At 41.8% G+C, this 72,089-nt stretch overlaps 3 protein-coding genes across 6 annotated transcripts; 1 reads left to right on the forward strand and 2 right to left on the reverse strand.

The window, feature by feature from the left end:
• Positions 1-4,780: 4,780 nt before the first annotated feature.
• On the reverse strand, positions 4,781-7,746 carry LOC133712165 (small ribosomal subunit protein eS8). The gene is made up of 5 exons (XM_062138249.1): positions 7,590-7,746; positions 7,443-7,515; positions 6,316-6,649; positions 5,205-5,377; positions 4,781-5,119 (listed from the first exon to the last, which is right to left on the reverse strand). Exons 1-5 carry the CDS (start codon positions 7,591-7,593, stop codon positions 5,035-5,037), a joined length of 669 nt encoding a protein of 222 aa, XP_061994233.1. The 5' UTR covers positions 7,594-7,746; the 3' UTR covers positions 4,781-5,034.
• Positions 7,747-20,537: 12,791 nt separating this feature from the next.
• LOC133707981 (uncharacterized) lies at positions 20,538-27,616 on the forward strand. Its single transcript, XM_062133437.1, has 4 exons — positions 20,538-20,626; positions 20,720-20,919; positions 21,017-21,227; positions 22,385-27,616. The coding sequence occupies exon 4, from the start codon at positions 23,091-23,093 to the stop codon at positions 27,255-27,257; it is 4,167 nt and encodes a 1,388-aa protein (XP_061989421.1). The 5' UTR covers positions 20,538-20,626; positions 20,720-20,919; positions 21,017-21,227; positions 22,385-23,090; the 3' UTR covers positions 27,258-27,616.
• Positions 27,617-29,322: 1,706 nt separating this feature from the next.
• Positions 29,323-38,126, reverse strand: LOC133712762 (RNA-dependent RNA polymerase 6). 4 transcript variants are annotated; one of them, XM_062138877.1, is made up of 8 exons: positions 37,974-38,126; positions 34,504-37,227; positions 32,351-33,679; positions 30,644-32,237; positions 30,482-30,583; positions 30,057-30,407; positions 29,860-29,951; positions 29,323-29,759 (listed from the first exon to the last, which is right to left on the reverse strand). In XM_062138877.1, the coding sequence occupies exons 2-3, from the start codon at positions 37,219-37,221 to the stop codon at positions 32,804-32,806; spliced, it is 3,594 nt and encodes a 1,197-aa protein (XP_061994861.1). In that variant the 5' UTR covers positions 37,222-37,227; positions 37,974-38,126; the 3' UTR covers positions 29,323-29,759; positions 29,860-29,951; positions 30,057-30,407; positions 30,482-30,583; positions 30,644-32,237; positions 32,351-32,803. The 4 variants fall into 4 exon arrangements, with proteins under 4 accessions (XP_061994861.1, XP_061994860.1, XP_061994862.1 ...); XM_062138876.1 differs by having other exon boundaries at positions 30,487-30,583; positions 30,644-33,679; XM_062138878.1 differs by having other exon boundaries at positions 29,323-29,702; positions 30,644-33,679.
• Positions 38,127-72,089: the final 33,963 nt, after the last annotated feature.

Raw genomic sequence — 72,089 nt, forward strand, 5'->3', positions numbered from 1 at the left:
AACACCACGTTAGTACACACGAATAGTGCTGACAGTGGGCAAGTAATTTAAAAACATAGAAAGTCCAGTACCCGCATCATTGATTCCCGGGCCACGCGACGATTCTCTTGGGGAGTGTTGTCCTTCGCCCGTACTCGGTCCAAGTCTATGTCCTTCAGGTCGGCCAGCATAGGCCGCACGAACTTCTCATCAGCAACCCCGTACTCGCTCAGCAGTTGTTTTATGGGCTTCTTGGGGACTAGCGGGATGGCCGGAGATAGCATCCCAAGTTAGGGGGACAGCTCTGGTCCCGTATGACTTTTCTTCTGCCTCTTGGGTACCGTCCCTGTCACATCCCGACCGGTGTAGGTGACCTCGTTCTTATCCCCACTCCGATGGCGATGCCTATGGGACCTCTTCGTCTCGCCTGGAAGCAGGACCTCCTCGCTTCCACCTGACCCAGCAGAGCGGGAAGAGACAGAGCCGGATACCGGCGCCTTTTCTCTCCCAGGATTAGCAATCGTAACCACGTCCCCAGCAGTAGGCTTCTCGCTTAGGGTGATGGGGGCGTCAGGGTCAGGGTTACCGTACCCTTCATCAGGCATCTCAAGAAGAAATTCTTCAATCGAGCGACCCATAGCCTTCTACCCCAGGTCAACGTCAATATGAAGCGCATCCTCTCCTTGGCTCATGAGCATGTCCATCAACTTGTGGTCGTTCATCCTGTCTTCTTCCTTACCTTTCCGGGGTTTCCTCTTCGGCACTTTCGCTGCAAACAATGCGGAAAGTCAATATTCAGCTACAAAAAAAATAATAATAATATATATATATGTTTCACAGAAAACCAGCCTCACCGGGGAGTCTCCCTAGGCCTAGCCTATCTAGTATGGAGTACCGAATGAACCTATAGGAGCTTCTTTCCTCTTCGCTCCATACAGCGTATACCCGGGCTATCCGTTTTCTTTCCACCTCGGACAACGAGTAAGACTGGTCCCCGATGGCCTGAAACGTTCCCGTTAAGTGCCATTTCTTATTCCTAATCTGCCAATGTCCTCCAGCAAGAAACACTTTATTTCTCCACCTCTTGCTTTGAGAGGTGGGCATATCGGTAACTAGGGGCTCGTAGTCCCTAGCAGCGAACGTCACGGTACCTTGACAAGATTGTTTCCTCGAATATAAGACCCGGTACACGGCTCGGAACTCGTTAACGGTGGGCCACCCATGCTGGCACAAGTCCCACATGGCCATCATACTCAAAATTTGCCGCCAGGCATTCGGAGTCAACTGCCCCGGTGACAGGTTCAACATCCGCAGGAGATACTGTAGGCACCGGGGCAGCGGTAATGATAGCCCTTGGTGGAACTGGTTCTCGTGCAGCGCCATCCATCCCGGAGGTGGGTTCGCAGCCATCTCCCCAGCCTTCAGAGGCCTAAGTGCTACCTCGATCGGTATCCCCCACTTCGACCTCATCGTATTGATCTCCTTCATGGTCATACTTCTTCCGGGCTCGTCGCACACAGTCCCGTCCACCAGCGTATACCTAGGTTTAGGTATGCCCTCGGGAATAGCCACCGTGACTACTTGTGCCTCCGCATAGTCATCCTCGCTCTCACCTCCGTCGGTACCCTCGCTACTCTCCGAGAACACCCCAGTCGAGGATCCTGTATTCTCCGCTAATTCCACACGGGTACTACTTCGAGCCAGGTACCGGTCAATATCTGCTTCCGCTTGTCTCGCAGAAGACTGATACGACGATCCCGCATCCCCAGCCTTGGTTTCTGATTCCATCCTAGAACTATGTCAACCGGTACCTCAAATTCGCTATCTGGAATCAAAAACACAAGGGTTAGCCTGAGTCTAGATCTATGACTTAGTTGAAGTGCGGATCACTCCCCACTTCCAAAACCCAGAAACACTAACCAAACCCAAAAAGCTATAGAAAAGTAAAATCCTAGAAAAACCCAGTGTTTCCCTCAGGCACTGCCTACAAAAACCCACACTAGCATTATTCCTATTCCTATCCTTTTCATTACACAAACCCAGCTAGAGGTAAACTGAAAACCAGAAAACATCCATACCAGAAAAAAAAAAAGCGAGGAAACAAGCAACCAAATCCCACAAACAAAGGCGACGAGGATTCTTACCTTTCTTTCAACAGTCGATCGATCGCCCACTCCAGAAATACCAGCACTCCTCCCCTTGATTTTTCGCCTCCTCGCTGCAAATCGACAGAGTTTTCTGAGGGTTTGCGAAAAGTGAAGGGAAACAGTCTGTTTCCCTCTTAAATTCAATCTCCAAGAAATCACAGCCGTTGAAGACGAAGGGCCTCCAACCATAGGATCACTACACGTGTCCCACGCATCTCTCCATGCCTCGAAACCGTCAGTCGATGGGACGGGCATTTATTGCACCACCACTCTTTAAGCCCCACGTGGCTGACATGCACGACCAATCCCACCGGTACCAGAGGCCCACTAGCCCCATTGGGTACACGGGCCCCTGGAGCCTATCTACTCCGCTAGGCATATGAGTTTGAGTTCAACCCCATCGGGTACCAGAGGCTCAATCCCTCTTTCAACCCCATCGGGTACCAGAGGCTCAAGGCTCCAACGGTACCGGAGGTTATCTCCAACCCTACAGGGTTAAATTGGGAGCATTGTAGATTAGCTACCTGCAGTGTAACCCGCTCAAGACATCCCTTGCATGTGCACTTAGGGGACTCCCTACAGGCACATCTGTGCCAAACCTTGTGACCAAAAATATCAAGTCCCCACCCAAGAAACATCTTGAACGGGAACTTGGGGGACTTGTACATACTAGAGGAATCTTCACTAGGTTTGGCACTATCGGCTGGGGCCTCTAGGGATACCCAGGTACCATGCCATGGGCCGGGTTCACAACCCACCATGACGGGGCCCATGGGGGATGTCACCCCGGGCACCCAGGGCCCGGGGCATGGCCAGCACAGCCCATCCAGTTACACAACAGAGGGTTGATAGGGCATCAGAAGAACAACCTACGTCCCACATCGAAGGTAGGGGAAACTCCTTTCCCATGCTCGAGTATAAAAGCATCAGCACAACTACCTTTTACGGGTAATAACTTCTTTATCCACTATTTCTATAGTTCACTTATATATTAGTATCTTACCCAGGCATCGGAGAGGCATAAACCGTCCGGTACGGTTTATCCCTCTAACGCTGTGTTCTTGGTACAGGATCGAGGAGTTGAATCGGTACCCCGGGCAATATAGCATTCTGAGTGAAGTACCCCAGGAAAGCCACCAGAAACAGTTAGCTATCTCAGAGTTATGCAAGAGGGACTTGACTCAAATCCAAATCCTATTGTTTAAATTATAGTCAAATATGAATATTTGGATCTTTATCCAAACAGTCGTAACACAAAACGAATGAAAAGCGTAGAGGTTGTACACAATTTCATCCAGAGGACCAGAATCGTATCTTTTGGTCAAAACGAAGTTCTTGTTTTTCATATCATGAGTACATTCTAGTGGTCAAGGCAATTTTATCAAGTTCTCCAAGGGAAATTGGAACATCTAATCAGACGAGTCTACCACAATAAACAAAGTGCATTAAAAATAAAAAAACTCTGCAATGAGAAAGGGGAGCATCTAATATGAGTGCCCCTTGATCATATAGAAATTTCGGATATGCAGGAATGAATGACTGATCTTGGATCGAAAGTGACGCACATTTGATTGCTGGTTGATGGTGACTAGCACTTACCCAGCTGCTTATTTTGGTCATCCATTTCGGAATGCTAGTGCAGTACTGCAAATATAAAGAAAATGTGCACATAGATACCATGACAAAAACAAACCAAGCAAGTTCTCTGCAAAGCAAATATCATTGAACAACCACCACATAGATTGATAGATATCCGGCAATGGGAATAGCACAACACACTCGTCATTATTTTAGTTACAGGTTTCCTCCTGACCTATCAATTCTGATGTAATAAAATCAGCTGAAGGCCAAGGTGCACCATGATTCGTGAAGAATAAAATTTGATCAGACTGACTGAAAAATCATCCCAAGTTTCATAGAATAAAATAATTTACATGTCTCTTCAGTATGGTGTGGTCAAGTTTGGAATAAAAATTTTCCCACTTGACTAGCAAGTAAAGTGATGAGTCTAAGAAAATCAAACAATCAGCAACATTATTGCTCATCTTCCGCTCATCACATTGGGATGGACTTCAGTACCTTTCATTTAACAGGATATAAAGTTTCACCAGTTGCATTTCTCCGAAAACATTTTCCTTCGATATGATTAAGCAGGAGGCAAGGTGTCACATCTTCCGACTGCCATTTACTGCAATTTGGCATTCTAATTCTCCAATCATTGCTTCACAAATAAGAGGAGGAACTACCTGGTTGGTAAAGACGATGGACATATACCGCTAGCATAAAACTCCTTGGCTTGTTTCCTCTTTACTGTTAAAGGATTTGAATCGGTTCACCTTGTTTGACTATAAATTGCCGCTTGGTAAGCATTAATTGCAAGCAATTTACAAACTCGATTGTAATTTCAAATCTTGAAGAGTGTGACCAGCATGGCCCTGACAGAAGATTTCTGTTTCAGAGTCCGATATGCATCTATTCCACGACTAATATGCAATTCAATGATCACAAATTGATTAACAAAACATAACTACAGGATTCAAATACAAATCTCGTCTTTCAGATCCCAATTTTTCTTATTGGTATGATTACTGGTGACAGACTGTCTAGGAGTAGGGCAGACAAACCATGAATGTTTGAAACAAACAAGATAACTATTAACTCATAAAAATAGTGAGACTCTGAAAACTCCAATTGAGTTGAGCATAATACTTCTACATTGTTTAAGGAAGTTTGGAGTGACAGGAAGAAGTCCGAACAGACTTCTATTAAAATCCAAACTCTACACTAAATTGAGCAATAAATTACTATGACTAGATGTCTAGCACAATAACATATAAATAACAAAGGACCCAGCTAGCGATAGGTTTCACAAAATAGTCAAAAAGATAAAGCCTGGTGAATGAACTGCTTAGGCAGTGGCGGCAGCACCCTTCCCCTTCTTCCTCTGGAGCTTCTTCATGTAGAACTCAAGCTCCTTACCTTCCAAGATGTACCTGACAAAAATATGCAGGAAAAGAATTAAGATGATGCAAAAACAAATCCATACAGAACATACTAAGCTCATATTATTAGACTCACCCATCAGCTCTTCCACATTGTCCAGGACGGGAAGACATGCAGGCCAACAATCTACCACCCCCAAACTGCTCTTCAATGTGGGAGTCCAGTGTACGAACTTGCACACGCTTCTCAATCTTTCTGGTTAGATGATTACTCTTCTTTGTCTCCTCCACAGGAGCTGCTTCTGCCTCCTGCTTATACAAATGCAATGGATATTGTTAGTTTCATTCCAAATATGCACTAGACAGCATACAAACACACAATCATAACACAAGATCATTTTATCGCAAATTATGGGCATGGAAATGTGGTCCTGTCCATGGATACATGTGTACACTTGAAAGTAAGTTTGGGCTTGCTTTGTTTCTCCTATCAATTTTTTTCTCATAACCACAAAGTTTTAGTCCTTTCTTTTCAAATACAGGATCCGCAACCAACAATAGCATTCAGATTTTCTAAAATAAAACAATCTGAGATATTGCTTAAAATAAAACTACTCTACTAAGCAGGAGAATGTATCGGAAAGACAATGAGTGCAACAAAAGCAAATATAAAAATAGCCTAACCTAATATGTCAGACAAGTAAACGGACAGCAAATCTACTTCCAAAATGACACACGACTCATATACCCATCTACCAGGAAGGGATACGCTAGGGATCATAGTATGAGAACGTCTTGTCCCTGATATACACTAGGTAGGGGGTACCGGTTTGCTGCTTGGATTTTTGGTTCTTGAGCCACTTTTGAAAGTGCATTCATATATGTACACATATAGGCAGAAGGAGGAGCTAACAAAGTTTGCCTATGTCGACAGCTTTTGAAGTTAAAACTTAAAATCCTTTTATCCTTTTTATTCCCAATATATATAATGGTGCATGGAGGCCTATGCATACCCACAAACATTTGAAGTAGAATATAAAGATATATTTTCTGGTAATTTAGATATTTTAATTTCAGTAAGAAAATATTCATATTTCTAAAGCCAGAAACTAAAAAAAAAAAAAAATGTTCTTCTCAAATTATGACAGGTAGGAACTTTGCATCATCAAATTGTTTATCTTCAAATCACCTTAACATTTAACTTATTGCAGATAAAGGTATCTAACTTCAGAAAGATTTTACATTACCTCTGAAGTATCCTTCTTAGCAGCAGCAATCTTTTTCTTTTTCCCAACCTCAACATTGTAGTGCTGAAGGTACCATTGCCTAAAAGGGGCTGCATCAACTTGGACAATTGCACCTTTGACAAGGGTTTGTGTTCTAACAAGTTCATTGTTTGAGGCATTGTAAACCACATCCAGAAGACGTGTTTTACGAGTAACAGCTTCACTACCCCATGAAAAGTTGCCGGTGTCCAACCTGAGAGCCCTCCACTTCACATTACCTCCTCGGACACGGATTCGCCTCACAGTCTTGTTGCTTGAAAGCTTAGTGTTTGCAGGCTGACGACCGAGCTCATACCTTCATATGGCAAACATGTGAAACACATGAGAAATTTGGCTACATATCACTCTGGGATACTCAAAGCAAAAGAAAGAAATGGCATTGACCTCTGAAATTGCAAATGAATTCAAACAACATGTGCACTGGGACAAACTGTTTCAAAATGGATTCACAATCACCAAAACTGATATTTTCTATTACTTTCCTCACTATGCTGCAACCCAAGGACAAGCTTTTAAAAGGGTCTATCGATACTGTGCCATAAGAAATTATCTAAAGCCTACACGCAATTCACATTCCCTTGATTGACATCACCAACTCCCAATTAAAATTTGATTGCTTAAATACCAAAAAAAAAAAAAAATCATCACAAAAAGTAGTTAAAAATATGACAAAATCAATGAAACTAAGCTTATATCAATAGACCGACTCCGATATAAAGCAGAAAAACTGTAAGAAACTGCATCCTAACTACATATTCTATTTAGCTTTATCATACTCATCATGTCAATCACTCCAAGTCCAGCCACAGCATAATCTAGAATTAGTAAAACAAAGTTTATAGGCTAAGCTGAGACCAGAAGAAAGCAACAAAAGCAGAGACCAACACTCATAGCAGCTCTGACCGCGTTATGAACCCACAAAAAACACAAGCTCTGACAGATCTCTAATCCAATCAAATCAAATAAATAAAAAATAGAACCACAAACAAGTTCACCAATCTCAGAAAATAAGGCAAAAGACTAAAACCCAGGCATATGGAAGTATGAGAGAGAGAGAGAAAATGAAAGAGGAAGTAGGAAGGAATTACTTTCTCTTCTTCCTCCAAGCCTTCTTCTTGCCTCCAGTGGCACGCCTCTTGTGCATCGAGTCACGTGAGATACCTGCAAGTCGACGCCACTATTAGCCATAATACTGAGACTGAGACGACCAGAGGGCAAGAGAGAGAGAGAGGTACCCATGGTTGCTGAGCGAGAGAGAGCGACGGCGAGACCAGGAAACGAAAGCTCTCCGCTTCTCTTCGGCTAAAGACTAAACCTTGACGCCCGCCTCTGCTTAAAAGAGGGTGGCTCAGAAACCCTAGACAACTATTATACCAGGATTCAGGACATTTTCGTCATTTCGTAAAATAGGATTTTTTGGTCCAAAGTAAATCGTTAGTCTTTTTATTCTCGGGTGAAACTGAAATATTTCATCAAAGCAACTGACGGAGAGGGAATCAAGGAATCAGTGATTACCATCAATCAACACAATTACGGATCAATCAGCATTTAGTATCATTAATGTAATCGATATTTCCGTTGTAATTCTATCCCTATATAAAGGGACTATGAAATGAAATGAGTAGACCAATTCCAATTGTCATTTCACTTTAACACGTTATCAGCACGAGCAAGAATTTTTTTTTTTTTTGTTTACAGCTGCGGCAGAAAAGAAGAAAATATATTTTTTTCTTCTAGGGTTTTGGTTGTTGTTTTTTTTTCGACGGAAAGAAACTAGAAAATTAGGATTTTTTTCCTTTTGGCTATTTGCTCTGAGCGTGCTGATAACGTGTTAAAATAAAATGACAATTGGAATTGGTCTACTCATTTCATTTCATAGTCCCTTTATATAGGGATAGAATTACAACGGAAATATTGATTACATTAATGATACTAAATGCTGATTGATCCGTAATTGTGCTGATTGATGGTAATCACTGATTCCTTGATTCCCTCTCCGTCAGTTGCTTTGATGAAGGCACACAATATGTTTTTCCTTTAACAAATATGGCATTTTTTTTTTTTTTTGCTTTCTTTATGAAACGCTCGTTTTTCTTTCAGAAATTTTTACTTTTCTCTTTCCAAAACTCTTTTTTTTTTTGTTCATGCTCCGTTCGTAAGTCTACACTGCTATGGTTTCTTTTTACACTAAGTTAAGAATATCACAATTAAGTGCATTGACGAAGGGAGATCTCCTAGAATATCACAATTAAGTGCATTGACGAAGGGAGATTCTATGTAGTTTTCTTAGTGTAAACTGAGATTTGTAGTTGTGTAGGCTCTTAAATATTTGAGCGACAATGTATTAGTGGATGGTACATGTATTCCCTTACCTGCTTGACCATTGAGTTAGGGTACAAGCATATGGGGTTTATTTGTATGTGTTGTTCTAGCTTTGGGATTAAATAAAATCTCTATTACTCTGTCAAAAAAAAAACTGACTAAAAAAAATGATGATCAATCACCCTCACATGTAATGGTAGAAAAATTAACCCAATAGGGTTGGTCTAATGGAAGCATGCTAGGCTACAAGTGGGGCGGACGCTGCATGACTTCTCCTGGTAATAGGAGGTCCCTGGTTCGAACCCCAGGTTGTGAAAAAAATCCCTTGGGAAAGGGTCATACCCAAGTTGCTCCCCATCCCGGAGTGATAACTCACTCAGCCACCATTTTGTTCACCTAAAAAAAAATGATAGAAAAATTATTTTTTAATTTGAGTTATTTTGTTTTTTTATCCTTAGATTGCATTTAAAGATGATTCAATATAGGTTGTGTTTTTTTGATGAGGTAAAAGAGAGGCTTGATAAGGTGACTCAATATATATATATATATATGGTCTTTTTAGTGAGGAATCCTTTTATTTGATCATTTTAAGGGACCGCTTGTAAGATCCACTTTTCGATCTCATATTGCCATCTTGACCTTTGAGTTTTTTAAGTCTCCATTAGTAGATCACTTCTACAAATTTTCAAAACCATTCATGTTCACAATGATAAATCAAGATTATAAATAATTTAACCATTATTAATTTGACTGAAAATTTATATAAGTGATTTGCTCATGGAGACTTAATAATCTAATAGTCAATTTATTAATATGTGATCGAAAAATGGGTCCCACAAGTCACAAGCAATCTCTTAAAATGGCAAAAAAAAAGATACTTTTATGGCACGTTTACTTACTTGGAATGAAAAATAATCATGAATCGGAGACAAGTGGAATGGGAGAAGAAAGGAATCGGTATTGATTCCGGAGGAATGATTCCTAAACCCATCTCCCCCCTTCGTAATCAAATTCTTGAGTATTCAGGAATCGATTCCTGATAAATAGGTGGGACCTACACCAATTCTCATTCCTTCATGTGTTAGTAAACACAGAAATTCTTTTACCTGGAATCATTCTGATTCCTTTATGTGTTAGTAAACACAGGGGTATTTTTACTCCGTAATCATTCCATTCCATTCCAAGTAAGTAAACGTGCCCTTAGCAGAAGGGCCCTATATATATATATATATATATATATATATATATATATATATATATATATATATATATATATATATTTATTCTAGTGAGAGACCCCTGTTTTTGGCCATTTTAAGGAATCGTCCAGTAGACCAACTTTTTTTTATCACATATTGGACTCTTGACTGTTTAGTTTTTACTTCTCAATGAGTAGATCACTTCTGCAAATTTTCAGCCAAATTGACGATCGTTAAGGCATTTATAACTGTGATTTACAATTACAAGCATGAACGGTTCATGTTGGACATGTTTGGTTCGTCCATTGATTTAATCTAGTTCAATACCTTAACGGTTATTAGTTTGGCTGAAAATTTGCAGAAATGATCTACTCATATAAACCGAAGAATTGAACGGTCGAGATCCCAATATGTGATCGAAAAGTTGGTTCAATAAGCGATCCCTTAAAATAACCAAAAAAATCCCTCACTAGAAGACCCTATATATAGTGCCCTTCCACTAAGGGATCCTATTTTTTGGACATTTTAAGGGATACCTTGTGGGACCCACTTTTCTATGCCATTTCAGCATCTCGACAATTCAATTTTTAGGTCCTAGTGTATAAACCCTAGTGTATAAATCATTTCTGCAAATTTTCAGCCAAATTGATGATCGTTAAGGTATCGAACTAGTGGCACGTTTACTTACTTGGAATGGAAAATAATCATGAATCAGAAACAAGTGGAATGGGAGAAGAAATGAATCGGTATTGATTCCGGAGGAATGATTCCTAAACCCATCTCCCCCCTTCGTAATCGAATTCCTGAGTATTCAGGAATCGATTCCTGATAAGGAGGTGGGACCTACATCCATTCCGATTCCTTCATGTGTTAGTAAACGCATGAATTCTTTTACCCGGAATCATTCCGATTCCTTTATGTGTTAGTAAACGCAGGAATGTTTTGCCCCCGTAATCATTCCATTTCCTTCCAAGTAAGTAAACGTGCCCTAGATTAATAAATGGACGAACAGAATTTGTCCAGCCTAAACCGTTCATGTTTATAATTGTAAATCGCAGTTATTAATGCCTTAACGATTATCAACTTGGCTGAAAATTTGCAAAGGTGATATACTTATATAGACCTAAAAAGTGAACTGTTGAGATGTGAAATTGTGATTGAAAAGTAGTCTAATAAGCGATTCCTTAAAATGACAAAAAAAATCCTTCACTAGAAGGGCCCTGTATACACACACACACATTTTAATTTCAAACTTCTTATTGTAAAGTGTAGTTTATTATAAGACAAAAAATTTATATACACCATAATATTGATTAATTTTTAACATTTTTGTTTTGATTTTGCTAATATTAAAAAAGAGCATGTAGCCTAAATCAATGGTCCCGAGAAACTTGTGACACCATAATTCCATTTGTGAATGGGTGGGAAGAGTTTCATCACAGAACAATCAACCACATTGCTTACTCTATGACCACATCAGAGGTAGTGATACATGTGATGTGAAGTTAGAGCCTCAATTAAGCTCAAACAAGCAAACCAATCATAACGATGCTTGATCCGAATTATTTACTTTTCTCGTAGGGCAAAGATTGATGTTAGAATCATCAATTGAGCGACTAGTAAACCAAGTACATTGTACACCAACTACTGCCGGTAAACCCCAAATCTAGGTATTGTACACCAACTACCGTTGGTAAACCCAAATCCAGGTATTTAAGGAGGAAACAGTTCAAGAAACTATTTCAATATGACCATGTTCTACGTGATGCCATAAGAAGAAGAAAAACAAGAGTTATGGATCTTTTGATTCGAGTAAGCCATAGTTATAAGATTTTATTACTAGATGATGTATATGTGCCCCCTGACTGAACACATTTACTACGTAGTATTAGACCATCTCCAACGGATTGGTCAGTTGCCACCTGGAAGCCCAACGATTACTTTTGACTGTCCAAACTATTCTCCAACCGATATGCCTTTTCCACGTGGATTAAACATAAGCCTCTGCTTTGTCAAATTTGACAGCTTCTTCTCTTTCTGTCTTTTATTTTTTTATTGTTTCTCAGTGCATCTCTCTCTTTCCTTCTCGCATCTTAATTTCTTTCTTCATCTCACCCAGAACTTCAAAATTTCAGAGAAGGAAACACTTTTCCTCTCTTTAAATTTCTTCTCTCTTCTTGAATATCAAGAACATGGATCAAAATTTTTCAGATTCATCTTCAGATGCTGCAAATGAGGAATTTTGGAATCTTGCCAATTCATCATTAGACGAAGAATTGATGAATTTGCAGATTATTGCTCTACAAGATAATGGAAGAAGAAGGTGTCGGGGCTCAGTTTCTGGTTGCATATATAAAGATAGACAACGATTACAAGGCCACCAAACACTCTACAACGATTATTTTGCTGAAAATCATGTTCATGAAGAAGTTGTATTTCAGAGGAGGTTTCGGATGCATCGACATCTTTTTCTTCGAATTCTAGCTGCGGTAGAAGCTCATTACTCCTATGTTGTTCAAAAACGAGATTCAGCAGACCGTCTTGGGTTATCGTCTCTACAAAAGGTTACTGCTGCAATGAGGATGCTTGCCTATGAAATTGTGGTAGATGTTGTGGATGACTATCTTAGAATCAGTGAAACCACTGCAATTGAAGCTATGAGAAGGTTTGACCAAGCCGTTATTGATGTATTTAGCACTGAATACTTAAGAATACCAACTTCTGATGATATTTCCAGATTGCTATTGATCGGTGAGAGTCATGGGTTTCCTGGAATGCTTGGTAGTTTGATTGTATGCATTGGAAGTGGAAGAATTGTCCGGTTTCTTGGAAATGTATGTTTTCTCGTGGAGATCATCGTGAACCTTCATTGATTCTTGAAGCTGTTGCTTAAAAGGATATTTGGATATGACATTCTTTTTTTGGATTACCAGGCTCTCACAATGATATTAATGTCTTTGAGCACTCACCTTTATTTGTCGACCTCCGTGAAGGCTGAGCCCCTCCGGTCACTTATAAGATCAATGATCATGAATATACAATGGGATATTATCTAGCCGATGACATATGGAGAAACTGAGTTGCTTTTATTTCCAATAGCTTGTTGTGAGAAATTGAGTTGTTTATAGGGGTCAATTCAATGGAGCATATGTAATCTGATATTTATTTTCATTGGTTTATGAAATGAGTTTTGAAGGGCAGCTTCTCTTCCTAGAGATTACGGCAGGAATTGTGTTGTGCAGACTGTTATAAATGCAGATGAGTTAAATGCCTAGTAGGTATTTGATCAAATGCCTCACTCAACTCTTTTGACAACTCTTTTGATTTTTTAGATTTTGTTTTGTGGTTCTGTTGTGCAGACTGTGATAAATGCAGATGAGTTAAAGCATGTTTCTATTGTTGTCATGTTTCTATTACCTAACATAAAGGAAAAGAAATTGATGAGTTAAAGCATGTTTCTATTGCTGTCATGTTTCATTTAGGGATATATCCCTCTTGCTGTCAATCTCAAAGATAATATTTTCTCTCCTTTTGTTATTGTGATTGAACCATCTATCATAGTGCTTTCTCTGTTAGCAAAACCAAATCTTCTTCATGTATGATGTGCATTCATCTGTAACATTGTTCATCATCAAGTATAAAGCATTATCTGTCATGTGACTAATACTCTGATAGTCCACAGATCTATTTCTTATTACAATAGTAATTGACAATACACAGAGTAGAACTCTGACAACAGTAATTTATGTTCTTATTAGTTACACATGGTTGCCTTTGTCTTCAGAGTGACAACCTGTGCTTGTAGCAAGTATCTTTAATTGTAGAAATGGTAGTCCTTAGCGTGAAGTATTATATGCCTTAGGTGGTTCTGTTGTGCAGGCTATGCAAGTCGAAGGTCAATTGAATTGAGTTTCTAGTAAACATGTAGAATAGACAAACAACTTTATTATCTGCAATGCCTACAAGGTTTGTGCATTATTGATTATATTTGATAACTCTTTCAATAACACATGAGTACCTGCTCATCACCTACCTCTTTCATATCATATATTTCTCTTGATTTGAGTTGGTGTGCATTAAATAGGATTGTTGTGCATTGAATTAGCAGTAGAGTTGGTGTGCTTTAACATTACTGAGAAACCAACACGTTAAGGAATTAGAAATTATATTCCTTAAAACACTCAACTTCCTTAAGATCTGCATACTCCTTAAAACCATCAACTTCATTCACTCCTACAATAACTCATCCCGGTTTCACTCATACAATAACTCTATATATCCAAAATTTTAATTTTTTTTTGCTTGTTCCCCAACTAATCTCAGTACACAAGCACTATATAATTCAGCATTCTTTTCTCAATATGTATTTTCATCTTCTTCTATAGATTCTCAATATTCACAGGTTCCCAGTTTTTTCACACAAGACTCAGACTATGAAAATACTGATGAGGTCTCTCAAATGGCTACCAAAAGGCCTCCAAGAGGTCCTGGCTTTAATGTAGAGGAGGATTGACTTCTTATCAGTGCTTGATTGAATACTAGTATGGATTCAATACAAGGCAATGATCAAAAGCTTCACACTTTTGGGGGGGGGGGGGGAGGAATTACAGAGTACTATCATCGGTACAAGTCCTTTGATAGTGATCGTTCACAATCGATGCTGACACAGTGGTAGGGAAAAATACAAAAGGTGGTGAACAAATTTTCAGAATGTTTTGCAGCTATAAATGAAAGACATGAAAGTGGGAAGACTGAACAGGACAAGGTAAACTCTATTTGATTGGCTACTCAATACAATGTCTTCAAAGTAATGCCTCTAAGCACCATGATATAATTTTTTTTTTACTCTCTTCAAATTGCAGATGCAAAGAAGATGTTTGAAGCACAAGGAAAGTTTCGGTTCAATCTTGATCATGCTTGGATTTTGTTGAGGCACCAACCAAAGTGGATACAATTAATGCAAGAGCTGTACAACAAGAAAAGTAAGACAATGTCTAAATCTTGTATAACTAATATCTCATCATCTTCAACTACAGGCACTAACATAGATATTGAAGAAGACACGAACACTTGCTTTCCAGTGTCTAGACCATCGGGTAAGAAGGCTGAGAAAAGAAAGCTGAAAGAAACCACTAATCAATTGGTGCAAATTCAAAAATTACATCAAGAGAAAAGAGAAAGAGATGAAAAAAACTAGAATTATATATATTAAAATAGAATTATATTAAAAAAAAAAGGAGGAAAACGACATAAATAGAATTATATATATTAAAATAATATTCAAATTTAACATCTCCATTGGAGCTAAAATTAGTCAAAATGTTAACATGTCAATTTTACCATGTCATACGTCAAATTTAAATTTGACCAAAGCTAAAAGACAAAGTCATTGGAGACGCTTTAAGACCATCTCCCATAAGAGGGCTAAATGGAGACCTCTAGCCCTTTTTGCTAAAATATGGGTTCCAACAAGAGAATGTCCAAAGGGCTAAAGGTGAAGAGGGCTAAAATAGCCCTATGGCTGGCCCTTTAGCTCTTGTGGGACTCACTACAAATCAGCCTCAATTAATTGATTCTGATGCAATGCTAGGGATGACAATGGGGAGGGTAGAGTACGGAGATTAAATTACCATCCCCATACTTGACTTTATTCCACATCCCCATACCCGCCTCAATCCCCGTGATAAGATACTGGGGATTAATCCCCGTGATAAGATCCCCGTTCCCATCCCCATTGGGGATTAGGTTCTCGTACCCGCCCCAATCCCCGTTAACAATATTACTAATTTATTATATAAAAATTCATACAAATAATTATGGATTGTAAAGTATGAAGTTAAAATCAAATATTAAAATAAAATAAATTTCTTATTTCAATCCAACAAAAACAAATACAAGTCTAGCTTAAAAATGAATAATAAAAGTCTGCATTCGACAAAAGAAATTCCACAATCAACTGCTTAACCTAACAACTTGCTCATTCACTCCAACAAGGTGATGTTCTCTTGTACATGCAGTATATTTACTTTATATACCAGAATTTAAAAGATGACATGTTGATAAAGATTTTTTTATTAAAAGAATGTTCCTTTTTTGAAAAATATTTATTAACAGAATTTAAATATTGACAAAAAGATGAAGTTTACATAAATATTTATTTATAAATAATATCAAAAATATATATAATAAATAATATATATATATATACATATATATATATATATACATATATATATATATATATATATATATATATATTTCATATAATTCTTATTGGGTGGGTATGAGGATGAGGATCAAAATATCATACCCGCCCCGTACTCAATTTCAGAATTCGAATACTGGGGATCCACATCCCCGTTACCCGAATTTCTCCCCGTTAGGGTTGAATACTCGATGGGTACCCTACCCAATGGGGATTTTTGTCATCCCTATGCAATGCATGGTTTGCATTCATTTCAAAGAAAAATTCAATGGCCCATAATAGAGAACCGTTGTAATCCAACGGTATGTAATTAAAGACTATAATTAGGTGTGAAAGAGGCTAAAACTAGTCGTTGGCTTCATTTTTTTTTTCAAAGAAAAATCCAATGGCCCATAATAGACAGCCGTTGTAATCCAACGGTATGTAAAATATTATTTAAATAAAATAAAATCATAAAAATTGAAAAACATAAGTAAAATCATAAAATACTTGAAATGACTAAAATTTAGCTCTGCCTTACTGGGGATGGTTCACTTGTTCATGAATAAAAAATAATATTTCTGGGGCTAAATTATAGCCCTGACCCCAATATAGCTCCCTCTTACTCAAGGTTTCAAATTTCTTCAAAACTACCGAAATTTCCATTGAAATTTCCGTAATTTGGAAATTTTCGTAATTTGAAAGTAGCGAAACGAAATTCATATGGTATATTATTTTCGTTAGAAGTTTCCCGAAATTTTTTAAAATTTTCTGTACATTTCCGCGAAATTCTTAATTTCTGAAATATCTACACACACAAAATATATTTAAAAATTCACACCGAAATTTTGTTCGAAATTTCTCCAAAATTTCTGTCAATTTGTATGCCACTGACAATGAAGTTTTTTACTCATATTTTCATAGAGAAATATGAATTTTTGATTTTTTTTTTCCAATCAAGTTGAATACAACAAAAAACCTTTTTGTTTTTATTAGTGTTCTAAAATTCGGCCGCCTAGGCGCTGGGCGGTGGCTCTCCGACTCGAGTAATGGAAAATCGGAGCTATTGGGCGGGCTGGAGTTAGGCGGCCGCCTAGGTAGTTTTAGGAGGATCTGGGCGGACTTAAGAGGGCTAGGCGGATCTGGGCGGATTGGGTTTAGAAACTGCAATTTTTTTCCAGAATCACGAATTCGATCTTCTCTATTCTCAATGAGATCAGATTGTACTCAAGTGGATGAGATTCGCTTTCAAATTTCTAACCCAAAGAGTGAAATCGTGAGAGAGAGAGAGAGAGAGAGAGAGAGAGATTTCGATCCAGCTATTGGAGAATGGAGATAGAGAGGGAGAAGCCTTCGAGGTCAACCTGGCAGCTTCTATGAGGAAGGCAGCGCAAAGGAGGCTCGAGGGCTTGTTAAGGAAGGTGGCAAGAGCCGACGAAGGGGGACGTCAAAACTGTGGTCCGGCGGAAAAACGGAGGGGAGGAGAGCAGGAGGAAGAGAGAGAACCTTGTTTCGTTTTTTGGTGTTTCACGTTTTCTCTTTTTGACTTGGTCTTCCACTCTGCCCTAGGTTCCCCTCTTTAATTCATTGATTATGTTTAAATCATCACTGGAAACTTGGAATAAAATATAGTTTTTATAGGATATCTTATTATTCTTTTATTATAACTTATAATAAGTCTTCATGTATTCATTTAAAGTTTATATATACTCTTATATATATTTTTATATGATATAAAAATAAATTAAAAATTAAAAACCGCCTAGGCGCTAGTCCCTTGGCCATCGCCCGACTAGCGCCTAGCGATTTTTAGAACCTTGGTTTTTATCTGCTATCAAAATTATTTTCAAAATTCATGTACTTGGAAGCAGTATTGTATGATACTAAATAGAAGTAGTTCAACCATATGGATCGAACCACATCGTAGTAGCTCTTATTATTAATACTTTATATTGCTTTTGTTGTACTTGTTCATTTTCATTCATGAGATTTCGGTATTACGTCACCTCCCCCCCCCTCGCGGTTGTATATTTCTAATTATTAGTGAAAAATGCGTGATGGCTAAGCCTCCCACTGGGTTCTAGCCATAAAAAAAAAAAAGTAAATCACATTCACATTATCAATATATAGCACAATTATAGTTACATATAGATAAAAACAATAGTTTAGCAACATACTACAATATTGATTAATTACTCATCCATATTAAATATCATAATTCTATTATAAATGTATAATTGTAGAGAGGCTACCTATTATAGGTTAGTTTAGTCTATGTAAAAGTTTCGTTCAAAAATATCATTTTATAGATGCAATTAATGTGATTTCTTTATTTTTAGGGTTCTTGACCCATAACACCAAAATGAGATAAAATTGGTCCACTTACACCACTAAGAGATTTTTATTCTCACTAACCCCATTTAACAGCTAAATGACGATTTTGGTCTTCAAAAGATTAAAAATTACAAACTGCCACTCAGCCTCTCTCATCATCATCTCTCTCTCTCTCTCTCTCTCTCTCTCTCTCTCTCTCTCTCTCTCTCTCTCTCTCTCTCTCTCTCGGAACGACCGGTTCCTCTTCAAGGTCTCCTCTGAATTCTTCAGCCTTTCTCATCATCGATCTCTCCCTGTCTCCTACCTCTCTCTGCCGGCGACTTCTTCTTCTTTCTCTCTCTCTCTTCGCTGGCAGCCGAATTCTTCTCCTCTCTCTTGCAACCACCGGTTCCTCTTCAAGGTCTCCTCCGAATTCCTTGCCAGGGAGACGTCCGGGATCACGATTGAGATCCGCGACCATCTCGTCGGCACCGTTTGATTGATCCTCAGCAACTTTCTTGAACTGAAATCCAAGATCCTATCGGAGCATCCACTCTTGAAGACGACGAAGCAGCTCCGGTCGGAGCTACCTCGCCGGAGCCAACACCTGATAGGTTATCTTGGAGTCGAAGCTCTGAAGCATCGGCGAGAATGGCATCCAACTATTGATGAAGCAGCTCAGAATTTTTTTTTTTAAGTAATGGGACAGAAGGAAAAGGAAAAAAAAAACAGTTTTGAATGTCTATTGGGGCCCAATAGACGTTTTAAAATTGATATAATCTCTTCCGCTTTTTCTTTAAACAAAGTTTTATTGTCTAAGTTTTGGGAGATTAGTTCATATTCTGGCAACCGAAAGTTCTATTGGAGGATAATAGACGTCTATTGAGGGGTAAAATACATGGCTGATAGACGTCTATTGGGGGCAATAGACTATTGGGGTAATAAACGTTTATTGAGGGGTAATAGACGTCTATTAGAGGGCAATAGACCTCTATTGCCCCTCTATTGGGGGGCAATAGATGTCTATTATTGGGGCAGTTAACCTTTCCGGTGAGGTTTTCTGAAAAGTCCGATGGGCGGTGGCCGGTGACCGGAATCTGGAGGCACGTGACCGAAATCCAGTGAAAGTTGGCCGGAATCCGGCGGCCGGTGATCGGGCTCTGGCGAAGCCTCCTATGGTTTTTCTCTCTTCCATTCTCTCTCTCTCTCTCAGTAACAAAGGGGTGAGGGTAAAATTATATTAAAATAAAAAAATAAAAAAAACTTAATGGGGTCCGACCTCCTTAGAGTGTTTTGGGTAAGAGGGAATTAAAAAAACTTAATGGGGTAAGTGGGAAAAGAATATTTAGAAATAGGGTGAATAGACAAAAACCCTTATTTTTAACCGAAAGTGAAACTTTATCCAAAATTTCCTTAAATTTGAAGTACTGAAATCGAAACCAAAACCGAAACTGAAATTGAAATTTGAAACCTTGGTCTTAGAGTAAGTCCACCCGTGGGTCACCTACTATTCACTACTTTTTATGTGTATTTTCATTTTATGAGTCACAGACACAGTGTATTTAATGCCATGGGTTACCCTGGGTCACTTTCTGAGTCACCCTAGTGACCTGCAAGCTAACCTGGTGACGCAGGTCTTATTGAAAAATGTACCCGTGAGTCCGAGAGTGAAAATTAACACTAAAAATCAATGAATAATGACCCATTAACCTAATGACACGTTTACTTACTTGGAATGGAAAATAATCATGAATCGGAGACAAGTGGAATGGGAGAAGAAAGGAATCGGTATTGATTCCGGAGGAATGATTCCTAAACCCATCTCCCCCCTTCGTAATCGAATTCCTGAGTATTCAGGAATCGATTCCTGATAAATAGGTGGGACCTACACCAATTCCCATTCCTTCATGTGTTAGTAAACACATGAATTCTTTTACCTGGAATCATTCCGATTCCTTTATGTGTTAGTAAACACAGGGGTATTTTTACTCCGTAATCATTCCATTACATTCCATTCCATTTCAAGTAAGTAAACGTGCCCTAATAGATAAACTTGCTCTTATTGGGACACGCAACCCAAACGGCGTCTTGTCCAACGTCAGAGTATCTTTCTTCCATAAATACACATTCATCATTACACCTTTCTTCTCTTATTTTCTATTCCATTACTTTCTCCGAGGGCCTCAAAGCTTTCACATATCTCACTGAAGCAGACCTCCAAACTCCAAAAACATTAGAAATTCTTACTAAGCAGGTAATGCATCTTCTCTTTCCTGAAGTCTGAGACTTTATGAGTACCCATTCACACAAGTTTCTAATTTTTCTCATCTGGGTTTGTTAATTTTAGTGTTTCTGCATGTTGACGGAGAAGCCATGGGAAATCCCAGCATTGAAGCTATGCGACACATAGAAGAGATCAGGACAAAGAAGTTCTCAATAGGGAAGAATGTACCAAACCCATTAACTCTTGATCTTCACCATGCTGTGGCCAGCCTATCTGCAGAGCTGTATCAGAAAGACATCCATTTCCTGATGGAGCTCATACAGGTGTTTTGTTTGTACAAAAAAGAGTATCTTTTACTTCCACATCAAAATGGTAGTGACCCTTTTTTTTTATTTGTGAAATTTGTTTTTGGGTTTGTAGAATGCTGAAGACAATGAGTACAAAGAAGGTGTAGAACCGACTCTGGAGTTTGTGCTGACCGAGAAAGACATAACTGGGACTGGAGCACCAGCTACTCTTTTGGTTTTCAATAATGAGGTTGGCTTTTCCAGGGAGAATATAGACTCCATTTGCAGCATTGGCCGTTCTACCAAGAAAGGGAAGAGACGTCAGGGCTTTATTGGAGAGAAAGGTAATTTCTTGACAAAGAATATTTCATTTGGGAACGTTTGTCGAAATTTTTTTGTTAAAGAGTTTGAAACAGAGGACTCTGGAAGTCTTTCCTAATCATCCAATTTTTATTAGGAATTTCATGACCTAATGTCTACTGAGGAATTAATTAGAAGGTTTTCAGCTTTGTAATGTTTTCCTCGATGTGAAACTAGGATATTCGTTTTGATTGATAGTGTTTTCTGCAAAACTTCTATTTTCTTATGCTCTGCATTTCTGATACTTTTTGTGATAAAAGCTCTTTGTTAAAGGTTTAGTCTTTTTCTATAGTTCTAGACTACTTTGATTGAAGTCAAAGTTTTGGTCCATTGTTTGTGCCTTGGTCATTTTCAAACGTGATAGTTGGTTCTTGAAAACATTGTGTTCTAAGTGCTTTTATTTGGGACAGAGGACTAAGTGGAAATCTTTATTTGGGATAGAAAGGCCATTGGGATGTCAAACAAGGAATAAGCTAATTTTTTTTCTTGGTAAAATCGATCAAGGGTTGACGTTTGAGCTTTGTAATTTTTTTAATTGGACATGAAAATATGATCTGTGCTCTTTTTGCTTGACAGTGTTTTCTGCAACACTTACCTATTGTGATTTTATATTTGTTTTCCTTTCTATGATGCAAGCTATTTTATAAATTCTGGTAAAGACTTTTTTTGTATTTCTTAGGCTAATTTGGTCCATGGTTTTGATGCCTTCCTCATTTTCAGACTTTATTGTTGGGTTTCAACTGACTCTTTGGATTTTTTCTGTTAATTTGTACTTTCCTAATTGTTGGATTTAGACTTTCCTGTGTTTCTTAGACTATTTTGGTTCTCGATTTTATGACTTCCTCATTTTTAGACTTGATGGTTTAGCTTCTTTATGAAACTGACTCTTTGATTCTTCTCTTTTCAAGGAATCAATAAATTATTTGGTTTCTAGACTTCACTTTCTTCTATATCGTCTTCAGATGCACTTTTTGTGTTGATTGAACAATAATAGGTCCAGATGTATTCAATATTTCTTTTAGTTGCATGCATTTTATTTGTGAATTTACTTTATGAAATTTCGCCAATGATAAGATTATAAAATGATTTTTATAAATTATTGATTATCATGTTCAACTCATAAGATCAATGGTGCTTGCAGGAATTGGATTCAAAAGTGTGTTTCTTGTGAGTTCACAACCTCACATATTTAGCAGTGGATATCATGTCAAATTCAGGGAAGAACCAAACCAGGTCTGTGGTATTGGTTATATAGTTCCTGAATGGGTTTGGACTGCAGATTTGTCAGTATTAACGATTCAGGCTGTGTATGGGCACGGCAAGGACTTGCCAACAACTACATTCGTACTTCCTCTAAAGCGAGACAAGGTGGAAGCAGTAAGAGCACAACTGTTGGAGCTGCACCCGGAGATTCTCTTGTTCTTATCCAAAATAAAGCGGCTATATGTACGTGGGTGTGATCCTCAAAAAGCTGATGATGTCTCAACATTATCTATATTTAGTGAGACTGAACATACAGAGTTAAGGAGTAAAACAGCCAATTCTCGTGTTGTGCAACTTTCTGTAAAGGAAAAAATGTGTGATACTGAGCAGTTGTGCAAGTATTACTTGTGGAGAGAGGAGTTTCCAGTGAAACCTGGGAATAGAGTTGAAATAAGGATGGATGTGGAGAAATGGGTGATTACTCTTGCTTTCCCATTTGGAAAAAGGCTGAGAAGAGGAACATCTCCTGTTGGTATATTTGCTTTCCTGCCAACAACAATGGTCACAAACTTCCCCTTTGTAGTTCAAGCTGACTTCATCCTTGCTTCTTCGCGCGAATCATAATTTTGGACAATTCATGGAACATGGGAATTCTTCAATGTGTCCCATCAGCCTTTGTGAATGCATTTCAACATTGTGTGGGACAACTGAACCTCTTTTCTTCTTTAAGTCAGCCATTTGAGTTTTTGCCTGCTCAAAACTCGCCAACGCCAGAGTTTAATACAGTACGAGAGTCCATTAGGACTAGGCTGCAAGGTCTAAACATAGTGCCCTGTAAAAGATTTTTTGGTGATAGTCTTTCCTCCAAGCTGCCTCGACGTGTAGTACGGATCAAGCCAAAATTTAGGGACTTGGTTGTTAAAATTAAAGCGGAAGGTGCTGTTTTTGGCAGTTCATCTTCATCTTCATTGAAGAGGGTCTTGGATTCATCTCTGGATGTTGAAAAATACAGGGAAATTATGAACTTTCTAGGTGTGGCATATGCTGATGATGATTGGTACACAGCTTGCATCAACTCTTGTAATCTTTTGTTGTTATCAGATGAAGTCTACATTGAACTGCTTGGTTTTTTGGCTGATAATGATGCAGAGTTTGACTCAGATAGCATTGAGACCATACCTCTTCTTAAGTATACTGATCGGAAAGGGAGTCCAGCCTTGTGTACAATTAAAACTACAGAAGAGGAACTCAAGATTCGATATGCTATGGGCCTGGAGCTTCACACATGGCTCAGCAAGTGCAATATGGAGTTTGGCTGTCCTGATAATGTGTATTTCTTACCAAATAAGACACTGGAAGCTGTTTTGAATCACCAGAAAAGTCATCCCCCAAAGCGACGTTATAGAAAGAAAAATCACGTGGAGAGTTCATCTGTCTGCAATTGGCTGAATAGAAGTGCTGGAGTGAAATCTCTTTCAGCATATGATTATGCTTTCTTACTTTTGAATCATGTATCGAAGAAGGAATCCAATGTTGCAGTCAGATTATCCAATTTCCTTTATCTTGCCCACAAGGAAGGCTTCCTCACTGAATATGAAATATCTGATCTTTGTGGTAGGATTCCAATTGTTGATGGGTCTGATAAAGTAAGAGTGCAAAGAACCATAACTTTGGTCCCTTCATCAGGGAGCAAATGGGCCAAATTGTTTGGACTTCAAAATCCATTTGCTGAACAACATTATGTTGATATAGGGGATGTTTATGCTAAAAGCAGTTTGTTTCTTGGGAAATCTACCCCTGAGAAAGAGCTTCTGCATTTTGTTGGCGAGTATAGCAAAGCTACGGACATACCCGACTTGTGTCCTCCAGATGTGGTGTTACAGATCGCATCTCATGAACTCTCGAGTGAGCAGGCCTTTTTACTCCTTGATTGGATCAGGTTACTGCGCACCAAGAATTCATCCATACCCAAAAACTTCATTGAAAGCATTGAAAATGGAAAGTGGATGAAGACATTCTCAGGTTATAAATCTCCACGAGAGGTCATTTTTCCAGATGAAACAGGAAAAGCTCTTTTTGATTTGATGAAGCATGTTCTGGAGGATGTTGCTATTTTGGACCAAGAATTTTATATGAATAAAATCAAACTTTACCAAGATGAACTGAAATTTCTTGGTGTGCGGCTTGGATCTGAGAATATAGGGAAGCTGGTCACCACTCGCTTTTTGTCTCTCGCATCTTCTGGAATGAGCAAAGAATCCACATATTCTTTGCTAACTTTCATTAGCTTCTCTAGAGGGAGGAGCATGGTTGATAATGGTTGGTTGGCTGTTATGAAGGAGAAGAAGTGGCTGAAGATGCTCCGAGGTTACAATCCTCCCAACGGATCTATTCTTTTGCTGCAATCTGAGATAGAAGTTGAAAACTGTTCAAAGATTACAAATCTTCCGATTGTTGATGAAGCATTCTATGGAAGCAGATTAGGTTCATTCTTATCTGAGTTGAGGCTACTTGGAGTGACATATGATGCGGATGTGGTCCAAAGATTGATTGCAGAGAACGTAAATCTAACTTCAAATCTGTCTTCTATGACTGGTGGTTGTGGTTTGCTGATTCTTAAATGTGTTAGATGGTTGGGATCTGGAGCTGCAGGCTTGATTAACAGGATTAAATGCCATCCTTGGGTAAAGACAACTCTAGGTTTCAAAAGCCCTTTGGAAACTGTTCTTCCTGATCCTAAGTGGTTTTCTTTGCTCAGTACTCTTCAAGTCCCTGCCATAGATGAATTGTATTATGACAATGCAATTAGGCAATTTGTTGATGAATTGAATGCAATGGGAGTGGTAGTTGATAACACTGGAACAACTGTGATGATAGCTGCTCGGTTTAAATCCCTATTGTCTTCCTCTAGCTTAGATCCTGCCACTGTTATGGCGCTGTTACGTTGCATCAGAGAAATGAATCTAACTATGTCTTTACAACACTCTGAACTGCAGTGGCTGCTGTCTGAAAAATGGTTAAAAACTCGGCATGGATTCAAGACTCCTGATGAATCAATTATTTTCAGCTCTAAATGGGGACAATTGATGTTGTTTGTTGATCTTCCTCTAATTGATGACGTGTACTATGGTACTGGCATATATAAGTTTAGGGATGAGCTAGAGAAGTTGGGTGCCATCACCGATTTTGAACGAGGAGCTCCATTAGTAGCTAAAGGTCTACACAGTCCTATTGAAGCTGAGCTACTTGATGCAGATGGTATTAGATCATTGCTAGAGTGCATAAAGTCTCTGATGTCCCGATCGCTTGATGATCCCTTAGTGGGAGATTTTCTGAAGAACATTGCAAACAGCAGGTGTTTGAAGACCACAAACGGTTATAAAGTGCCAGAAGACTGCATTCTATTTGATTCATCCTGGGAATGCATTCTGAACAGGTTGGATGCACCAAGCATTGATGAAGCATTTTACAGAACTGACATTTCTGCTTACAAGAATCAATTGAGAGATGTTGGTGTGAAGGTAGATCCTCAGGATGTTTGTTCTCTTCTTTCTGGGCATCTTTTGTCACTGACAGACACAGCTTCAATAACAAGGATATATAGCTTCCTCAACAAGTTCCAGTGGAGTCCTAAAGTTCTAAATAAGTGCAACTCTCAGGTGTGGATTCCTGAACCAAAGAGTAAGGCAGGGGCATGGGCAAAATCTCAATGTTGTGTACTTCATGATAAGAAAAATCTGTTTGGCTCTTGTTTGTTCAGTCTGGACAAATCTTACAGTAAAGAGCTTCTCCCCATTTTTTCTTCAGCCTTTGGAGTTCCTGAAAATCCATCTATCAAGGATTACTTGCTGCTATGGGACATTTGGGCCTCAATGAACAACTCTAAAGTGACAGTTGAAAAATGCAGCTCGTTTTGGAAATGTATTGTTGACAACTGGAATCCACACATTGAAGAGACCCTAAAACAGAACTTAACAAAAGTACCTGCCACAATGTCCATGTCGGGGCAAATATATCTGATCAGAAAAGAGGAAGCATTCATTGCTGATGATTTGCAACTGAAAACAATTTTTTCGAGCTTTGATAAGGCACCTCTGTTTGTCTGGTTTCCCAATAGCTCGTCTTCTGTTCCTCATAGAAGACTTCTTGAAATTTATGAATCTCTTGGAGTTAGAAAGATCTCTGCATCTGTTAAGTGCACTGTGAAGGGAATGCTATCATCAGAGCATTGGGAAAAGGTTGAACAAAATAATGGATTGATTGGCAGGAGTTTGACCAAAATTGTTCTGGCTTTTCTTGCTGGTCCTGAGCTGAATGTGCCGTTCAAAGAGAGACTTGAGGCTGCAAAATCGATGAGTGTACTGACAGTGTATAAGACTGACAAACCAATTAAAGTCTGTTATCGGCTAATGCCATCCGCAAGTACAACAGTGGATGTGGAAAAACTGAAGCTGGTTCTTTGGGAGAAGGATTCTAAGCGGCTGTTCATTGATAAATCAGGTTATGATGGAGGAAAATGTGATTTAGAATTCGTTACTTCTTTTGCCAATGAACTGGCACAAGGAATACTAGCACAGGCAAGACCCGCAGCTGCACATGCATTAAGCAGAATTATCCAAATGGCATACATATATGGTTTTAATGAGAATGAAGTGGAGTTTTTGCTGATGACTGAAAACTTAGAGTTATTTTTGGAAGATAAGAAGTTTCTTGATGATGCATATCCTGTTAGCCAAAAGCGCACAAGTAAGAAGCTAGAGCAATTAGGTCCCTCAACACCAATGCCTACCTGCAAGAAGCAGCGTAAGTGATAATGTGTTATTGGTGACCATGAAGTTATATTTTGATGTATTTTGGTAATATTTCTTATGTATATGGGTCTGATGTTGATATTCTTCTGCTGACCCTCAGTGGTAACCTCAGTGTTTAACCTATCTATTTGTGCAGTTTGGCACACTATTTTGTATGTCCCTTTTGAAGCGCAATGTTGCGTGAATTTACCGTTTTGAATGTCTACAAGTTAGTGGATGAGCCTCTTAACGGAGTTTTAACTTGTGATTTTTTCATTGTGATCTCATAGTTACTTACGAATTCGTCTCCTCTTGTTAGCAACTTAGCAATCAACAGAGCTTGTGACGACGTTGTTTACTAAATTACTAGACAGCTTTACAGTACGCTTACCTGAATTACTTGTGTCAAGACTTGGACGGAACTGCTGTTGCTTTTTGTTGCTCATGTGAGCAGATTAATTATGTATCGGGATAGAATGTGCTACTGAATGTAGGATCATCCAGTTTTGTTTTTTTTATTCTGTATGTTATACTCATACAAGATAGCTGATTTCTAACTTATGACTTGAGATACTAGTACTCACCGGTGAATTTATTATTTATTTTTAACCTGAGGTACTGATTTTTTTGTTCGAAATGATTCTGAGGTCAAGGAAACTTTAAAATGGACATCCTGAAGGTAGAACCTAATGTGAATACCATCTTTAGTTTGTTGTTACTTTACTAGATTAAAATGAGTTTCAGTTAACTTACTGGATCAAATCCTTTGTTACCCAAAATGCTGGACGGATGTTCTTTCCACACATAGTTGCATTTACTTATCTAACTTATTTTGATATCAAGTTACAGATATAATGCATGCATAGTCTCTAAGTCCTTTTGGATCTTATCTCCATAGTCTCCAGTTGTTATTTACGTACCACTGGATCATGCATGCAGCTTCATATCTGAATGTTTAGTTTAGATTTGATATAAATTCTTCAATCTCTGTGTGTGTATGCGCGCGCGTCATGTTCATTTAATGATGATGGCAATGAATAGAAAAGTTTTCCTTTGTAACCGAAGAAAATATTTGAACATTGCCTTCCATCACTGGAAGAAAATTTAACTGATCTGTATTATGTGACAGCGTGCGTTAAGTAGTATTCAGTTACTCAGGCAGGAGGTACATATAGCTGGTTTTTGTTTCAAACTAGGAAGAGGGGTAAAGTATGTAGCTTTGTCTATTGTTTTCTCTATGAAGATCTGGAAAGTTTTATTATATGATTATACTTTTAATGTCTTAATGACCTCTGGGAGTGTCTCCACCTTGGTTATCTTTGAAGTCTGGGAATATATTACCAATATATACTGATTCAGTCCCATTTAATCTGCTCATTTTACAATTCAGACGTGTTCTTTTATGTTGATTACTTCTTTGACTCTATTGTTGCCATTAGATTTTTTGAAAGTCAAGTAGTGCCGAGTCAATCCATGTTGTCTTGATCAAGATCAATAGAAAAATATCCATGTATGTTGTACGACTGTCTTGGTGAATATTTCTCTTGTTGCCAGAAAATTGATAATTGATGACAGAACTACAGTAGCGCTATCCATTTTTGGAGCATCAGGACAGAGTCTAACCTGATTATAATAAATTACAAGTTGATTTACATGAGTCCACAATGGTGCCCTGCTACCCAAAGGGTCTTACATGTGATACAAGAGAAGTAGTTCTCTACTTCTTCTTTTTGTTGTTGCGAGTGTTTTGTCTTTGAGGTTCCCTTGCTGGGAGCAATTTTGTCAAGCTGAACTGATCTCAGCAAATTGGTGCGAGTCATGTGATTTCATCTTTTTACTCACTAGATCTAACTGGAAAGGTCGTCCCTAACTGGAAAGGTCGTCCGCGCTATGCCGCGGGATTTGTTGCTCGTTAACTACTTTCTATCACATGTTACAGAACATTGTTCGTGGAAAAGGCAGTTTTCCTTACATCTTTGATTACAGTATAATGTTCAAGATGATTGGCTTAACCTAGGGGGAATGATATTTGATCAGGTGAAGTTCATTCAAAAAATGGTTAGCCTAACTAAACTTGTTGCTAGAGTCGGGTCCAAAAATGGTTAACATAAATTATATCCTTTTGGGTTATAGATTTAAGCATTAATATCGTCCCCAGCTATACATTCATCAATTTCAAATTAAGTTGACGAAATAGTATTTAGCCTCTATTCTATCTCGAACAGTTCCAACAGTTTGACTACTTGCACTTCATTCTCTTTCGTTGCTTTCCTGATTTTCGTTTTCCTCTTTTAACGAAAGAGCTTTGTGGGATTCTGTTGTGTCGAAGACTCTCTGACCGCTGATGTTGAATATAAGGATCAGCCCAGCCTTTTCCCCTCTCAAAGTTGAGAATGATTTGGGCATGCTTGCCAAGAGCAGCAAATCCGTTTCAGGGTTAACAAATTTTTTTTTCTCCTTTTCAGACTGCAGAAAGTCCAGGCCGAGTTATGTTAGTAAGGGGAACTTGAATTTAACATTTGTCTGCAGAGAATAATTAAGTATACAGTTCAAGTCAGCGCAGCCAAGGAGTTGAGCAGAAGAATAACACAATCATTTTCCATTGAAGAAAGGAAGTCTATACCTTATCATCTCCCTCCCTGACAGACCATTTGCCTTCCAAAATACGGAGAGGACTTTGCCACAAAGCAGCTTAGTTGCCATAAACTATTGGGACTGCAGAAGTCATGGCAATTAAATGATCACAAAACTATGTTTTAGAATTTCAGTTGCATCTTAAACACCATCTTAAGAATTTCACACACACAAAGTGAGAAGTACCTGCTCTCTTATTTTACTGACGATCATTCTGAGATTGAGTCTCCCCACATAGCTCTCACGTGAGTCACGTCTAATATAACCACTCATGGCATCATCATATGAATCATTCCTGTAATTAATTTGTCTCTGAACATTGTAGGCATTGTCATCCTTCCAACCAAATTTCCCATGTGAAAATGGTGTTCAAGAGAATCATAATGAAACCATTGCATAAAGGTGAATTCCCTTAGCGAGACTTACCTGAATAGGAGGTGACACATCATTTATTTCAAATACGAAACCATCAGGAGGATCATAGTGCCTGGTGACAATGGTGAGACCAGGTTCAGGCTCCTCAAGAGTAAGTCTCACCTGCAAAACCAAACAAATCAAACTCAATCCACAAATCACACCACCAACCAACAACACTTGAAAAACCATACAACCTTACGTTTGACTGAATCCCATCAGGCCAACTCCCAAATCTTCAATTCTCCAATTCAACAGGAACCAATACTTCAAAACTGGAATTCAACTATTTCCCAGATCTGATTCCACAAAACCAAACCCAGATGAGATAACAATATCAAAGGATGTTCAGTATGTACCATATTAGTCCTGGGCATCCTCTTCCTCCTCATCTATCCTCATATTCCTTTTCCAGTTTCTGATTTTGCACTTGAGCACTTTCCAAAGCCGAAACAGGTATTCAAAGATTATGAATTTACAGCAGAAGGATCCAAGTCAGATCGAATTGATGCTTGGTTGGTTTCAAAGAAGATCACATGCATCCACAAAATGCAGAAAAGCAAAGAAAAAACTCAAAACTTGGACCGTGAAACATGCAGATATGGGGACAATCTCTGTTTCGAAAGCGTATACACGGTGCCATAGTTGCAATTCCGTAAAACATAGAAGGGCAAAAATGACTGGCCACTATTCATAAGGAAAACCTTCCATTAGTATAGTTACTAGCAAAGGAAGCCGCGCGTTGCCGCGAGACTTGAAATTTAGCAGAAACAGAGGTGTAATGAGAAATAAGAGGAATCTCAGAAGTATATGAACCTACAAAGTATAGCGACTATAGCCATAGGCAGAGTAATACAAAATAATTTGCACACAAAAGTCTCAAGTTCAAGTCTTCTACTACTCTCAATCTTCATGTGATCAGGACATAAGGTTAAGGAGTTTTGCGATCATGATGATTACAATTGCCTTCACACATATAATCTTAAAACAAAAGAAAATTATTTTAACTTTTTCTTCAATTTGGCTTATGGTACTATCAGAATTGGTCTACAACTCATTTGTAAATATTCTTCTGATATTTGCTGTTCTATGCACTGCTTTGCATAGAACCTACACAACCAAAACAAAATAATTATTTAAAAAAACAAACAAAAACAAAAAACCTTATATTTTTTCAATGTAAAACAACAAAAGATAGTCTTCCAACTGTAATAACATTCTTTTCACCTTCTCATATTCACAATCACACTACATAAATACACTAATAATTAATCAAAAAACAATGGAACTAACTTTTCTAACTGTAACGTCATCTTCTTTTCACATCTCTACTGACCTTCTATTAGCTTTTTACATGATTATACGTCTTTGGTATATCATGAAAAGAGGAGATTTTACATATATTACAATGTTGAAGCACAACCATCAAAAGAAATTATCAGATGAAATCTGATTCGATTATTATCACTGAAACACACATATGCGTAACCCCAGTAGAAAGAAAACTAAGAAAAAAAAGAACATAACATCAACAACACACATTTCGAAACCTCCAATCCTGACTCCCCCAATGAAACCCAGATCTACAACAATCATTTGTTATCTGAATTACTTGCACAGTTAAACTTCCATACTTACACAATACCCACCTATGCACTAATCACCTAAATGCCTAAATCTATGATAGCAAAACTCATAAGACCCATGAACATATGAACATACTCTGTCATCTTCAACTTACTTGAGAAAAAATACAAAAAAATTCCTTCCCCAAACTTCTACTCTTTCTTTGAATTCGACTCTGCTATTTATTTATTTCAGTATTTATTGAAAATAGAAGAAGTAGACAGACAATACTGAATTCAGAATAAAAACTCTTCACAATTTACCAAAAAAAAACAAAAGAGCCTCACCTTCAACCTCCTCCTACAAACTGAAGCACAAACAATACCCCTACAAAAATGAAAACTGAAGTGAATTGAAAACCAACCAGAGCAAAATCGAACAATACCCCTACAAAAACGAAACCCAATTCAATTAAAAACCAAAGACAGGAAAAAACAAACCAATCAAAACCATAAACCAAAACGGCAGATCTTCTTCCTCCTCACAGCAAAACCGAATCACCACTCTCTCTCTCTGTTTCGACTATGTTTTCTCTAGAAACCACGAATGAAATCTACACGCATCTGACCTGACTATATGATGGATGGCACCCCGTAAATCAGAGAAAACGAAGGGCAGAACCGCCACTTCACTTCCAGCCTATGAACAGTATGTTATGAACACCAACCCGTCCTTAGATGTTTGTAAATAAATTAGCTAAAAAGTAAGAAGTAGTTTATTGTCTGGTACATCGACCATAATGTAGCATAAAAGAAAATTAATTGTCCCATTTCAGAAGGAAAATGTACGCAGAAAACTAACACAAAATCAGACCAAATAAAATGGCAGAATGGCCTTGCCACCATGAAGTTTATGAGAACCAGGAAGCAACTCCCAAGGACTTCAGGTGCTGGTCATATCCGATCAGCAAGGTACTTCGTCAAAGCATTGATTGGCTTCTTAGAGTCAATATTACCCACTTCACGGCGCTTGATCTTGATCCGAGCAAGGTAGTCAGCTGCAATCCAGGCAAAGCTTAACATCACCACATCTCCTGGGCCATCTGGCCTTTGCAAATCGAGTGACCTTTTCACCCAATCAGGGTGGTAAGTCACCTGGTACCAAGCTGATGCTTTCTGCTCATACAAGCTATTTTTCTGATCATCAGTCAGTGACTCAAAACCCGTATCCATCTTCTCGAAAAATTGCCTGAACTCTTTCTTCAGAGCACTGTAAGAATGCCTCAACCGCTCCTGCAGCTCCCCTTGCTTCCTGCTGGAATACTTGGGCATTGACCAAACATGTCCTGTGACAATCTCCTCTTCCCTCATAACTTTATACTGTGCCATTAGACCCTGTAGCTGATCATTATAAGAGCACTTTCTCTCCCAAGCATCAGCTATGAAATCTGCAGCTTTTGGAACCTCCAGATCCATATCATATTTGATGTCACTGGGATTATGATTTTGCTCAGAAGAGGTTGCCACATCTTCATCATAAGCATCGCAAATCTTGCGATAGAGTCTCCCTAAAATTTTAGTAGACTTGTACGACTGGTAGTCCTCTTTTCCCATGAAATCTGGGTATAGCTTTGGCTTTAGGGGTGGTGGCATGGTAACAATCTTCCCAGTTTTGGGAAAATCAACTGCTATGGCTGCTAATTCTGCTAGTTTTAGGCAATTCTCATCGAAAGCTCCATATTCACTGCGGTCAGAATGAACCACATGTGCATTGCATATCGCTCCCAGGTTCTCATTCACCATGTTTCTCACAAAAAACTCGATTAAATCCTGTGGAACACAGAGACAGTTAGAATACTTCTGTGGCAAACTTGGGATTTCAAAATGGCGTAAACCCAAGGAAAATGCAACTGCATTAGAATGTAAACTGTACCAAATCAAGAACAAGTCACCAAATCATATTGTTTCTTACTTGAGACAATTGTTAAGAACTTTGTCACATTTTAAGAATAAGATTTTCTTGTGGAAGTTTACTAACTCAATAAACACATCCACGACAATTCATATTTTAGAATATAAATAACTCTGACATCCCTCTTAATAGTCTAAGGTTTTTAGGAACAGCGGTAAATAAACAAATCTAAATGGTATCAGAGTAGAAGATGTTGAGTTTGTGTCCTTGAAAGTTGAAACTGTAGCTTCCAATATAAATTGAATTCTACATGTGAGGAGAAACATTAGCATATAGATAAATGGTATTCTACCTCTAAACAATTTAAACTTTCAGAAATAATGGTAGACCAACAACCGTGTTTAAAGCTACCCTAACAGTATGGTGTCATCAATTGTGTTTCCTGAAATCAGATTCAGAAGTATCTCATATAAAGAATATCTTTAAATGCAAAAGCTAGACATCACTTCTTAATGTTAACAGACGGTTTACTAACATTACCTTATATATTATAGGTTACTCACGACATAGCAGATTAACATGACTAATACAAAATAACAAATATTGCAGTGGTATCTTAGTAATGTTTGTTGTAGTTTTCATGTTGAAGGGAGGGAGATATACTTTAACAAAATGAGATTAATGATGTCTCAAAAATTCACAGAAATTCCAGGGACAACCATAATACGAGGCAAGTAATCACCTGGTTCGTGACAGGACGCCCTGAAACTTTGGCTTCTGCAGCTTCATACTGCATAGGTTCCCAGCTCTTCTTACGTGGGGGAATAAGATTTTCATCCCATGTGACAAAGTAGAGGTCCCCATCTAGGTCACTACCAGAAGCTTCATCTGTGTGAGGCCTATGACCTTTCTGAGGGAAAACAAGGCAATCATGCATGTGGTGTAACCCAGGTGCATCAACTGCTTCAAGAATCCTTATATCTCCTGGATGAAGGCAAGGATTCTTTCCTACCACTACGAACCCTTTTATTACTTGTAGATTTTTATCTATCTGATCAAACCTAGAGCCATGCTTTGCAAAACAGTTTTCCAGCGATGGGGTAGACACTTGGACAAAGCACTGGCCTTGCTCAAGTACCCCTAACTCATCCAGACAGCCCATAAGCCATCTCCCAGAAGGAACAAAAATCCTGGCCTTTTCCCTAAGTCCCCAGAGCTGTGCGGCTTGTATACAGGTCAACATGCCTCTCAGATGTGGTTCTGTCTGGGGCTTGAAACCTGCACTTAACATTATAGCTGCAGCATTTCCTTGCTCAGCACAGGATGCAGTGAGAACATCAAACGCCACATCTGTGTCCACCAGCATCTGCTTTAATTTGGAAACCATTGTCTCCTGCATTGTCCAGAATATTTCATCTGGAACACCAAGTGCTGAAAGCAATGTTATAATCTGCCTGTTTAAGAAACCTGGCTGGAACCTAGTCCATGAACATATTTCCAATATAGTATGGTCCGACTCAAACTTGTTCATACTAGGCCTCAAAGAAAGCCGGAAGCCATCACCTGTCGGTGGCCAACAAGCAATAACCCCTTTACAGCCTCCGTATCTAATTTGATATGCACAAGGTGGATCTCTGTCCAATTTCAGTCTTTCTGCAACTTCCATTGCAAGGTCTGGGGTGATCCTACCAATACCATCAGAAAAGATATAGTCATTTCTCTCAATATCTGGAAGTTTAGGATTAACCTGGGCTGATGGAACTTCTACCGTTGCATATGTAGACGAAAAACACTGACCCATCCTAGCAGCACATTTTGCAACGTTTCTGTTGTGGAACTTCCCCATCCAATTTTTGATTCCTTGTATATTAATCTTCTTGTCTTCAGCGAAAAACCAGGCAGAACGGTCCCTCAGTTGATTGGATGAGAAGGCCAAGAACGAGTACTTACGACCACATAATTGAAATCCCTTCATCAGAATGGCCCGAACCCTTGCATACACTTTTGTTTTCTGAGGGATGGTGTTTTCTGTGATTTCCTTCACAATAGGAGCAACATAAGAATTCATAACATGGGAATTTATTGTCTGCATTCCTTCATCCATAAAGGTAACCCTTAAAAACCTATCAGCAACTTCTTTATATTTTCTAAGAACCCTGTTGGATAGTTCAACCTCTGGTGGAAGACAATAGGCTTTAGTTGGGGTAATCACCAACCTCCTAACTTCAGCAATATCATCCAAATGTTTGGGATTCTTGATAAGCTTGGGGTTTCTCAGCAACCATTCTTGGACAAGTTTCAGCCTTTTAGAGGCATCAAAAACCGGGTGTTTGTATGAACATAAGTGCTTCAATGCAGCCACATTGATCTCCTTTGGTTGGTTTCTCAGTAAATCAAAAAAGCCGTCTGACAACTGGTGCTGATTTAAAATGCCCCTGTGCATTACAGCATTGACCAAGAACAATATCTCAAAGGAAATATTTTCCTTGTAATGAATAGAGAAGAAAGGATCTGACATGGGCATTTCAAAATCAGGTTCATCCTGAATCCTAGGTGGCTTTTTGATCGAAACCTCTTGCACCCTGCGTTTTTTAAGATAACTGATGGCCTTCTTCAGCTTAGCACCATGCCGCGGTGGGATTGAAACTCTGTAAGAATTACAACGCCCAATTGCCCCACTAGGAGTAAAATCTGTGGTTCTAATCCAAGGATCATCGTCATCCAACAAATCAAATGGAACTGATTGATCAATATCATCATCGGCAGTTCGATATGAAACCCAAGGTGATGAAGCCAGCCTCAACAGAATTACAAGATATGAAGGCTCTGTATAGTGTTTAAATTCACTGATTTCTCTTACCTGGAACTCCACCTTAAAATCGCATTTTATCACAGCATACTTATTCATCCCTTTAAATGAAAAGGCAGTATCTCTTCTAAAACAAAATTTGCATGTCCCATCAAAAGGATCCACAACAAAATCAACCCCATAAGATGGCCCCCTCCAAGCAACAAAGAACTCATCTAGGCGAACTAAACTTCCAATCTCAAGACGCACATCAGCTAACTTGAATGGAATTTTAGTCCTCCTCCTCTTGTTCATGTTGTATGAATTCTCAGGGCCCAAACTTACTTTCAATGCTTGGTTCTTGAGAAAGAGTTGACAGCGCCCAACAGCATTCATAGCAGCAGTCACTGACTCGGGCGAAGCAAAATGCACAAATGCATGTGGCTCAACCTTTTTATATTCATCTGTTGTTTCAATATCTGCAGTATCAATGAGCTCAAAACTCGGAAGAGACTCTGGAGGGGTCCAAGAAGTTTTCAACCGACACCTATATACAAGCCCAATTTCATCTTCCAAGTAGTCTACAAGATCTTTTGCTTTAACATGACTTCCAAATCCACCAAAGCTGACTTGAGTTACGACTGTGTCATTTTCCCTTCCTTCTAATTCCATCTTCCCCTGTTAAAGGAAAGAGAAGAAGTTAGCAATACAATTAAGACACACTATTCCACCACAAAACTTATAATTTCCATATCAGCTGAAGGAAAATTTCTTTAATCAATAGGTATCAGTGTGGGAATATCAAAAGCCAGATTGCATAAACCTACAACTTATCACCTAGCAAATTCACTCAATCAATAATGCCAGAAACCAATGCGGGTACTATCAGCCAACCAAAACCACCAAGTTGTCAAATGCAGTAACTGGGTAACATTACATGACAAAGGAAAACCGGGCTCAACTCCAAAGAAAAATTACAGTCAAACATTTATCAAGAAAAAAAAAAAAAAAAGATGCTTGCTTGCACTTGCGGTTCAAATTGAAGAAGCAAACCCATAAAGCAAAAGATGCAAGAAACAGGTATTAATGCATAGCAAGTGGATCCAGAAATCGAAGAACATGAAGAACACTGAATTTTGAGGTCCTCTAAATACTGCAAAATCCAATAAAAACAAACAAGCACCCAGAAAAGCCATCCGATTGAAATTGTAAGATTCAAGTCCATCTACATATAATCATTCTTGATTGCAATTAAGCTCTCTCTCTCTCACTGGTTCTGGTTCTAATAAAACCCAAACAGCCTCAGAAATCAAATAACACTGTTCACGCGCTTTCTCTCTTGATCAGTTCTATCAAAGCAGCCTCAGAAATCAAAAACAGCAAAAGGGTTACAATTTCAGTGACGACCAAGATTAAACCTTTACCTTTTATGGATCGATGGATAGATCCAACAAAGAGAGCTCTGATGATCGAATACTGCAAGTGTCTCCGATGAATGGCAGGGACGTTGTTTTACACACTAGGATTTGTACACTCTAGGAGGTGAATAGCTAACATGCAATAAGCAACAACGGGAAGGGCAAAATTGTCCTTTCAATTAAGCACAAACTCTTCGTGCTCAAGAGAGAAGCCTTGCTCGAGCAGGGTCACAAGTCTTGCTCGAGAAGGGACCGATCAAATCATGTCACAAGTCTTGCTCGAGAAGGGACCGATCAAAGTATGCAATTTTTTTCTTTTGACCTGATGTGGGAGTGGTAAACTACTTTTGGACTCCTCATACAATTAACTCGGTCATTATTTTGGCGGTAAATATCGGTCATGAAGACAGGGATTATTACATTAATAAACATGCAATGATTACGATTATAAGTGCGCAATGAATAACAGTCGTAAATGCGCAATGAATGACCGTCGTAAGTACGCAATGAATGACCGTTATTAGTGCAGCAATAATTATCATCATAAGTGTATAAATAAATGCAACCATAACAAAAATAATGGCGGCTTGTCCTCCCAAGTAAGTCATCGCCTATATAAACCATCTCATTCCAACCTGTTTTACTCCACTCGACTAAGAAACGTACTAACTTAACTTAGGCATCGGAGAGGTTTATGCAGGTTCCCCCCCTCCTCCTCGAGCCGACGGTCAAACTTCGAGTTAACGCTCAAATTAAGGAAGTTTCTCGATCTTTCCTGGTCAGCTCCTGCTCCAGTCCACATTCATTGGTGAGTCAAAATCCTCTACGGAATTTTTCGTCACCAACACCCGATGAGTTAATTAAAATAAAAATAGCACAAATTTAAGAATTTGTGGTTAATCAAGTCAATTAAGCACAAATTTGTTTCTCAATAGTAGTGTTCATATTGGAATAAAATTAAGTCTGGTTTGCAATAAGACTTCCTCTGTTTGTTTGGTTTCCCAAGAGCAATAGCTGACTCATCTTCTGTTCCTCCTGGAAGACTTCATTGATAACTCAGGTCACGCTGGACGAAAAGTTGACATGTAATGTGTTACTTCTTTTGCCCAAGAACTTGAACGAGGACTATCAGCTCAGGCAATTAAGACTACTAGAGCAGATGCACTGATCGACGAGGCTAGGAAATGGGATACACACACACACACACATATATATATATATATATATATGGTTTTAATAAGAATGAAGTGGATTTTTTTGCTGATGACTGAATACTTACAGTTATAACTGGAAGATAATTAAGGAGCTTCTTGATGTTGCATTCAACTCTTCACATAGCAATTAGGCCTTCCACATCAATGCCTTCTTGCAAGAAACACGCCTAACTGATAATCGATCTGTTCTTGATCACCATGAGGTTATATTTTGATATAATCATATATATGTATTGGTAATTAATGTCTATATGGGTATGATGTCTAACATGTAGAATATATAGGGGTCTGATGTCTGTGTTGCTATCAATGTACTTTCTCCGGCCTAGTCTCTAGAGTTTTCTGATTTAGTTCTTATATTAACTGCAAGTCAAGTAGTTGGTTGTTGTAGACTTGTAGCAGCCTAAGAGCAACTCCAACAGCTTTTCTATAATTTTTGTATCATATCATTTTCTTCTCCAACTCCAACAGATTCTCTATTTTACAGCAATCTCTAAAATCTTCATAATCATTCCTTTAAATTTTAGAGATTCCTGTAAATTTAGGAAATTTAGTTTTCTCTTTCCTCACTATCCCTAAAATAGGGATAGTTATAGGGAATCCGTTGGAGCAAAAAAAACTCATTTTTCCCTAGAATAGAGTAAAATCAAAATATAGGGAAACTGTTGGAGTTGCTCTAAGTACTGTTGTATTAGCAAAGTCATCCTAGTAGAGTTCTCTAGGATAGAAATATCTAGTCCTTGCAACTCAAACCAAATTCTGTTGTCTGCAATAACAATTTTGCATTACCAAACCAGTCTTCCTATTCCTACCTTTTATTCCAACAGTCTGAGATGGTAATTGTTAACATATGATATGTTCACACTAGATCTTGTATGTGCTTTTTGAAGAGGCAATGTTTTGGGACTTGATTTTCCTGAATCTCTACAAGTCAGTGGAGTCTCTTGAAGTTTTAACTTATGAATTTTTTCATTTCTTTGTGATCTGAAACTTGTGAATTTATCTCTTCTAATTAGCTACAAGTTGTTTTAATTGACAGCTATTCCTTTACCTTTAAATGTGGGAGAGCATCCCTTTAACTTATCGAGTTAGTACCCGTTGGGTCACTAGGTCAGTTACTATTCACTACTTTTTTATGTTTATTTCCACCATCTAGGTCACGGGCACAGTTTCCAAACTGACCTAGGTCACTTTCTAGGTAAGTTTGTAGGTCACGAAACTGACTCAGATGATGGAAATAAACATAAAAAAGCAATGAATAATATCTGACCCAGTGACTCAATGGGTGAACTTGCTCTAAAAGAGTTAAAATGAACTAATGCACCCAAGGGCGGAGCTACCCATTAGCCCAAAGGATGCCCTGTGGCGCGACCAACCTTCCCTTTACTGAGCTCAGCACGAGGTGTCCCGAATTACATTGATCATCAATGTAGTTCCAATTAAAGGCATAGAGATTCATTTCACAAGTTTAAAAAGATTTTTGTGCATCTCATTTCGAAATTCATGCAAAAAATTTGTTCTATCAATCTTCTACATACCTTGATATTGAGGGAGGTAAAGATTTGAACGCTTAAATATTTTCAGTCGACTAGGATTTTATCTCATTTTTGTATTAATTCTAAAAGAAGAGTAATATCTACAACATTACTGTATTATGTGACTAGTGTTGTTGCTTAATTTGAATCTATTACGTCAAATATTGTACTTTTGATATCATAACTAGCGTGATGATATACTATTTGACCATCGTACCATCCACGTAGCACGATTGACATAATTTAGATTTCTCTCTAAATCTCAAAAAAATAAAAAATAAAAAATAAAGAATTCAAAGTATGCAAGTCTCATGGTCAATCATCTACAGGCATAGAGATCCATTTCACAGGTTGTATTAATTCTAAAATAAGAGAGAAATTCTACAAAATCATTGTATTATGTGACTAGTGCATTTGCTTAATCTGATTCTATCACATCGAATATTGTATTTTTTACATCATAACTAGCGTAATGACCTCCTATTTGACCATCGTACCATCCATGTAGCATGACTCATATAATTTAGAGACCTGTCTTTTGTTTTTGTTTTTTTTTTTTTTTTAAGTTTAAAGATTGCATATGTCTCACGGTCAAAGTATGATTCCAAAACCTTTTCCCCCCTAAATACTAGGACGAGCCGCGAAGAAAACGAGGGTTTCTAAGTGTCAGTGCCGTAGTAGAAGCCAACTGACGCACACGCTGTCGTCAGACAGCGCAAGCTCTCTGACAAAAACCTCGAACTCGGTGCCCTACGTTTCTATCTTATAAAATCACATCTAGCTTCAACTTTTCTCCTGTGCCGAACCAATCTCTCTCTAAAACCCTAGAAATCCAAGAGCCTCCGCCAAAAATGTCAGACTACATTCCCGAAGAAGTTGTGAACAGAATTCTCCTGAAGCTGCAGGTCAAATCGTTAATGAAGTGCATAGCAGTGTGCAAGTCGTGAAGATCTCTCATCAAAAGCTCCGCCTTCGTCGCCGCCCACCTTCACTTCAACACTGAAATTCTGAAAACGAGGACGCTCATCGTCTCCTCTTCATAACCGGGCTCGGCCGATAAAAGTACATGTAAACGGCTGCCCAGAATTTGTTCGTTTCTACTGCTTGTATCGGGACACCCCTCTCATAACTCCTCCTATTGACGGCTAAAGAATCTATTTGTCTCCTATGATGGGAACTTGTAACGGGGTTGTGTGCCTGCCTATTTATTCTGGCTTTCCTTCCCGTCGCATACTACTTTGGAACCCTTCAACCAGAAGGTATGTATGTTCGCCTAGTCCTACTCGACCAAACACTGCAGTGGATGAAGAAAGCTTTGGTTTTGACTGTGATTCGGTTAACAATGACTATAAGGTTTTGAGGCTTGCAATTAAAGGGTTAGTTGGATCAACAGAAAAGGTCTGTACGTGAGGCTGAGGTTTGGTCTTTAGCCAGGCTGGGAGCTTGGAAAAGCCTTATTTATGACTCTTCTGAGAAAGTACTTCAACCACTCTTTAATGGTTTCAAGGAGGGAAATGCTTCTGTCAATAGTGCATTGCATTGGTTTCAGTATGATACAGACTCCGTCTCCATAGCAATAATCAACTTGGTTAATGAATCATTTGGCGCAGTTGACATGCCCGAAAATCTCAGGGCCAGTAGAATCCTACCAAGACTTGATATTGCGAGATATGGGGATTCTCTTGCATTGTTTGAGATTCGGTCATTACAGGACCCTAGAGGAGGAGACTATTTTGACTTGTGGGTGATGAAAGAATATGGTGTGGCAGAATCTTGGACTAAATTATGTACTGTAGACCTCATAACGCTTTGTATTCTCCAGCCATTTGGTTTTATGAGGAATGGTGAACTAGTGCTCCAAGTAGATCACATAGAGGACTGGTATAAGCAGAAAATGCTGAAATTAGTGGACGCGAAGAGCAAACAAGTTAAAGATCTTGAAACTGTTGGATACAAGTACCTCTTCGTGGATTCATTTACTGAGATCGAGTCTTGTCTTACTTGAACAAGCCAATTAATGCTATTTCTTACTAAGGAGCAGTACATGCAGCAGAAAAATCATTTTGAATTGAAACTCTTGAGCACTTAAATTTAATAAATTTTAATTGTATGAAGACTTGAGTAGACATGCTTTTGTCAACTACTCAGCAGAAACAAGTTATGTGTGTGAGGAGACTATTGCTAGTGAAGTTTGTGTTTGAGCCCAAAAGTAATTTTGGCGATATCCTTCAGTGGATCTAGCACAGCGGGCCGATACCTGCGGCCCAAAAATAAACATACTTGGTTTTGGGTTACAACTCCGCCTATTCCGGAATCCATGAGGAGAGCAAAGTCCTATTGGAACCAAGTAATAGAGATTGACTAGGAAACTCCAGTCAATAATCCTTTTACGACAAGGAACGGTCGAAACCCTAGGTATATATACCAGGTTTCAAGGACAGATTAATGACCTCTCTCAAAATCAATCAATCTTAGCGATTACAAAGCCTCCTAGGAGCAAACCTTCAACCTCGTTGAACCCCCGGTGACCGCGATACAGTCCCAGTCTCCCAGCGAGCCGTCTGCTAGCATCACCAGATCAACCCGGCGACCGTACTTCCAGTCCCAGTCTCCCAGCGAGCCGACTGCAAGCGCAACCGCCACTGTTACTTCCAGCGAAGCAAGGGTAACGCCCTCGCACCCAGCGAAGCTAGAGTCACGCTTTAGCGCAACCCCGTGCTTCTCCCAACTTCCCAGTGATTGCTCTGCTTAGTCTACAACACTAAGTATCGATTTGGTGAACGCAAGAGACCACAACCAAAGCCCTTACCCAGTAAGGCAAGAAGTCCTTCTCAGGAAGGCTAGAGAAGAACCCCGTGACGAGGTTGGTGCTCTCCTCGTCCACGGTCGCTTGAAGAAGAAGTCAGGTCAAGGGACTACCCCGACGACTGCACCCCACGGTGCTGGCACGCCTGCGCAATCACACGCTCAAAAGAGACAGTTTGCAAGCCAACTGGTTTTGGAGCCAAACATTTTGGCACGCCCAGTGGGACCAAACTAGTGTCTCTTCGTGAACGGTAGCCATTGGGAAGTCAAGCGAAAACCCTTACCAAAAGGCTTACGCTAACTGCCCAAAGCATAAGACCTCCAGTTACAAACCGCATCCTCGCGCGGATTGTCGTGGTCTGTCAGAAGAACAAGTAATTCAAAGATTCTCTCTTTACCCCCAATCCTCCGATATGTCAACTGAACAAGGAGAGAGTCACTCGACCGCTACTGAGGGTCAAACTGTCACTAATAACCAGGCCAGCGAGCCGGTTGATACCGTCACTAGCTCCAACACAGCGACGAGGGTGCCAAGAGAGGCTTTTGTTCCGAAGCCTATCCCAGAAGGGGCCTCCTCTGAGGTCGCGTTCGCAATTATCCTGGAGAACATCGAAAACCACAGCAAGAAGATAGCTGCTGACCTTGCGAGGGATAATGCGAGAGCCGACCAGGTCATACGCGAGATAAACCAGCGTATTTCCCAACAAGCGAAGGAAACTAAGCAGCAAATCTCACAGACTGAGAATGCTTTGATGGCCCATGCTTCAGGTATCGCAGAAGAGCAGAACCAGCGCCAGAAAGGAATAATAGAGGCCATTGCGAACCATACGAAGCAAACAACGGCTGATATGGCTGGTCTCCGTAAAGATGGAGAGATCCTCGCAACCGAGGTTGCCATGCAGAGGGCCGAGCTGAACCAGGCTAAGGAGGTATTAAACCAGACCTTGGGTGATCCCAATGCTATCCTTGGCTCTCTTGGCCAACCATCCGGTTCGGGCAAATACGTGCCACCGAACCAGCGCGAGAAGGTTAGCAGCCATACTGCTATACCTGCCGCAACTGGTGCTGCCACGCCGCTAAAGAACAAAGACCAAGCGCTAGTTATCGGCGGCAGCAAAGATAAAGGTACTGCCTCAAGTGGGCAGACTATCAGGCAGAAGCACCAGGCCTCAAAGGGCGCTGGAACCTCGTCCGATTCTACGTTCGTTCAATACGACAGCGACGGGGCAGAGAATGTATATCAAGAGCTGCCGGGAAGCTACTATGGGATTGACCAGGCTGGTAATCCGGTTAGGATAACAGCGCTGGCAAAGGAGATGCCCATACCAGCAGTGACTCTTCAACAACCCGCCACAAACCGCATTGTGCACATAGGAGAAGGGACAGCGACTGTAAACCAAGCAATACCTGTGCAGCCTGTTCGCCACGCAGCGGCCATACCACCTCCTCCGCCTCCGGGTCCAGAATATGTGAGACGAGATGAGGTAGAGGAGATGATTAGACAGGCTAACCCTAGGGCCCAGATGGATGGGATCTATGAGGGACCTTTCCCGCCGCATATCATGCTCGCGCCTTTCCCCAGGGGCTATAAGAATATTATATTTGCTACTTTCTCAGGGGAAGACTCCGAGAATGCGGCAACCCATCTGGCTAGGTTCAGGGTACAATGCGGCCAGTACCAGAACGATGACATCCTCAAATGCAGGATTTTTGGTACCTCTCTCTCAGGAGCTGCATTCAGGTGGTTCTCCAAATTGCGGCCAGGAACTGTAGCAGATTGGCCTGCAATGGAAAAGCTTTTCCGGGAGACTTTCGGGGCCACAGAACCTGAGGTAGACTTGGCTTCTCTCACCCAGATGGCCCAACAGCCCACAGAGTCCGCTGTGGCCTATCTTCAGCGCTTCCAGATTCAGAAGGCCAAGCTGAATGTGATCCTGCCAGAGAAAGAATTGATCAAGTTGGCGATCAAGGGCCTAGAGCCTCGCCAGCGAAAGAAGCAGCATGGCAGCATGATCCAGTCAATGGGAGAACTCATCACAGAGGTGGGAAGCTTCGAACACCTCCTCAGAGAAACTGACGCCAGGAAGAATGCGTCTAGAGGCACATACGTACCAGGGAAACATCGCACTGTAGCGGCCCTGAGCTACCAGCCGGCTACGTATGATCCTTACTACCACTATCAAAGTGAGGAAGTGGCTCAGGAGGACGAGGAGGAAGATGAAAGCGACATCGCCGCTTATGAGCTGACAGGGAGAAAGAACCCAGCCTTAAAGCAATTGAAAATCTCCAAGGAACCTGTCAAGCTCAAATCGATGGCCTTCACTAAACCTGAATTCGCGACGTATACATATGATGCCAACAAGGCACACGAGATTCTAGATGAGATGATCGCCGCGAAGATGGTGAAGACCGACTTTGGACCTTTCCCTCGACCAGATCAGCTGAAAGGAAAGAAGTACTGCAAATTCCATAACCTGTGGAACCACAATACAGCTGATTGTGTGAAGCTCAAGGACCAGATTCAGGTATGGCTCAACAACGGTAGTCTTCAGGTGGAGGCTCCAGTGACTGCAGCAGCGCTTGTTGACCTAAACCCTTTTCCTGATACTGGGATTAACATGGTCGATGTGAACTGGACCAAGCAGAACCAGAGGAAACCAACTCTGGATTTGTCCACGAAAGGACAAAAAACAGAGCCTAAGGAGGCTCCTGCCCAGAAGAAGACTAGACCATTTGGTCAAGCCTCGCCAGTAGTGTTATGCTCGCGGTGCAAAGAAGAGTGTGGCATTCAAGCGCCGCACGAAGAGGTCGAGCAGACAGTTCGTTTTGGCTCTCTCCCGCCCATCGAGTGGGTTTCGCTATCACGGAGCTACCAGCCTTCCAGCCCAAGAGAAAAGGAGAGAATGGAGTCGCCTACATCGCCAAAAGATTCCAATCTGTTCAAGAAGCTGAAGGCAGCTACGACTGATCAGAAGATGGAGGAAAAGGTCGCGAACAAGCATAAAGACATTCTGACCAAGCCCTACATTCCACCTGCTTCAACCGCTACCATCAAAGAAGGAAAGTGGTACACTAGGGAGAAGGGGAAGGCAGTGGAGATAAGTCCTTCCAAGAAGCGAAAACTGCAGCGCAGATTTGGTGAAGCCAAGCGCGCGCTAGAGGCTTTAGACCAGGGCCTGATCAAACCTTCACAGTTGGTCAAATCTCCTGAGCAGTATCAGAAAGAGATGGAAGCGCTCGCCGCCAAGCCATTGGTGGCTCCTCGCAGTCTGCGAAAGCCAGCGAGCTCAGAATCTGGGGCATCTAAGCCCAATGTTTTTTGTAGGATTACCAAGGAGAGAACACCTCCGCTGGTCAGAAAGGAGAGCTCGCCGTCTAGGCGACCACGCGTCAGGCGCAGGGTGTCTCGCGAGGAACCAGAAGCCAAACCCTCGGTTTTCGAGAGACTGGGGGGCAAAGACAAGATTACCGACACTTTACAGTGGAGACCTAAGAAAGTCCAGAGTTTGGTGGTCGCTCCCCCAAAGGCGGACATTGCTAGGGAACTACAGCCAGATTCCCTTGAACAAGCTTCAGCGGTTCAAGAGCTCGAACAATGTGAAGTAAAAGGCCTCGCTGAGGAATCCTTAGTGGACAGATTGGTCAAGCAATTCAACACGGATATCCCTGTCCACGAACCCACGCTTAACCTGGAGGACGACATAGATGAATTCGAAACGTCCTGCAATATGGTTTATGTGCTTCCAGCGCGGTATGCAATACCGGTCGCTGCTCAGGAATGTGTAGAAGCTGAGGAAAGTACCACACAGCCCTTGCAGATCACGTCAGCGGTCCCGACACCGGTAGAAGAGTTTGTCTGTCTAGAAACAGAGGACGCCAACGGTAAAGAATTCTTCATGAGCTTCACTAGGCCAACGCCTGCTATGGTCCAGCACATGAGACCTTTATACATCACGGCGGACATTGGCGGTACTAAAGTAAGCAAGATCATGGTTGATACCGGAGCTGCTGTTAATGTCATTACTACCAGGACCATGCACCTGCTAGGGATCAAGAAGGAGAAAATCCAGTCCACATCTCTTACTCTCAAGAACTTCGCGGGGACTGTAACAAAAACCTTGGGTTTACTTTTCTTGCGTATCAAGGTAGGTCCAGCAGAGGGAGTTTACGCTTTCTTTGTGACAGACTGCTATGCGGCCTACAGCGCTATCCTGGGCAGAGATTGGATTCACCGGAGCTACTGTGTTCCGTCAACCCTCCATCAGGAACTTATTATGTGGAACAGGGAGACAGGCAGAGCTGAGGTGATCAAAGCGGACCCTCGTCCTTTCCCCGTATCCGCAAACTATGTAGATGCCAGGTACTACTTGGAGCCTATCGCTCCATTGCAAGTCAGTGGCATCGATAACAAAGGCCGCCCCACAGGGGTGACGGCCTCTGAACTGGCACAGTGGGGGCTTACGCTCGCAAAAGAAGGCTTAGAAAGGCCTGGCCACGCTGTGCCTAAACCCTTGAACGATTAATGGATTACGACCTTCCAGAGGAAGGGATAGAGGCCCTCCACTCGCTGCATGAAAGATTATCATCATATCTAGTGGAAAAAGAGGCCTATGAGCAAATCGCGACTTTGGAAATCGTTGAAGAGGGACTCTCTGATCAGGAACAAGAGGATGAGGTAGAAATCCAGCTCGCTCCGGCAGCGTTGGACGACACGCCTCCTAAGGTCAGGGATCCTACCGAGAAAGTCAATCTCGGAACAGCAGATGAGCCTATGGAAGTGGCTATCAGCGCTTACTTAGAGCCTAGCGAGAAACAGAGGCTTATTGACTTATTATTAGAATTCAAGGATTGCTTTGCGGAAAAGTATGAGGATATGCCTGGCCTGTCACCGGACTTGGTCTGCCATCAGCTACCAACACTCCCTGACAAGAGGCCTGTGAAACAAGAGCCGCGAAGAATGAATTCAGAGACTCAAATCCTCGTCAAGGAGGAGGTTGAAAATATGCATAAATCAGGCATTATCAGGGTGGCCAAATACAATCAGTGGCTATCTAACATAGTCCCTGTCCGCAAGAAGAATGGCAAGATGAGGGTCTGCGTAGACTATAGAGACCTTAATACTGCTACGCCTAAGGACGTCTACCCCATGCCGGTCGCGGATATGTTGGTCGACGCTGTTGCGCGACATGAACTATTGTCCTTCATGGATGGCACTGCAGGATATCACCAGATTCCGGTCGCCGAAGAAGACAGACACAAGACCGCGTTTCGCTGCCCTGGGTTCGCGGGCGTTTTTGAATACGTGGTTATGCCTTTCGGACTGAAGAACGCTGGCGCGACTTATCAACGAGCCATGAACCTGATCTTCCATGACATCCTTGGAAAGATTTTGGAGGTTTACATTGATGACGTGGTTGTCAAATCTCAGAAAAAAGGGGACCACATCACAGATCTCAGGAAAGTGTTCGAGCGCATGCGACAACACAAGCTTAAAATGAATCCCGCTAAGTGCGTTTTTGGGGTTCAAGCAGGAGACTTTCTTGGGTTCATTGTCCATCAGAGGGGAATTGAGGTCCCTGAAGACAAAGCGAACGCAGTCATCAACGCATCTCCGCCACGCACGAAGAAAGAGTTGCAGCGTTTGCTCGGTAAAATCAACTTTTTGAGACGCTTTATCTCTAACTCTGCAGGTAAGATCCAGCCGTTCTCTCCTCTATTGAAGCTACAGGGCCAGAGCGAGTTCGTCTAGGAGCATAAACACCAAGAGGCTTTTGATAAAATCAAGGCCTACCTCGCGAGCCCACCAGTGCTCGTTCCTCCTAGGGCTGGATTCCCATTAAAACTATATATTTCAGCAGCTGAGGCTTCCATTGGCAGCCTGCTCGCCCAAGATGATGCAGATGGTGTCGAACATGCTATATTCTATCTTAGTAGGACACTCACAGACTGCGAGACAAGGTACACTCCAATGGAAAAGTTGTGTCTCACGTTGTACTTCTCAGCATGCAAGCTGCGCCACTACATGTTGTCCTTTACCACTTGCATCATCGCTCAGACTGACTTGGTCAAGTACATGCTGTAGCGGCCTATTTTGAGAGGCCGCATTGGCAAATGGGTATTGGCTTTATCTGAATTCTCGCTTCAGTACGTGCCACAAAAGGCAGTTAAGGGACAGGCTATCGCAGATTTCCTGGCACACCACCCTACCTTGGACATCCCCGTAGTAAAGGAGCTAGAGATAGCAACTGTAACCATAATGCGGCCAGATTTAGCGCGCATCCCAGAATACGCTATTCGGTATCAAGCCACAGTCTCCCTGCAGCCCTGGATACTGTACTTTGATGGTTCAAGAACGGAAACGTTAGCAGGGGCAGGGATTGTTCTAGAGAACCCAGCGGACGATCGTTTTTCTTATTCTTTCCAGTTGGAGTTCCAATGTACAAACAATCAAGCAGAGTATGAGGCCCTGATCATTGGCCTAGAGGTTCTGCTAGAATTGGGAGTCAGGGACGTTCAGGTACACGGTGACTCTTTGCTTATAATCAATCAGCTCCACGGAAAGTATAAGTGTGAAAGCCTTTTGCTTACACCCTATTTACATCGCGCCATTGAGCTTCTGGATCAATTCGATGAAGCGGATTTGGAACACATACCCCGCGAGCGCAACTTTGCGGCCAATGAGCTCGCTCAATTGGCTACAGGCATTACATTGAAGTATGGAGTTCGCGAGCGCATCCTGAAGGTCGAGCGCCGCACACTGCCTTCGTGGCTTGCGCGGCCTGACCCACCGGATGATCCAGTTGTCGCGGTTCTCAAGCCTATTGACGTCGATTGGCGCATACCGTTGAGTGATTACCTTAAGAACCCAGACCCTACAGCAGACAGGAAGATTCGTTTTCTCTCCTTGAATTATTTTCTCCGAGGTGACGAGCTGCGACGACGTGGGGACGATGGCGTAGACTTTCGCTGTGTCTATGGCCGCGAAGCCAAGAGGTTGATGCGCGAAGCGCACACAGGCGTCTGTGGAGCCCATCAAGCAGGCCCCAAGATGCGTTGGCTTATCAGAAGACATGGGTATTATTGGCCCAGCATTTTGAAGGACTGTATCGCGTTCGCGAAAGGTTGCCAAGACTGTCAGGCGCATGGTCCAGTGCAGCACATTCCCAATATTCCCATGCAACCTATTATTAAACCTTGGCCTGCCAGAGGCTGGGCTTTGGACTTGATTGGGATGATTCACCCTCATTCCTCACTCCAGCATAAGTTCATCATTGTAGCCACTGACTTCTTCACGAAGTGGGTTGAGGCTGAACCTTTGAAGGAAGCTTCCGGCGCTACCATTCGCCAGTTTATTTTTCAGAATATTATTTGCAGGTTCGGCATTCCAGAAGTGTTGGTCTCCGACAGGGGGGCAGCATTTATGGGCGGTGAGGTAGAGAAACTTGTCGCGGACTTGGGCATTCAGTTCGTCCACAGCACACCTTATTATGCCCAATCCAATGGTCAAGCAGAGGCCAGTAACAAGATCATTATCACCTTGCTCAAGAAGATGCTTGTTGAAAACCCTAGACAGTGGCACGATACGTTGTATGAAACCTTATGGGCGTATCGTACCTCCAAGAGGAATCCCACTGCTACAACCCCCTATGCGCTAATGTTCGGCCATGATGCAGTCTTACCTTTGGAACTCAACGTCCAATCTTTGCGCGTCCAAGATCAGCATCACTTGATCGGGGAAGATTATGTTCAGGCAATGTGGCAAGAACATGAAGATCTCAGCGAGCAGCGCTTGGCAGCTTTGGATAACCTAGTCATGGAAAAACAACGGATTGCTCGCGCCTATGACAAGAGGACACGTGGCCGTAGTTACAAAGAGGGTGATTTGGTTTGGAAGGCTGTTCTGCCTTTTGGCGAGAAGTTGACCGGTCGCGGTAAATGGACTCCGCGATGGGAAGGACCCTTCGTTGTTCATCACATTCTGGAGCGCGGAGCCTTTCACCTCAAAGATTTGGATGGCGACCTCCACCGCAATCCCATTAACGGGCGTTTCCTGAAGAAATACTACCCTAGTGTTTGGGAGTTTGACGATCCACCGGATCAACCTTCTTCTCAGACAGGGGGGCAACCTTAGTCTCCCCAGGTTCGCTTCACCCATATTCCGGCCTTTCCTGTGGCCTTAGTATCCTGTACTTGCTTCACCTACGCATACTAGGGGGGCAACACTCTATACATTCAGGCCTTATTCGAGGCTTTTGGTTCAATTCAGGCCTTATTTGAGGCTTTTCGTTCAAAAATTTTCAAAAATTTTTAAATTTCAATGTTCTTTTCTTTGACATTATGGTGTTAAGAATGCATGTAATGGCCTATACCTGAGGCCTTATTTTATACTTTGATTTGCAGAAAAATGTTAAAGACTTTCATTCATAAAGTGGCTTTGCGGCCAAAAGCAGTACAAAGTGCAAATCAAAATAACCACATTTGCGGTTTACAAGGCCAGAAGTGGCTTAGAGTAAAAACCATAAAGTTACAGATCTGCTGAGAGTTTCTGGATCTTGTGGCAGCAAAGGGGCTATGCTCGGGCATTCCTACTCTCCCTCTCTTCACCCACATGCCTCCTCTGCTTTGAGTTGCAGCCGCTACCGTCTGTACCGGACCAAAAGGAAGGAAATAATCCATCGCAACCTTTTGGGAAGGATTATCCTCCGGGATGGAGATGGTCTTCACAGAGAAGCGCAACTCACAACCACATCTACCTCCAGGGGAAAAACATAAACCTGGTAGTCAGACCCTGGAGGCAGGCGACGGAGCAAGAACAGGCGACCCATATTGGTCTTCCGCCCTTCTTCCTCCTGCTCCACGCGGGCAATCTGAGAGAGGAGACCCCTCAGAATCGGGTTCCGCCGCTACGGGAGCACCACATGTTCTTTGGTCTAAATGAAACCGGTGGATTTCACCGCGACTTCCAGAGACCAAAGACATGAGGTTGGACCTGAGGTTAGGCCATAAGACCTACCCAGGTATTGAGGTTAAGCCATAAGACCTAGGGGTTTGAGGCTAAGGCTGATATCGTGAGGAGAAGATTTTAGAATCTGGAGAAAGAGAAGTAGAGATTGCGATACTATTTCTGGGAAAGCCATATTGCGTTTATGTCTACCATCTCCCCAGAATGCAGGTATTTATAGCGCCAATCTCAGCAGCCTCAACCGTACGATGGGCAGTTGTGATATGCTCACTGTCATCAATGAGCGTATCAACAAGGTTAAATGCGAAGATCTCGGAAATGAAGGTAATTGAAAGCGCGTGGGAGACGGGGCAGTCTCCAAGGAGGTAACTGCTCCATTTCGAGATTATCTTTTCAATCTTTTCAAACGGTTTTAAAGAAATAAAGGCAATCTAAAGCGTTGAACCGTTTGAGAGAATAAGTTATTATTTGGGCCAAGCAAAGTGGGCTAAATAGTAAGTTAATAATAATAATAATATTGTTCATACAAAATATGGGCCTAACTCTAGGGGCCCAAAAGTCTTCGGCCTGCATGGGTCAGGCGAAGGAAGAGTTCGTCCAAACGAAAACTGGCGTCCGCAGCAGCTTGTGCGGCTTGTTGGGCTGCCGCGCGTGCCTGAGCCAGTTCTTGGGATAGCGTCTCGAGAGCAGCGAGGGGTTGTTCCAACTGAGGCTCTGCATGAACGAGCATAGCAGTAACTTCGGTTAACCGGGCTTGAAAGGCTTTAATTTGGGACCTCAAGTGGTTCCTCTCAAGCGTCAGGTCCCTGATGAGGTTAGCTTGGTCACCCAAGACGTCGCGCGCGGTCTCCGTTTGCTGATTAAGGTTCTGATAATGCAGTTCGGTCTGCCTGGCCTGCGCATTCGCGACTGCCCGCTCGTTGAGCCCTTGAGGAAGATCCTGCAACAGTTGATCGATTTCCTGGAATTGTTCCTCAGTGATGGCTCCCTCGCGGAGGAGCACCCTCAAGTATTCTAGGACCCGCACAGGCGCACCAGGAATCAAGATGTCGGGGCCCAGGAAGCGGCGAAGGCCTTCTCTGACTTCATCTACGACCCCAGGGGGGGGGGCACTTCAAGCACGCGAGCTAACCTTTCCAAAGTAGAAGGAGTAGGAGGCTCAGCGACAGGGGCCTCAGGAGGTTCAACGATAGGTACTTCTGGCACTGGTTCAGGTACCTCCGGCGCTGGTTCAGGAAAGTCTTCCAATTCTTCAGCTTCAGCGACTTGGGGGGCAGGGGGAGGAAGTTCCTGGTCAACCACGTTAGGAACAGGCTCAGCAGCTTCTTCTTCTACTGCTCCGATTACATCGTCCCCAGTTCCAACGACGTTCGGAACCTGGAAGAAGACATTATCAGAATATTTGAACCAGGAAATAATGATGAAATAGTTGGTTAGGGGGAATACCTCTTCGATTGGGGGCTCATACACAATGATCGCGAGCATTGTCTCTGGGTTAGCGTCGCTGGGAACAGGAATTGAGTAAGGCGCTATCTGTTCCAGGACAGGAACGTCGCTCGGTTCCTCGCGAGGGGCATCCAGTGGCAGTACTCTATTTTCAGCCTCCGGCGAGCTGTCATCTATGATCTGCACTGGTATCAAGGCCAATTGTGCGTTATCTACAACGCCCGCAGGAGTTGGAGAGTGGGTCACAACAGTTGGCGTTGGAGCTCGGGAAGCAGATGTACCTTCACCAACAGTTGAAGATCCTTCTTCAGCATGTCTCGAGGACCTGTGGCGAACCTGCAAATGAGGATTGTTACAGAGTCGCACAGAATGAAAAGAAATTTCTAATAAGTGCTTAGTGTGCTTTTGTCTTACCAGTCGGTCAGCGATTGGTTCATCTTCTGCCCACAGGTCAGTTCGAGGATCAGAACGAGCGCGCTTCCGAGCCGAGAGAGCAGCGATCTGTTAGAGGCAGGGGATTAGGTATGACTCGTAAAGGACGCATGATTTGTACAAACAGAGGGCTCTTACCGTTTGCATGTCATCATCATCAGAGGAGGATTCTTTGTCCTCAGGCTCTATCATTACTGCCTTTTGCTTCCCAGACTGGCCAGCGGCTTGGGAAGCATTGGCTGCGCGACCGCCAGAAAGTGGCGCGCTCCCCTGAAAAAGCAAAGTTTGAATTTAGAAGGGGAAGGGATAAGAGAACAAAGGGGACACAACATGAGTCAAGATTAGTTACCTCTTGAAGGGGTTCGCGGATTACAATACCAGCTTGGGCCTGACGTGGGGCTCGCGCGGGTCGCGGAGCCGGTTCAGCAGCAGGAGGAGGAGCTTGTGCAGCATTTTCAGGGATGCGAGCAAGTTGATCAACGTCAGCGGCGTAGGGATATCGCAGTTCCCCGAAGATGGCAGCGAATACTTCATCGTGCTGTTGCCGCCAGCAGTTAACAGAGACTTCTACCCACCATGCATCATATCCTTCCTCAGTCGCGTCCACAGAGTCAATCTCTTTGGCCCAGTCAGGAAGATCAACCAGCGCGAGCGTGCTTTGTGCTGGCGGAGGCCCAGAAAGGGACCCAATTCTACGCCAAGAAGTGTTGTAGTTCCAAGCATCATATAAAGGGAATGGCACTAATTGGACAAGGCCGAGTTGGCGAGCGAAGTGGTTGGGAGCATAGAGCTCATAACTGATGAGTTCGTCAGCAGCAATCTTGATGTCGGAACAGGAGATCGCGCGGCGAAAAGCCAAGCGCGCGCGATCACTGTAGCGAGAGGCGCCAGGGAGGAATCCATGTTCAAGCGGAGCTGGGAATCTTCTACTCAGCACTAAGTCGCAGTACGGCATCTCGTGCAGTAAGTACAAGTAGGTGAAGCACTCAAAATAAGGAGGGGATGTGTACCTTTCGCCGCGACTGAGCCATCGACCCAAGAGTTGGTCAGTAGGCGGAAGCAATGGGATGTCGTCGCGACGAAAGTATGGAAAGTAAATTTGAATCCAGAAGTCAAGGATCCAAAAGGGGCCAGAAATGCTAGTCTCAAAGGGATGCATTGTGGCCTGATACAAAGTACGGTAGAGGGCACCTAATACTGGTTGTCCTAGTCCCACACGGTGGCCGTTGTAGAGGGCCGTCGCCAGAGAAGTCCAGGCACCAGTGGGCTTACAGGAGGAAGTGCAGAAAATAAATTTACAGAGCCAGTACTCTAAGAATGCAATCCCGCCAGTCGCATTGTGCTCCTGGCGATAATAGGCCAGCCACCGCGGATAGGAGCCGCTATGGGCACCGCGACCATGTTGGGCCATGGTGGAGGTGAAAGTATCAGAGTCGAATTGGCCGTGCAGATAGGGTTCACCATCAATGGGTAGGCCAGTAATGGTGAGAATGTCCAATAAGGTGACACTCATTTGGCCAAATCGAAAATCAAAGGTGTTGGTAGCAGTGTTCCAGAAACAAAGAAAGGCAGCGAGTGGCGATCGATTGCCACCGCGCGGAAGACGAAAACAAAGATCAATAGTATGGGTGATACCTGCTGCGTTCCAGCGGGCTAGATCTCGAGCGCGTGCTTCCCGGTACCAAGAAAGCTCTTCCGCACTGATGGAGGATGGCCAATGCCCTATTTTCGATCGATGATTAGGGGCACTCCAACTGGTAAAATCCCCAGGAGTCCTTCGGAGGACGGGGATGGGGCGACGAACAGGTAGACCATAAAAGGCGACGGCGTCGGCCGGGAAAGCATCTCGCGGTGTTGGGCCCAGTCCGGCATGTTGGTTCGAAAGTCGGAGGAGCAGAGGTCTTTGGATGGTGGTCTGGAGAATCAGGCTGGCGCCAATCCCAGTCCCCCAAGAGCGTGCAGCCTGTTCATTCAGTTCTTCTTCTTGGTCGATAACCATCTTTTTCGGGGGGGGGGGGGGGGGCCATTTCTGGGTTTCTGTGAGAAGGATATGTGCGAAAGAGGGTTTCTGGGCTTAGGAGACTAAAAGAGTTTCTGATGTGACAGGTCTGAAGTGGCTGCGGATTTAAATAAGAGATTTTGTGAGGGAAACGATGCGACAGAAAGGCGTTTTCGCGAGCGAAGAGACGCAACCCTCATTAATGACATCGTTTCGAGCATCGAACGTGTCGTTTTAGTCCCCTTCAATCAGTTACACGTTCATGGGCCTGATTTCGAGGCCTGGGGGGCAATGTTTGAGCCCAAAAGTAATTTTGGCGATATCCTTCAGTGGATCTAGCACAGCGGGCCGATACCTGCGGCCCAAAAATAAACATACTTGGTTTTGGGTTACAACTCCGCCTATTCCGGAATCCATGAGGAGAGCAAAGTCCTATTGGAACCAAGTAATAGAGATTGACTAGGAAACTCCAGTCAATAATCCTTTTACGACAAGGAACGGTCGAAACCCTAGGTATATATACCAGGTTTCAAGGACAGATTAAGGACCTCTCTCAAAATCAATCAATCTTAGCGATTACAAAGCCTCCTAGGAGCAAACCTTCAACCTCGTTGAACCCCCGGTGACCGCGATACAGTCCCAGTCTCCCAGCGAGCCGACTGCTAGCATCACCAGATCAACCCGGCGACCGTACTTCCAGTCCCAGTCTCCCAGCGAGCCGACTGCAAGCGCAACCGCCACTGTTACTTCCAGCGAAGCAAGGGTAACGCCCTCGCACCCAGCGAAGCTAGAGTCACGCTTTAGCGCAACCCCGTGCTTCTCCCAACTTCCCAGTGATTGCTCTGCTTAGTCTACAACACTAAGTATCGATTTGGTGAACGCAAGAGACCACAACCAAAGCCCTTACCCAGTAAGGCAAGAAGTCCTTCTCAGGAAGGCTAGAGAAGAACCCCGTGACGAGGTTGGTGCTCTCCTCGTCCACGGTCGCTTGAAGAAGAAGTCAGGTCAAGGGACTACCCCGACGACTGCACCCCACGGTGCTGGCACGCCTGCGCAATCACACGCTCAAAAGAGACAGTTTGCAAGCCAACTGGTTTTGGAGCCAAACAGTTTGTGGGTTCAAAAATTTATGTTATTGGCAAGTGTTTGGTTGTGCTACCTTTGCTGAAGACTGATAGACATGGATTGTGAATTTAGTCTTTTGGGATGGGACTCTGAGCTTAACATGAGTTTGACTTTGCATGCACTTGATAGAATCTATTATTTATAGGTAAAGCTGGTTCAAATCTCTCTCATTAATGTTGTGCTTGAAAATATAGGTTTCAGCTGTTGTTGATCTTGCTGACCTATTTTATTTATGTATTTTTTATTGAAGCTAAAATACACAATGCATGCATATCCCCCTTATTAACCTAGCTGCCTCACATATTTTTTTGTCTGATGGAATCACCATCTGTAAATTCTATATACATTGGCTTGTTATAACTTTGCTAAATGTTTTTGTGTGAAAATATTTGAATTGACTGGCGCTAATTGTGTGGATCAACATTTTTGGGTTCATATCGATGTTTTATTAACCAAAATGATTGAGTTTCAGTTAACTTACTGAATCAAATCCTTTGTTTCCCAAAATGCTGGACAGAATTTCCTTCCATACATAGTTGAATTTACTGATCTAACTTATTTTGATATCAAGTTACAGATATAATGAATGCATAGTCTCTAAGTCCATTCGGATCTTATCTCCAAAGTCTCCTCAGTTGTTACTTACATACCACTGGATCATGCATGCAGCTTCATGTCTGAATGTTTAGACTTGATGAATCTTCAATGTGTGTGTGTGTGTGTATGATGTTCATTTAATGATGGCAATGGATAGAAATTTTTCCTTCGTAACCGAAGAAAATAATTGAACATTGCCTTCCATCACTGGAAGAAAATTTAGCAAATTTGTATTATGCGACAGCGTGCGTTAAGTATAGTATTCAATTATTCAGGCAGGGGGTATATAGGGCTGGTTTTTGTTTCAAACTAGGAAGAGGGGAAGGTATGTAGCTTTGTCTATCTTAATGACCTTTGGGAGTCTCCACCTTGCTTGTCTTTGAAGCCTGGGAATAATTACCAATATGTACTGAATCAATCCCATTTAATCTGCTCAGTTTACAATTTAGACATGTTCTTTTATGTTGGTATATTAATTCTTTGATTAAATTCTGAGCTTATCTTGCCATGCTTAGTTCTGTTTTTCTGGTGAAGAGAATTGCTTTATTTTGATGTGAATCTAGTTTGCCATTACTCCAATTACATGCTGGTTCTGTTAGTGAAAGCACAAAAAAAAAAAAAAAAAAAAAAGATCTAGAGTATTTGAAATTCCAGTAGTACTGAGTCAATCCACGATATCTTGATCAAGATTTATAGAAATTGAATTTCCATGTATGTTGTACGACTGTTTTGGTGAACATTTCTTTCTTTCCCAGAAAATTGATAACTGATGACAGAACTACAGAAGCACTATCCATTTTGGGAGCATCAGGATGGAGTCTAACGTGATTATAATAAATTACAACTTGATTTACATGAGTCCGCAACGGTGCCCTGCTACCCAAAGGGTCATACATTTGATACAAGAGAAGTAGTTCTCAACGTATCGCTGTTGTTGCTAGTGTTTGTCTTGAGGTTCCCTTGCTTGGTAGTTACCCATCGGGATATCAAGGGGAAATGATCATTTACTCAATTTCAGCTTAACAATTGCCCACTTGCACAACGAAGAGTTTAAAAACCCCATTTACCCAAAACACTCTAAGGGATTATTTCCCCTTTACCCAATTAATTCTTTTTTAATTCTTTTTATTTATTTTTGAGACTTTTTTGCCCTTTCCTTCTTTCTCACTTAGAGAGAGAAGTCATCCTCCACCTTGCTAAGCTCCGGTGACCAGTGGCAGCCGCGGACTCCTGTGACAGGAATCCGGCAACCGGTGACCGATGACCGGTGACCGGTGACCGGATTCCGGCGACCGATGACCGGTGACCGGATTCCGGCGACCGATGACCGGTAACCGAAATCCGGCTACCGATGACCGGAATCCGGAATCCGGCTATTATTGCCCCCCAGTAACAATATTATTGCCCCCAGTAATCATATTATTGCCCCCCAATAATCATATTATTGCCTCCCAAAAATCATAGCTTCGACCAATCACAGAGTGCCATGTCACCTTTGTTGTGTCATCCAACCAATCATAAAGCTCCAAAATAAGTCCATAATTTTCTGAATATATTTTTGCCGAAATATCCATGAATTAATTATGATTTTCTTCTTTATTTTCGGCCAAAATTCCTTTAGGAATTGTAGGATGAACCTAGACTTGTTTTGGACTTCTTCTTTCCTTAAAATTCTCCCTTGAAAATCTCCATGCATATCCTTCCTTGTGTGGCGTCAATCACCTTGATTTTCCACGTTATTTCCTTGTTTCTCTCTTGGCTTTTTACGGCAACACATAATTAACTCCTCCAAAAATATCTTTTTCCCCTTAAAAATGTCCCTTGATTTCCTCCAATCGAAATCTCCAATCACTCTCCTTGATTTTCACGTTGGCTCCTTTTTTTCCTCTCCCCCAATAATCATATTATTACCCTCCAATAATCATATTATTGCCCCCCGATAATCTATTGACTCTATGTTATTCCCCCAATAATCTATTGACTCTATGTTATTATTTGTGGGAATTATGTTTTTGATAGCTGATACGTTTATTTGTGTTTATAGTGTGGAAATGTAGTGTACTATGTTGGTCTATTGGGGGGTAATAGAAATATTATTGCCCCCCCAGTAATGTGATTTTTAGACGTCTATTGCCCCAATAGACATTTAACTTCTCTCTATTGGCCTCCAATTGACATTCAAAACATTTTTTTGGGGTTCACAGATCGAAGCTGGGGATCGATTTGCTTGGAGGAGGCGGCGCTTTTATTTGGGCGACGGGGATGGTGGAATGACTGCGTTGCCGGATTCGGTTTCCGGTGAAGAAATCGGTGAGGGGGGAGGAGAGAGAGAATAGATCGGAGAGGGGAGGGGAGAGAGAGAGAGAGAGAGAGAGAGAGAGAGAGAGAGAGAGAGAGAGAGAGAGAGAGAGAGAGAGAGAGAGAGAGAGAGAGAGAGAGAGATAGATGAGTGTAATTTATTAATTAAAATAAGGGCAATACTGTCAAACACTGTTAGTTTGGGTAAATGGGGTTTTTAAACTCTTCGTTGTGCAAGTGGACAATTTGTAGACTATTGGGTAAGTGGTCACGGCCCCTTATATCAAACTGAACTGATCTCAGAAAATTGGTGTGAGTCATGTGATGTCATCTGTTTATTCACTAGATCTAATTAATCTTTCTCCATTTATTGTATACTTGATCAAGTCTTCCTTGAATAGAGACTGAGTATGCAATTTTTTTTTCTTTGACTTGATGACCTGATAAGCAATCATTTTGGGTTGAGTTAATGAGTTTAAAATGAAACTGCTCAAATTCACTATTTCTCCAGTTGGTGTATAATGAATTAAATGGTGCATAATTCCTGCATGCTATAACTTTTCTGGCGTCAAAGTTACACGTTTAATGCATGCATAGCCTTGCAACCTACCCTGTCCGGATTTCCTCTTGATGACCATGCAACCTAATTTCTTTGTTTTTTCAGGTATGTCTCTTTTGCTTCTCCATTGCAGTGCCTTACACTATAACCTTCCTAGCTCCCTATATAATCTCATATCAAATTGCATTTGGAGCTACATATGTCTCGGTACTTAAAGAATTTCCATTTTAGAACTTTAGGTATTAGCTATTTATTAAAGTTCATAACAATTCTTGGAAATGACTGGCGTGCGAAGATGGAAGTAGGAGGTAGTATACATAGTTACATACTTGATTTATTTCTCAAATGTTTCAAGTCCCATCTGTAGTGTTCATATTGCAATCAATTAAGTCTAGTTTGCAATAAGACTTCCTCTGCTTGTCTGGTTTCCCAAGAGCAATAGTTCATCTTTTGTTCCTTCTGGAAGATTTCATTGATCACTCAGGTCATGCTGAAGGAAAAGCTGACATAGAATGTGTTACTTCTTTTGCCAATGAACTTGAACTAGGACTATTAGCTTAGGCAAGACTACCAGAGCAGATGCACTGACGAGGTTAGGAGCCTAGGATTATCCAAATGGGATACATATGTGGTTTTAATAAGAATGAAGTGGATTTTTGTGCTGATGACTGAATACTTACAGTTATTTGTGGAAGATAAGGAGCTTCTTGATGCTGCATAGAAGAACCTGCTGCTCCTGTTACCCAATGGTGCACAAATAATAAGCCAGAGCAATTAGGCCTTCCACACCAATGCCTTCTTGCAAGAAACAGCGTAAGGGATAATCTGTTCTTGATTACCATGAAGTTATATTTTGATATATATTGGTAATTCATGTCTATATGGGTTTGATGTCTGTGTTGGTATTAATGTACTTTCTCCGGCCTAGTCTCTAGAGTTTTCTGATATATTCTTAATTGCAAGTTGTCAAGTAGTTGGTAGCAGCTTGTAATTTTGTGTTAGAGTCCCAGTGAGTTCTCAAGGATAGAAATATCTAGAGTCCTTGCAACTCAAACCAAACTCCGTTGCCTGCATAAACACTTTTGCATTACCAAACCAGTCTTCCTATTCCTATCTTTTATTCCATTAGTTTGAAGTGGCATGGTAACTGTTAACAGATGATATGTTCGCACTATATCATGTATGTGCTCTTTTGAAGAGGAAATGTTTTGTGACTTGGTCTTCCTGAATCTCTACAAGTTAGTCGATGAGTCTCTTGAAGTTTTAACTTATGATTTTTTTTTTCCTTTGTGATCTGAAATTTATGAATTCATCTCTTCTAATTAGTTATGAACGGAGCTCTCTTTAGCTTATGCAGGTAGTACTAAAAGAGTTAGTAATATTGAATGTGTGAATGTTTTGATTGACTGGCGATAATTATGTAGATCATCATTTTTGGGTTCATATCTATAATGTTATCAGCTCATGCTATGACCATTGCTCAAGTCTTGCTTGATATGGAACAGCAACATGGCCCTTTCGAGTGATCAATTGATGAGATTAGAAGAGTTTGAGTTAACTTACTAGATCAAAACCTTTGTTGTCGAAAACACTGGACGGAATCTTCTTTCTATACGTAGGATCTACTGGTAACTTTTTTTGTGTGTCAACGTTACAGATATAATGCACGAATAGTCTCTAGAACCAACTCCTTTTGGATCTTATCTTCCATAGTCTCTTCATTTGTTATTTTTGTAACACTGGATTATGTGTGCATGCTTCATGTCTGAATGTTTAGAAATATGTGTGTGAAGATCAGGAAATTTATATGAAGTTTTTCTTTCAAACTAGGACGATCAGGAAAGTTTTATTGTGATTACGTACACTTATGCTTTTCACGTCTTAATGGTCTATGGACTCTCCACCTTCCTTAATAATTACCAAAATTTATAGTGATTCAGTCCCATTTAATCTGCTGATTTAACAATTGAAACCTGCTCTCACAATCAAGCTGAGAATCTCTTGGCATGCTTGATAGTTCAATTTTGGCTGATCTAAGACATAATTGCTTGATTATTATGATTATAATGTTACCAATCCAGTGACTTCTTCGTGCTGGGTTTCTCTTTTGCTAGTGAAGGCACAAAAAAAAAAAAAAAAGGTCTTGATTTTTTGACAGTCAAGTAGTGCCAAGTTAAATTCCTTGTTGTCTTGATCAAGATTAAATGATTAATAGACACTGGATATTCGCATATGTTGTACGACTGTATTCCTTTCTTTGTGAGAAAATTGATAATTGATGACAGAACTGTAGACTATCCATTTTGAGAGCATCAGATCGGAGTCTTACGTGATTATAACAAATTACAACTTCATTTACAAGATTCAGCACTGGTACGTACCCTGCTACACAAATTAATGGTCTTGCCGGTGATACAAGAGAAGTAGTTTTCGATGTTGTTGCTAATGTTTGTCTTGAGGTTCCCCTGCTTGGTAGTTACCTTTGGCGAGTCATGTGATCCCATTAGTTTACTTGCTAGATATAATTAATCTGTTTATGAATGGTTGATCAATCCTTGCCTGGAAAGGACTGAGTATGAACCTTTGTTTTTGTGTGTGGCCTGATGACCAGAAAAGCACAGATTTGGGTTGAGTTGATGAGTTTAAGACGAAAAGAACCTAAAATCAATTAGTTCTCCATTTGCTGTGTAATGAAATAAGTGGTGCAATTCCTGCATGCTTTGATCTTTATGGCGTCCAAGTTATGTGTTTAATACATGCATATCCTCGCAACCTCTTAATGTAACCTCATTTATCTGTTTTTCATGTATGTTTCTGGTGCTTCTCCATTTCGGTCTCTTGCTTTTTATATAATTCACCTTCCTAGCTCGCTATGCAATCACATTTCTTATTGCACTTTAAGCTATATATGTCTCAATATATACTTTAAGAATTGCCACTTTAGAATATCTTGGACATGAGTGGCATGAGATGATGGAGCTGTGAGGTATTACACTTATATTCTTTTCTCAAATGTTTCAGGTTCCATCTCTAATGCTCCTTGATTTTAGTAGTGATGTCGAAATATAATTTATGCTGTAGCATTCATATTGCAATAAGATTAAGTCTGGTTTTAATAAGACTTCCTCTGTTTGTCTGGTCCCAAGAGCAATAGCTAGTCTTTTGTTCCTTCCAGAAGACTTCACTGATAATCATGTCATGTTGGAGAAAAAGATGACACAATTTTTTGCTGACAAACTTGAAAGAGGAGTATCAGCAGTCACCGGCAAGACCACTGCAGCACATGCATTGAGCAGGATTATCCAAATGGGATACATATATGGTTTTAATAAGGATGAAGTGGATTTTTGTGTTCATGTCTGAAAACGTAGTTATTTGAGGAAGATGAAGATTTTCTTGATGCTGTATCCAACTCTGATCATGCTGAAGAATCTGCTCCAGTTAGCTGAAAGTGCACTAGTGTTCGTGTCGGAATTTGGACAGGGTAATGTCTATGACTTTTCAAACCTTGTACACGTAAGATGCGTTGAAAAGTCAAATTGTCCACGAGGGATTCTGACTTTTCAACAACAACAAAATAATAAATGTCGAACAAAAATGTTCAATCATACATTAATTACAACTAAATAAATCTCAGCCTCGACTTCCAACCCTCGTTACTCGAATGTCATGGGTCTTAGAACTGGAAGGTCACTCTTATAGCTCGGTCATCGCCCAAGCCTGCAATGTCATGATCGACCAGCACTGCTCAGTTGGACTGTCAAAGCCTCCCTCTACATGAGATTGCTCACAAATCACAAGGGCTTGATTTACTCAAATCAAGGAGCAAATCTCACCTAATTGGACAAGTGTCACAATCCCATGACCAGCATGGCCATGAACGTGGGTTGAAGATGATGTGATTAGAAGAGACCACAAAATGGTGACATCTGTCACCCACTCTGCCACCCACTCGACCAAACCCATGCTGATGGCATGTCAAAAAAGGAGCTGACACCCTTATTTTCGGGGCCAAGCCCATACTCCAACAGTGTACCTCAACCACCTCCAAGCCCTATAAAAAGAAGGACTCTTCCTTCATTCGGGGTCTCTTGATCACTTTCCAAAAATACCAAAAAACTTCTCCTCCTTCTCACTTTCTGATTTGATCATCGGAGCCTGATAGGCCAGCACCATGTTGAATCGACCAGTCAACCCTATGGAGAGAAGATAAACCCCACATCCAAGATCCTACCCCACTACCCCACCTCGGATTTCAACGGAACCCTGTTGACTTGATGCAAACGAAATTTTGCATCAACAAAATGACACCGTCTGTGGGAAGGCTGGACGCTTAGCACGTGTCTCCACCTTCTCCCCCTCCACGGTTGAAATCCTTATTTTCCTTTTTCGTAGAGTCCATTTGCTTACTCACATTTGTTCTCTTTTTACCACATCAAAGATGGTGACCTACGACTCAGAACCAGACCCAGAGTCTGATCACGACATTGAGTACAAACACGAGTCGGAGTCGGACCAACAGACAGATTCCGAAGAGGAAGCCAAGGATGTTGGCCCAGAAACCCCCCCACAAGAAGCTTGCACATCAAGCTCGAAAGTCCAAGAGAAAGATCTGTCACACGAAAGCCATCAAAGATAGGCTCGGAGCCTTTGCCCTTGTCTTGAATGACGTTCAAGCACAGACAGCCTTGATCAACCAGAAGTGTGAAAGCCAGGCAGTCACTAACGAGCGCTTGACGAGGCAGTTGGAGGAGGCTAACGAAGAACTTCTTGCGCAGCAAGAAAGGACTCGACGTATCGAGAACAACTTCAACAGAAACAAGGATCACGAGAAATCCTCAGAATCTGAGGAAGGGCTGACGATGAGCGGACGAGTGGATCTGATGATAATGCATTTGAAGACTGAGAGTTATACTCCGATGAAGATCAAAGGCGCCCAGGAATGAGAAAGTTGGGGCGCCAGACTCGGAGGGCTCTAACATCCAGTGGTCGGCGTAAGAAGGTTGCCAAATGAGTATTGGCAACACAAGTGCCCTTGACGGCAGAATCCATGGCAACCCTGGTTAGGCAATCTGTAGTTGGAGAGCTCGGGACCGTGTATAGACGTATGGATCAAATGGACAAGGGGAAGTTACCCTACATTCCCGATCTTGGCTCAGAGGAACTTCCTCTTCCATACACGGAGTCCATAATGCTGGGCAAAACTTCCAAGCATACCAAGTTCCAAAAGATTGATCTTTATGATGGCTCAATTGACCCCTATGACCACTTGGACAACTTCCGGTTGACCATGGACGGAAAAGATGCAACGGAGGCTGATCGGTGCAAAGCCTTTCCCCAAACACTCAAGGGTTCAGCCCTTAACTGGTTTCGTCGCATTCCAGCTGGCACGATCCGGAGTTTCGGGGATATGCGTAGGGCATTCCTCGATGTCTCCAACCGGGTCTACACTCCAAACGACCTCACCCAGATACGTCAACTCCCCGAGGAAAATCTGAGAGATTACGTAATCCGCTTTCAAGGAGATTACCACCGATGTGAGGGGGCAGACGAGAAGATAGCATATGCTGCCCTTATGGGAGGATTTCGTTCCGGTCCATTCTTGTTTAAGATCATGCAAGACCCACCAGGTTCTTTCAAAGCACTCATGCGCAAGGCAACGAATTACTCTCGGGCGGAGAACCTTAATGCGCAAGAGACATGATCATGGACCCTCAACCTGCTGTGGGAACAAAAAGAACCAATGATACTTCTTTTGGAGTGAGAACCCAAACCAACGACAACAAGAGGCCCAAGCCCACCACCACTGGAGGAAACCCAGGAACTAAGCCGAAAGTGCCGCTGTCTCGATATGGGAAATACACTCCGCTAGTTGGCTCGAAAACGGAGATCTTTGCTGTCATCTCACGAGACCTTCTGAAACCTAAGAAGATCAGACCTCCGACGAAAGGAAGAATAGATGAGTCTCACTATTGCAAATACCACAGGGAATACGGACACACCTTAGAGAAATGCGTGCATTTGGCAGACGCATACTAGGCTTTGATAGATAGGGGTGCCCCGAGCATACAACGCTTCATCAAAAAAGAAGGAAACCAAGCTGGTAATCCAAGGCCCGTTGGTCAGGAGGCACGCCCCAACAACCCCCGAACAGTCATCAACACAATTTCTGGAGGCCCAACCTTGGCCGGAAACTCCAATAGGTCTCGCAAGGCATATGCTCGATCGATTAACGCAGACATTTTTTCGGTGGATGCTAGACCCACCAAGATGAGACGACTAGTACCAGAGCCCATCACCTTCACTGATGAAGACGGGGAAGGACTGATTTACCCACATAGCGACCCAATCATCATTACGGCCTTGATTGCGGACTGCGAGGTAGCTCGTGTCCTGGTTGACGGCGGTAGTGCGGTAAACATTATCTCGGCTGTAGCGTTTGCAAAGCTAGGGGTCGAGCCCGGAATGCTGACATGAGGAACTGCATCACTGACCGCATACGGAGGTGCGAAGATCCAACCCATCGGTGACATGCAGTTGACACTCTCATTAGGGACTTGGCCCAATGTTGGGACCTGCACAACCTTGTTTGTGATAAGCGACTGCCCGTCAGCTTATAATGTCATTCTCGGACGACCAGCACTCGGGGACCTGATGGCTAGAGTCTCATACTGTCACCTAACATTGAAGTTCCCTACGTCAAGCGGTATAGGAAAAGTTAGAGGAGACCAGGCACTAGCACGAGCTTGCTACGCTACAGACTCCAAGCAAAGCGTGGGACCTGAAATGATGGACACCATGATGGTATCATCAGAGGCCAGTCAATTAACTAATGAGGTGATCCCGGTCCAAGAGACGTGTGAAGAGAAAAGAAAGCTAAAACCCGAGCCAGTGGAAAAGTTGCTCGCTGTTGTCCTTTCAAATGATCATCCCGAAAGAGTAGTGAAGATTGGTGCCGAACTCGACGGTCACGTACGAAAGGATATAATTGGCTGCCTCCAACGAAATGTCGATGTCTTTGCATGGTCTCATGATGACATGCCAGGAATCAAACCCGAGATCATCACACACAAGCTCAGCATTGACCAGGGGGCTAAGCCGATCAGGCAACGGCGGAGGCCATCCGATTTAGAAAGATACGCTGCCATCAAAGGAGAGGTTGACAAACTCCTAAGGAATGGATTCATATAACCCGTGGACTACCCTCGATGGATGTCGAAGGTCGTGATAGTGAAGAAGGCAAATGGGAAATGGCGGATGTGCGTGGATTACACAAACCTAAATAAGGCGTGCCCAAAAGATAGCTTCCCCTTGCCGCGTATTGACCAACTCGTGGATGCTACCGCTGGACATAAGCTTCTAAGCTTTATGGATGCCTATTCAGGATACAACCAAATTCTCATGCACAAAGAAGATCAAGAACATACTTCATTCATCACCGACAAGGGGTTATATTGTTATCGTGTGATGCCCTTTGGTCTCAAGAATGCTGGAGCCACTTACCAACACCTTGTGAACCACATGTTTGCCGATCTAATCGGTAACACCGTGGAAGTCTACGTTGATGACATGCTAGTCAAGAGCACGCATGTTACAAACCATGTGGAGAATTTGGAGAAGGCATTAAAGATATTGAGGGAGTATGGAATGAAGTTGAACCCTGAAAAGTGTGCATTCGGCGTCCACTCGGGAAAATTTTTGGGTTTCATGGTCAGCGAAAGAGGGATAGAAGCCAATCCAGAGAAAATCCAAGCATTGCTTGACATGAAGTCCCCAAGGACGAGGAAAGAGGTCCAAAGCCTCACTGGTAGAGTAGCAGCACTGAACCGTTTCATCTCGAGGTCCACCGACCGGTGTCTCCCATTCTTCAAAGTCTTGAAAGGAGCAGGAAGGAGCATTAGCTGGACTGAGGAGTGCGAGAAGGCTTTCATAAGTGTGAAGGAACATATGGGAAAAGCACATGTGCTCTCTATACCAAAATCGGGGGAAATACTCCTAATTTACCTATCGGTATCAGGTGCGGCAATTAGTTCCGTACTCGTTCGTGAAGATATTGAGGGAGTATGGAATGAAGTTGAACCCTGAAAAGTGTGCATTCGACGTCCACTCGGGAAAATTTTTGGGTTTCATGGTCAGCGAAAGAGGGATAGAAGCCAATCCAGAGAAAATCCAAGCATTGCTTGACATGAAGTCCCCAAGGACGAGGAAAGAGGTCCAAAGCCTCACTGGTAGAGTAGCAGCACTGAACCGTTTCATCTCGAGGTCCACCGACCGGTGTCTCCCATTCTTCAAAGCCTTGAAAGGAGCAGGAAGGAGCATTAGCTGGACTGAGGAGTGCGAGAAGGCTTTCATAAGTGTGAAGGAACATATGGGAAAAGCACATGTGCTCTTTATACCAAAACCGGGGGAAATACTCCTAATTTACCTATCGGTATCAGGTGCGGCAATTAGTTCCGTACTCGTTCGTGAAGAAGAGAAGGACGAAGAAGCAATATACTATGTCAGCAAGGGATTCACGGATGCGGAATTCCGGTACCCGGAGATTGAAAAATTGGCTCTAGCCCTCGTAACCTCAGCTAGGAAGCTTAGACCATACTTCCAAGCCCATTCCATCAAAGTAATGACTAATCAATAGGGATGGCAATGGGGAGGGTAGGGTAAGGGGATTAAATTACCATCCCCATACCCGACTTCATTCTCCATCCCCGTACCCTTCCCAATCCCCGTAATAAGATACTGGGGATTCCCCGTCCCCATCCCCATTGGGGATTAGGTCCCCGTACCAGCCCAAATCCCCGTTAACAATATTACTAATTTATTATATAAAAATTTATACAAATAATTATGGATTGTAAAATATGAAGTTAAAATCAAATATCAAAATAAAATAAATTTCTTATTTCAATCAAGGAAAATTAACATGTTGATAAAGATATTTTATTAAAAGAATCTTCCTTTTTTTGAACATATTTATTAATAGAATTTAAATATTGACAAAAAGATGAAGTTTACATAAATATTTATTTATAAATAATATCAAAAAAAAAAAATATATATATATATATACACACACACATATATATATGTATGTATTTCAGATAATTCTTATTGGGTGGGTATGGGGATGGGGATCAAAATACCATCCCCGCCCTGTACCCGATTTCAGAATTCGAATACTGGGGATCCCCATCCCCGTTACCCGATTTCCCCCGAATTTCTCCCCGTTAGGGTCGAATACCCTATGGGTACCCTACCCGATGGAGATTTTTGCCATCCCTACTAATCAACCACTGAAGCAAGTGTTGTGGAAGCCCGAGACATCGGGAAGGCTGGTCAAGTGGGCGATTGAATTGGGGGAATTCGACATCCACTACCACCCACGCACGACCATCAAAGGCCAGGCTGTGGCAGATTTTATCTCAGAATTTACTCGCCCACTTTACCCTGAGGTCACGACTAAGGCCCAAGAAAGTGATCAACCACCAAGAGATAAGGCTCGACCATCAACAGAAAAAGTTCCACCTCTGAGAGAAGAGGTTCGAGCATCAGAGGGCAGCGATCAAAGTCCAATATGGACGCTCCACGTCGATGGATCCTCCAACCAAGTAGGGAGTGGAGCAGGCCTGGTCCTCACAACTAGGCCTGGGAACTCCAAACCGACAAACCGAGACCGAAACCGTCCGATCCGAGCCGATACCGATCGGGTCGGTTTGCAAATCCAGTTCCACATATTCCCAAACCTTACCGTACCGAATAGTATGTAAACGGGTCGGCATCGGTATGGGTCAAATAGATACCGTATTGTCCGACTCGACCCGATTTTCTAATCTTTTCACGACTTGTCGTAAATGTTAGCCACTCAGCCCTAAACTCCCAAATCCCAATTCATTTCGCGTTTTGCCGTTCTCATTTCTCAACTCACAAACCCTAAATTCCTCTCTGGCTCTCTGCCCTCCATCGAAGATTCGAAGGCCCAGAGAGGAGATTCAAATTCTAAGGCTCTCACTCCTCTTTGCCCTCCATTGAAGAATCGAAGGCTCTCACTCCTCTCTCCCCTCCATTGAAGAATCGAAGTCTCTCACTCGGTCACTCCTCTCAGTCCTCTCACAGAGACCAAATCAGAGTTCAAGAGTGAAGAAGTTAAGACTTAAGAGCCTCGATTTGACTCAACTCGATTCTTCAAGCCTCCCACTCTGAATCGATGGGAAAACTGCGGGTAAGTCTCTCACTTTCTCATATTTTTCTGTTTTCGTTCATGCTTTGTACTTTGTAGCAGCATGATTGAATTTGGGGTTGATTAGTGGTTGGATCTGTGAGGTTTGCAAATTAACAATGCTGCATTTTTTCAGGTTTCTGGAAATTTTGCTATTCAAAACAGTTCAGGCCGATTGGAACCGATTGGTACCGAACCAATCGGTTTCGGGCCTAATTGGTATTGCAAATGAGATTCCGGCGTCCCGAATCGAACCGAGCCGACTATAAACTTGGTATCGGTATCGGTATAGGCATGTTCCCGAGCTGAGCCAAACCGATCCCAGGCCTACTCACAACCCCACACAAGGCAGAATTTGAGTATGCCCTCCGATTTAACTTCAAAGCGTCTAATAACGAAGCGCAATACGAGGCTCTCATCGCAGGCCTTCGCATTGCAAGAGAGCTAGGAGCAGCTCGAATTCGGGTACACAGCGACTCTCAACTCGTGGTCAACCAAGTATTGGATGAATATCAAGCAAAAGATCCCACAATGGCTGCATACCTTGGGAAAGTGAAATCTCTTCTATCAAGCTTCGCATCATATGAAGTCATACAAATACCGAGGGCACAAAACGAGCGTGCCGACGCATTGGCTCGACTAGCATCAGCGATTGACTGTGATGTCGGGCGAAGTACCCCAATTGAGCATCTAAATAAGCCGAGCATCAAAGAAGACCTGGAAATATCCCAAATCAATGGTGTACCCAGTTGGATGGACCCTGTCTACAACTATCTAGCTAAAGGAGAGCTGCCGGACGATTCTCTCGAATCAAGAAAAATCAAGTACCGAGCTGGCCGCTACCTAATAATCAATGAGTCCCTGTACAAGCGCTGCTACTCTGCCCCTTACTAATTGCGCTGTGTAACCTTTGAGGAAGGAAGGAATGTACTGGCGG

Source organism: Rosa rugosa, chromosome 5, assembly GCF_958449725.1.
Source record: "Rosa rugosa chromosome 5, drRosRugo1.1, whole genome shotgun sequence".
Classification (NCBI taxonomy): domain Eukaryota; kingdom Viridiplantae; phylum Streptophyta; class Magnoliopsida; order Rosales; family Rosaceae; genus Rosa; species Rosa rugosa.

What these genes read in the sequence shown, in the direction of transcription:
- LOC133712165 (XM_062138249.1), bottom strand. An exon ending in GCTTGGAGGAAGAAGAGAAA is followed by an intron (nt 6,650 to 7,442) that starts GTAATTCCTTCC and finishes TGCCATATGAAG; the next exon opens with GTATGAGCTCGGTCGTCAGC. An exon ending in CTAAGAAGGATACTTCAGAG is followed by an intron (nt 5,378 to 6,315) that starts GTAATGTAAAAT and finishes TTGTATAAGCAG; the next exon opens with GAGGCAGAAGCAGCTCCTGT.
- LOC133707981 (XM_062133437.1), top strand. Translation starts at nt 23,091, where the DNA reads ATGGGAATTCTTCAATGTGTCCCATCAGCCTTTGTGAATGCATTTCAA.
- LOC133712762 (XM_062138877.1), bottom strand. Translation starts at nt 37,221, where the DNA reads ATGGAATTAGAAGGAAGGGAAAATGACACAGTCGTAACTCAAGTCAGC. An exon ending in GGCGTCCTGTCACGAACCAG is followed by an intron (nt 33,680 to 34,503) that starts GTGATTACTTGC and finishes TGTGTTCCACAG; the next exon opens with GATTTAATCGAGTTTTTTGT.